At 42.2% G+C, this 72,089-nt stretch overlaps 2 protein-coding genes across 3 annotated transcripts; one reads left to right on the forward strand and one right to left on the reverse strand.

Moving 5' to 3' along the window:
* The first annotated feature begins 11,446 nt into the window (after positions 1 to 11,446).
* On the forward strand, positions 11,447 to 23,234 carry LOC109439546 (nuclear RNA export factor 2). Its single transcript, XM_074323306.1, is given in 19 exon segments — positions 11,447 to 11,474; positions 16,046 to 16,229; positions 16,454 to 16,604; positions 17,223 to 17,306; positions 17,417 to 17,521; positions 17,638 to 17,718; positions 17,838 to 17,907; positions 18,056 to 18,144; positions 18,263 to 18,370; positions 18,545 to 18,654; positions 20,465 to 20,501; positions 20,887 to 20,955; positions 21,041 to 21,096; positions 21,238 to 21,345; positions 21,465 to 21,523; positions 21,629 to 21,744; positions 21,840 to 21,882; positions 22,457 to 22,529; positions 23,048 to 23,234. Coding segments are annotated over 19 exon segments (1,758 nt in total).
* A 22,539-nt stretch (positions 23,235 to 45,773) lies between these two features.
* On the reverse strand, positions 45,774 to 47,363 carry LOC109439547 (protein BEX1). Of its 2 annotated transcripts, none has more exons than XM_019719862.2 (3): positions 47,208 to 47,363; positions 46,767 to 46,849; positions 45,774 to 46,405 (listed from the first exon to the last, which is right to left on the reverse strand). In XM_019719862.2, the coding sequence occupies exons 2-3, from the start codon at positions 46,828 to 46,830 to the stop codon at positions 46,014 to 46,016; spliced, it is 456 nt and encodes a 151-aa protein (XP_019575421.1). In that variant the 5' UTR covers positions 46,831 to 46,849; positions 47,208 to 47,363; the 3' UTR covers positions 45,774 to 46,013. The 2 variants fall into 2 exon arrangements, with proteins under 2 accessions (XP_019575421.1, XP_019575420.2); XM_019719861.2 differs by lacking the exon at positions 47,208 to 47,363 and adding an exon at positions 46,994 to 47,201.
* Positions 47,364 to 72,089: the final 24,726 nt, after the last annotated feature.

Below are 72,089 nucleotides of genomic sequence, written 5' to 3' on the forward strand. Positions count from 1 at the left end.
ATTACAAACCTGATATTAAGAAAGATCGAGTATCTTGAAAGAAAATAGAAGTCCTATTGATAATAAGGAAGTGTTATACCTAAGTTATGAGTTATTAACTAGTATGGTATACTGTTTGCCGCCCTTCAGGCTCAGGCTGAGTAGTGGCAATGCAAATTTTTCAGTCCAATACCTGGGATTTATCAGCTCTCACAGAATCTTGTGAACTGGAGAAGCTGTAGGATAATGGAAGCCTAACATGTCATTCTCTTGCCTGCTCTGTGTCATTGTTCCTGCTTCTGTTCTATAATCTCTTATGATAAATCATCTTAACACCAGGCTTTGTTATTGACTGAATTATGTTTTCCAAAATTCCTATGTTGAAGCCCTCACTCTCAGTGCCTCAGAATATGACTGTATTTGGAGATAGGGCCTTTAAAGAGGTGATTAAGTTAAAGTGAGGCTTAATTATGGTGTGCCTTAATTGAATCTGACTGATGTCCTTATACGAAGAATAGTTTAGGACACACAGTGAGACACCAGGGATGTACATACGCAGATTGATGACCATGCAAAGAAGCAGCAAGAGGGTGGCCATCTTCAAGCCAAGGAGAGAGGCCTCAGAAGAAATCAAATCTGCCCACACCTTGATCTTGGACTTCCAGCCTCCAGAACTGTGGGAAATAAATTTCTGTTGTTAATAAAGCTATTCTTTGTTATTATTCTCATGGTAGGCCATAGTCTAATACAGTATTATTAACATGTTTCAACACTTTGCAGGTCATAAAGCAGGTACAGTAGCATGTCACAGAGTGGATGAAAATTAAGTGATGGTAAAAAACACTAATGACCAGTAAAACTAAATGAAAGATGGTTTATTTGTGCTATAATCAGGCAATATAGACACCAAACATTATTTCAAATACACAAGGTCACTATCTAATGATAAAAGAAAATGTATTAAAAAGATAAAATTTCTGAACTTACATTTACCTGGTGATATATCTTCAAAAACGTTTAAAGCAACAAGCAACTGACTTGCAAGTAACAGAAAGTAAAATTTACTTTTGTTTATACAGTAAAGAAGTATATTTGAAATATATTTGGTTACATAACTGAGAATCCAGAGGTGGAAGAGGCTTCAAGTTTAGCTGATCTAGTGACTCAATGATATAAAGATTCTGGCCCAGTCTTGAACCAATGACTTTGGCAAGGGACATAGGATTATTGGGTTAGATTAGACTAACTCTGGGCCCACCTTTAGAGCTAGAGCTCAAATTTCTCCGAAACATGTGACTGTATGAGGGAGGAGGTGCACTAATGAAAATTTGAGCCCAATGAAATGATGCCATTTGCGACAACATGGATGGATCTTGAGATTATTATGCTAAGCGAAATAAGTCAGACAGAAAAAGTAGAGAACCATATAATTTCACTGATGCGTGGTATATAAACCAGAAAACAACAAAGGAACAAGACAAACAAATGAAGAAACAAAAACTCATAGACACAGACAATAGTTTAGTGGTTACCAGAGGGTAAGGGGGGAGGGGTGGTAGATGAGGTTAAAAGGGATCAAATATATGGTGGTGGAAGGAGAACTGACTGGGTGGTAAACACACAATGTGATGTATAGATGATGTATTACAGAATTATACACCTGAAACCGATGTAATTTTACTAGCAATTGTCACCCCAATAAACTTTAATTAAGAAAAAAAGAAAACTTGAGCCCAATTGCAAAGGTGAGGAATGTATATTATATAGATAAATAAAAACATTAACCTGCAGACACTAACTCAAAGCACTTTTTTTTTCAGCTCAGCTCAAGGTGCCATGTTCAATTTTAGTTGCAGGGGGCTCTGCCCACCAACCCTTGTGGGACTTGAGGAATTAAACTGGCAACCTTATAGTTGAGAGCCCACTGGCCCACGTAGGAATCGAATGGCAGCCTTCGGGGTTAGGAGCATGGAGCTCTAACCGCCTGAGTCACCGGGCCGGCCACGAACTCAAAGCACATTTATCAATATAAGCATAATACTCACAATACTCAAGCTCTATTTGTTTCCAAAAAATATGTCTCTGCATGTAGCAAAGACAGGTGCTTCTGTTCAGGTACTACCTACATTGAATTAGAGAATGGGTAGTTACAAAGCACTAGAGTTCTCACTCATGTAGTATAAATTTTAGAAGAACCTCAAAGTCATCCAGTGTGGCATGCTTAAATGTCATTTTCTTTCTCAAACTTTTTGTCAGAACATTCTCTTCACTATTGTACTTAGATATTATTGTGTCAGGATAACTTGAATACAAGAGAATGAATTCTTCATATTTAACGTTTTATCAATTTTTATTATTCCGTAAACGTACAACATAGATTTCATACAGATATGAAAGATGAGAACAAAGAAATTTGTCACCATTTATGGTCATCAACAATTTTTTAAAGAGCATCATTAAATTTCGATATGGATAGATAATTTTCGACAAAGAAGCCAAAAACATACAATGGAGAAAAGACAGCCTCTTCAATAAATGGTGCTTGGAGAATTGGAAAGCCACGTGCAAAAGAATGAAACTAGCTGCTATCTGTCACCGTGTACCAAAATTAACTCAAAATGGATCAAAGACCTAAACATAAGACCTGAAACAATAAACTGCATAGATCAATATAGAATAGCTTTAAAAGCTCTGGGCTTTTAGAAAAAAGTCAGTCTCATATAAATGTACTAAAATGAAATAACATCTTCCGTTTAATGTACATATATAAATATATTAAAAGGATCATTTGTCTTAAAAACACAAAATATGCATGTGAGAAAATAAGATCATAATCCAGTCTACAAATATGTGAATTTAAAAACCAAACATCAAGATAAAAATATGAACTTTTAATAAAGGTGTTTTATATCATATAGACAAACTATATGGTGTATTTTGTTTTTGTTCACATTTTGTCTTATGCTGCATCTACATAGTTTAATCATGTTTATTCTTTTTTTTATAATTCTTTCAGGAATAAGTTTAGGTTGTTCATTGGAGATCTTTCTGCATTTTTAATGTAGGCATTTTCACTATGAACTTCCCTCTTAGCGCTGCTTTTGTATCTTCCCATAAGTTTTAATATGTTGTGTTTTTGTTTTCAGTTGTCTCACGATATTTTTAAATTTCCCTTTTCATTTCTTCTTTGACTTATTGGTTGAGCAAAAGTGTCTTGTTTAATTTTTACCAATTTATGAATTTTCTAGTGTTCTTTCTGCTATTGATTTCTTTATTTTCATTTTAAATTAAAATATTATTATGTAAACTTTGACCATTTCTGCTATTGATTTCTAGGTTCATTCTATTGTGGTCATGAAAGATACTGAGTATGATTTCAATCTTCTTAAATTTTTTAAGATCTGCTTTGTGACCTAACATGTCACGTAGCCTAGAGAATGAATGGTCCTTGAGAGCTTGAGAAGAATGTAGTGTATTCTGTTGTTGAATTGAAAGTTCTGTATATGTCTGCTAGATCCATTTAGTCTATGCTGGTATTCAAATCCATGGTATTTTTCTGTTGATTCTCTGTTTGGTTGATCTATCCATTAGTTAAAGTGGGGTATTAAAATCTCCTAGTACTACTCTATTGCTATCGATTTCTCCCTTCAGCTCTGTCAATGTCCACTTTATATATATATATATATATATATATATATATATATATATATATATATATATATATATACAATTAAGTTTGCAAACTCATCCTAGAAAAATTACTACATACCTCCTTGCTGAGTATCACTATGGTCACCTTTAAAGTACTCCCCTTGGGAAGCTATGTACTGATGCCAGCACCTAGTCCACCCTTCAAAGCAATTTTGGAACTCTTTTCTGGAATGGCCATCAGAGCTGTCATCATGTTACCCTTGATGTACTGAATGTCATCAAAATGTCTTCCTTTCAATATTTCCTTTATCTTTGGGTAAAGAAAGAAGCCACTTGGGGCCAGATCAAGTGAGTAGGGAGGGTGTTCCAATACAGTTGTTTACTGGCTAAAACTCCCTCACAGACAGCACTGTGTGAGCTGGTGAATTGTTGTGATACAAGAACCATGAATTGTTGGAGAAAACTTCAGGTCGTCTAACTTTTACATGCAGCCTTTTCAGCACTTCCAAATAGTAAACTTGATTAACTGCTTGTCCAGTTGGTCCAAATTCATGACGAATTATCCCTCTGATATCAAAAAAGATTAGCAACATTGTTGCAACAAGTTCGCTAACCTAATTGTCAGACCTCATATATATATATATATATATATATATATATATATATATATATATATAATATAAAATATATTATATGTAATATATTATATATTATTTAACTAAATTTGGATTTATTTATAATATGTAATATAATATATATAATTATATATGCATTATATATAATATTATATATATTATAAATAAATCCAAATTTATTTTGGATATACTGACAAAGCTTCAGTTTTCCACACAAATCAGCAATAAAGGTGTTCGTAAAACTGCAATTTCTTTTTTATTGCTGTGTAATATTCCATTGCATATATACACTACATCTTCTTTATCCATTCATCCATTGAGGAGCAGAACCCTATTATCATTGTACCCTGTTGTCATGAAACTGACCCACCTTCTGAGCATTGTGGGTTCCTAAGGCTGTGATCACATGGATACTGCCATCACATGGACACTACAGTTATGTGGCAGGCCCAGAACTACTGGTCATGTCAGCACCATGAGCTCTTAAATCCTGGGCTCACATGATACCTCTGGACCTGTTGCAACTATGGTCACGTGGTAGACCCAGCTCTTCAAGTTACCAGAGCATTGTGGACTCCTAAACCCTGCCCACCATGTGGACTCTTCCTGTCACAGGGCCCTTGCTAGCTAGTGGCATGTGGAAGTCTCAGCCCTCAAAATCACATAAACAAACAGTTTTGTAGGGTCATATGGGTGCTATGGTCATGTAACTCCCAATGGTCACATGTCAGGCTCAGCCAGTTCTATCACATGAAGACTGTGGGCTACAACTCTGTAGTTACCTAAGTCAGCAGCTACGTGGCTCCAACCATGATATGGCAGGCAAAGCCCTTGCAGTCATGTGAGTACTGCTGCTACCCAATCACTGTTGGTTATGTATGTCCTATGGTCATGTACCATGCAATGATCATGCGAGACTTAGCTTTCTCAGTCATGCAAGGATTGAGGGCTGTTTGAACCCTGGGTCTTTCCATCTTGTGGCCCATGACGTGCAATACCCTGGAAGTCAGGTAGGGTGCCTTTGCACAGCCGTGGATTACTTGGATCCTGCAGTCTTGTGACTCCCTACAATCTGTATGAAGATCCGTCCTTTGTGTGGAAACTCTCCTGAAGATAGGCTTAGTTTTCTGAGAAGTCAGACCAGGAGGTTCAGAAAACTTTTAGAACTGTCATCCGTCCTCAAGATCAAGGGGAATTTCAGTGAGACTCTGGCTCACTTGGGTAGGAAGGGCCCCACCCAGCCTGGTAGGAGAGGAACAAATAGGCTGTACTAGTTTTCTCAGAATTGGCGGTGAGACATGGCATCTAGGGAGATGGCGTGGAGGGAGAGGGCTCGGCGTGAGATGGCATGGCCAGAGAAGACACCACTTGGAGATGGCATGGAGGGAGAAGGCCTTGCATGAGAGGGCTCAGCATGAGACAGAGCGGCCAGATACTGGTTTGTGGGAGAGGGCTCAGCGGGAGACGGCTTTGAGGGAAAGGGCTCTGCGGGAGACCCCGTGGCGTGGCGGGAGACGGCTTTCAGGGAGAGGACTAGGCGGGAGAGGGCGTGGCCCGAGATGGCTTTGAGGGAGAGGGCTCCACGTGAGATGGAGCGGCTGGAGACCGGTTTGTGGGAGGGGGCTCGACATGACACGGCGCTGCCTAGCCCGCTTTGAGGGAGAGGGCTCGGCGGGAGACGGCTTTGAGGGAGAGGGCTCGGTGTGAGTTGGCGCGGCCTAGAGGGCTTTGAGGGAGAGGGCTTTGCGGGAGATGGCGTGGCTCGAGATGGCTTTGACTGAGAGGGTTGGGCGGGAGATGGCGCGGCCTAGATGGCTTTGAGAGATACAGCGCAGCCCGAGCGAGCGGCTTTGAGGGAGAGGGCTCGGCGGGAGACGGAGCGGCTGGAGACCGGTTTGTGGGAGAGGGCTCCGCGGAAGATGGCGCGGCCTAGCCCGCTTTGAGGGAGAGGGCTTGGCGGGAGACGGCGGGGCCTAGATGGCTTTGAGGGAGAGGGCTCGGCCGGAGATGCGGCCTAGAGGGCTTTGACGGAGAGGGCTCTGTGGTAGGCGGCTTTGAGGGAGAGGGTTCGGGGGAGAGGGCGTGGCCCGAGATGGCTTTGATGGAGACCGTGCGGCACGAGGGGCTTTGAGGAAGACGGCTCGACGTGAGACAGAGCGGCCGAAGACCGGTTTGTGGGAGAGGGCGCGGCCTAGCCGGCTTTGAGGGAGAGGGCTCGGCGGAAGACTGCGCAGCCTAGAGGGCTTTGACGGAGAGGGCTCTGTGGTAGGCGGCTTTGAGGGAGAGGGCTCGGGGGAGAGGGCGTGGCCCGAGATGGCTTTGATGGAGACCGTGCGGCACGAGGGGCTTTGAGGAAGACGGCTCGACGTGAGACGGAGCGGCTGGAGACCAGTTTGTGGGAGAGGGCTCCACGGAAGACGGCGCGGCCTAGCCCGCTTTGAGGGAGAGGGCTCGGCGGGAGATGGCGAGGTCTAGATGGCTTTGAGGGAGAGTGCTTGGCGGGAGACAACTTTGAGGGAGAGGGCTCGGGGGAGAGGGCGTGGCCCGAGATGGCTTTGACGGAGACCGTGCGGCCGGAGCGGCTTTGAGGAAGACGGCTCGACGTGAGACGGAGCGGCCGAAGACCGGTTTGTGGGAGAGGGCTCCGCGGAAGACGGCGCGGCCTAGCCGGCTTTGAGGGAGAGGGCTCGGCGGGAGACGGAGCGGACGAAGACCGGTTTGTGGGAGAGGGCTCCGCGGAAGATGGCGCGGCCTAGCCCGCTTTGAGGGAGAGGGCTCGGCGGGAGACGCGGCCTAGAGGGCTTTGACGGAGAGGGCTCTGTGGTAGGCGGCTTTGAGGGAGAGGGTTCGGGGGAGAGGGCGTGGCCCGAGATGGCTTTGACGGAGACCGTGCGGCACGAGGGGCTTTGAGGAAGACGGCTCGACGTGAGACGGAGCGGCCGAAGACCGGTTTGTGGGAGAGGGCTCCGCGGAAGACGGCGCGGCCTAGATGGCTTTGAGGCAGAGGGCTCGGCGGAAGATGGCGCGGCCTAGCCGGCTTTGAGGGAGAGGGCTCGGCGGGAGACGGAGCGGCCGAAGACCGGTTTGTGGGAGAGGGCTCCGCGGAAGATGGCGCGGCCTAGATGGCTTTGAGGGAGAGGGCTTGGCGGGAGACGGAGCGGCCTAGATGGCTTTGAGGGAGAGGGCTCGGCGGGAGACGCGGCCTAGAGGGCTTTGACGGAGAGGGCTCTGTGGTAGGCGGCTTTGATGGAGAGGGTTCGGGGGAGAGGGCGTGGCCCGAGATGGCTTTGATGGAGACCGTGCGGCCGGAGCGGCTTTGAGGAAGACGGCTCGACGTGAGACGGAGCGGCTGGAGACCGGTTTGTGGGAGAGGGCTCGGCGGGAGAGGGCGCGGCCCGAGATGGCTTTGACGGAGAGGGCTCCGCGGAAGACGGCGCGGCCTAGCCCGCTTTGAGGGAGAGGGCTTGGAGGGAGACGGGTCCTAGAGGGCTTTGACGGAGAGGGCTCGGTGGTAGGCGGCTTTGAGGGAGAGGGTTCGGGGGGGATAGGGCGTGGCCCAAGATGGCTTTGACGGAGACCATGCGGCACGAGGGGCTTTGAGGAAGACGGCTCGATGTGAGACTGAGCGGCCGAGACCGGTTTGTGCGAGAGGGGTCAGCGGGAGAGGGCTTTGAGGGAGAGGGCTGGACGTGAGATGGAGCTGCTGGAGACAGGTTTGTGGGAGAGGGCTCTGCGTGAGACAGCGCGGCCAGAGTCGGGTTTGTGGGAGAGGGCTCAGTGGAAGACGGATAGGGCGTGGCCCAAGATGGCTTTGACGGAGACCATGCGGCACGAGGGGCTTTGAGGAAGACGGCTCGATGTGAGACTGAGCGGCCGAGACCGGTTTGTGCGAGAGGGGTCAGCGGGAGAGGGCTTTGAGGGAGAGGGCTGGACGTGAGATGGAGCTGCTGGAGACAGGTTTGTGGGAGAGGGCTCTGCGTGAGACAGCGCGGCCAGAGTCGGGTTTGTGGGAGAGGGCTCAGTGGAAGACGGCTCGGTGTGAAATGGCGCGGCTGGAGACGGGTTTATGGGGTGGGAAAGGGCTAGGCGGGAGAAGGCGCCGCTGAGAGATGGATTTGTGGGAGAGGGCTTGGAAGGAGAAAGCATGGTGGTAGATGGTGCGGCCGGAGATTGCCTTGTGGGAGAGGGCTCTGCGGGGATGGCGTGGTCAGAGATGGTTAGGCAGGGGATTTTGGACTTCTCTGGGTGTCCAGGCTCTGAAAACCCAGGGAGACCCGCGCTTTCCCTGTTATGGCTTTCTCTGCCCTCCTCTGATCATGTTGCTATGAGGACACCAGAGACCTCTTAGATGCCGATTTGTATAGATGATTCCAGAGTTGATGTTAATTTCTGACTCTTAATGCTTTAAAGGGAAGGAGAGAGACTTTAAAAAAAAATTAGTTTCAAGTGTACAAAATAATGTAGTAGTTAGACATTCATCATTTATATCCCTCACAGAGTGATAATCCCTTCACCCCATCTACTACCCCTCTGACATCGCATACAGCCATTACATTTCCACTGGAGAGATGCTTTTTTTAAAAAAATTTGATATTTTTTTCAATGAAAGTAGCAATCATGCAGAGATTCAGAATTTACTTCTTATATTTACTTTGCTGCTCAGTAGTTTGTTTTTTTGAAGTGCATATGGAGTGGGTTGCCGTAATCCTATTGTGCTTCAGATCTTTAAATAGCTTAAAGTAGTCCAACCAGATACTATTAGCTTCTGATTTTCTAACCATAGCTTCTTTTTCTTTTTTTAAATTTTATTTTATTAAATTTATTGGGGTGACAATTGTTAGTAAAATTACATAGATTTCAGGTGTACAATTCTGTATTACATCATCTATAAATCCCATTGTGTGTTCATCACCCAGAGTCAGTTCTCCTTCCATCACCATGTATTTGATCCCCCTTACCCTCATCTCCCACCCCCCACCCCCCACCCCCCTTACCCTCTGGCAACCACTAAACTATTATCTGTGTCTATGAGTTTCTGTTTCTCATTTGTCTTGTTTTTTTGTTGTTTTTGGTTTATATACCACATACCATTGCTTCTTACACTCCTTGAAAACTCTCTCCTTTTCTTCATGTAGAAAAAAATAGTGTATTTAAGAAAAACATACTAAGTAAAATTATAGGTGATACTTGCATTTCTTAAAAATCACGTAAATCGTACTGAATTAGTAAAAATCAGTAAATAAGGGATTGTGTTTACATTTATGAGCGATTTAATTATTGTTTGATAGGTGGTTAAGGAATGTTATCACTGCAATTTTTTTTATTATACTATATCCACTCAGTTTTCTTTCATTGCAGCACTTCCAGGTTTGTTTTACCAGACACTATGGCTGAGAGACAGCAACGACAAAAATGTGTCCTTCCATGGACATACAGAAATGAAGGTAGAAGGATTTCTATATTGTAGTATTTTTTAAGATAATGCATTAATACGCAACTTGAATCTCAAAGAGAGGGGTAGTGTCGTAGTTCATCCAGGTTGCTATAACAGAACACCATGGACTGGGTGGCCTATAAACAACAGAGATTTATGTTTCACTGTTGGGGAGGCTGAGAAACCCAAATCAAGGTACCGGCAGGTTCTGTGTCTGGTGAGAGCCCACTTCCTGGTTCATAAACAGTGGTCTTATTGATGTGTCCTCACATGGCAGAAAGGGCAGTGGAGCTCTCTGGGGTCTCTTTTATAATGGCACTAATTCCATTTATGAGGGCACCTCCCTCATGATCGAATTCCCCCCAAAGTCCACATCTCCAAATACCATCACAGTGGAGATTAGGTTGAAACAAAGTATATAGCAGGTAGCTTCCTCAGTTTATATGGGAATGGAACATTTCCCCACAGACCATTTGAGATACTAGTGTTTTTTAGAAAACATTTTGGGAGGCTCTGGTCAAATTAATTTTCTCCTAGTACGTTAACATCTTATTTATTAAAAACAATGTAATGTAGGTTTTGCTAATATTTATAATCTATGCTTCTCATTAAGAAACTGCTTATTGCTCTTTAACTCATTTTATCTTATTTCATTTTTAATCTCATTTTTATCTTATTTCATGAGTCAGTGTCTCTCTTGTTTAATCTTTCCACTTGTTCATTCTTTACATTCCCCCAATTTATAAGTATGTTTCTGATATCATGATGACAAGAAATAAGTCATAAGTGCAAGTCATTAGGAAATCTTACCTATAGCAACAAATACAGTACCACACTCTTGAGAGCAAGGTATAATTTAGTTGTAAGGATGAGCATGCAGTATTTCTCATTTGTACCAATTTTCCATGCTATTCCAAAACCAGCTTGTTGTTATTATTTAATAATTACAGCTGCCATTTTTAAGTTCCCATTATATGTCAAGCACTGTGATAACCTCATCATGTAAGTGATTTAATTCTCAGAAAAATCCTGAGAGGGTGTTAGTTTAATTTACAGATAAGTTATATGAGACAGGAAAAGCTATGATATGCCATGGCAATAGCCAATCCCAAATCTCAGTGGCTTGTTTCTCACTCCTACTCCATGTCCATGGCTGGTGCACGTCCATCACAGGAGAGTGGATGTTGCAGGGGTGGGGTCTGAGCAATTCTTATTGGAATAACTTGGAGACCCAAACTGACAGAGGAGCTGCCATCTAGAAAATTGTCGGTGACTGTGCCTGAGGGGAAGAGGGCCCTGGACGGACTCAAATCAATAACCATATATTCTGGCCAAGAAACAACCCTTCACTCACAAACCATTAGCCATAACAGTCACATTTTTACACAGCCCAACCCAAATAAAGGCAGTCAAGAAGTGCAGTTCTATCAGGTGCCTAGAACAGGGGAGAAATGGAAACACTTGGCAAACAGCACTACTGACTACCACATGATAGAATTGAAGCTCAGAGATATTGAGTACTGCCTAAAACTACATAGGCAGTAAGTGACAGACCACATTCCATATATATATGATTATATAGGATTTCAAAGTCCATGCCCTTTCTACTCTTATTTTCTTCAACATTGTTTACTATCCTCTTAAATAAAGTTCATATATACTTAACATAGAAATTCCTTTACTTCAATGCTGCAGTTCCATCTCTTTTAATCATTTTATATTCCAATAGTGGAATTGAATAGACGTGATGGGCTTGATTAAAATCCCCAGCATTGGTAAGCCACAGGTCTTTTCCAAGTAAATAACTTTATTGGATATTTGGATATCTGTGCTATTCAAGGATAAAAATTATGAAAGAAAACCTAATGGTAGATGAAAAGACTGTTCATTTGTTCTATACTTAATAAAAATAATCTCATGCCTTTCCATATTGCCAAGGAAAAACAATAAGAGCAAAAATTAATGAAATTGATAATAGATACTAAAGAGTCGATAAAAATGCTGGATGTTAGTGCTTTCAAAATATAAGAAAATAAAGAAACCCCTGGCAAGATGGATCAAGAAAATTAGAAGGCACAGGTAAGCCCCTTTGGGATGGAAAAGGCATCATGCTTACACTTACAGTAAAGATGTAAAAGGTAAGAGAATATTATGAAAAATATATGCTGATAATTTGAAAATTTATACTAAATGAATAAATTCTAGGAAAAAATAACCTTTTTATGTTGAAGAAATAAAAATGATAATATTAAGAGTATTCTTGATGCATAAGAAGAGAAATTATTGGTCAATCTTAATTAGTTATAGAAATGCAAAAATAATAGAAATAAGAAAACAAACTAAACCCAACAATAGCTAAAACAGATAATACAGGATAACAAAGTTGTGTTTATCACAAACTTGTAATGTTGGTTTAATATTAAAAAAGCCATAATGTAATTCAACAGATTAATAAGATAAAGGAGTAAGAAAAGGATGATATCATAAAGATTCCAGAAAAAAGGGGTGTACAAAAAAATTCATCAACCAATTAAGATTAAACAACAACAATAGCTCTCAACTAATCAGGAATAGAAAGATATTTCTTTACTGACGACGAGTATTAGAAAATACAATGAACACCATACATAATAGTCAAACATTAAAAGCATCCATTTCAAATCAGAATCGGCAAAGATGACTAATGTAATCACTTACGTTCAATATCTTACTGAGTCTCCTAGGCATTCCAGTAAGCCAAAATACATACATACATGCATAAGTTAATTGTATAAAAGTGAAAAGAAACAAAACGAAGTATAATTGTCTTCATATAAAATGCAAGAGAATCTACAAAAAATTATAATAGCAATTAAGATTATTGGATGTTAAGATTCACGTACACAAAATAATTGCAACAAATAGAAAAATCATGTATTCATTGAAATATACCATTAACAATAGCAAAAAAAAATTGATTCTGTGAAATATACCATGAATTGGCTCACTGGGCAAGTAGTCCAACACTTGTAAACACTCATAGGCTTTCCTGTACTATAGAGACTGAAATGCTAAACAAGAATGGAGACCCATGTGAGTGTGTATGCGTGTACTAGAGCCCCTTGAATCTAGAGTCCCAAACAGATCTCCATGTATCAAGCATATGCACCATAGGGAGACTTGGAGGTAGAATAATGTGGTAGCCACATGCAGGGTCAGCTACGTATGATGCAGGAGGTCTCTGGGTTTTATGGGACAACCATAGCAGAGATTTTAGCATTCAGTCTTTGCCATACATGTCAAGTAACGAACAGGCAGTGGTGGTGTTGCAGCTATAGCAGTCCCATAACATGAGTGGGCTGCCCCAGGCCGTGCAACATCCAAGCCCACTTTTCTGACCCTCACAGAGTTTTTGTATGATATGTAATGTATTATATCAAAGGAGTCTTATTTTTATGAAATAGCTAGAATGCATTCTGACATAGGCAAGTGGGAACCTTGATTAACAGAGTGTTTCATGCTAAAATTGGTTGCAAACAGAGGACCCTGAAGGAAATGGAAATCTGGGATAGGTTATTGGACCTAGGAGGATCTGAAGATGGTAAGGATCTAATTGACACTAGAGGATGAAATATTTGTATTCCATGGCACACAGTGGTAAAACAGTTGCAAAGTTACATCTGTGGTCACTTGAATTGAAATGCCTTTGAAGTCTATGTGAGTGGAACAAGCAGCTGCTGTTAGGGACTCAGAGGACACTCTTTTCCTCAGCATTGGGGGACGTATTGGTGAGGAGGACATGTTCATGTTTGAAGTGTTCTGAAGTAGCTGACTTGTGTAAGCCACAGATTAAATGGGAGATCCTGTCATTGACATGGTCACCCTCATTTCAGTGAGGATATTGGGATCCTAGAGTCAAAGGCCAAGTAGAAGCACTTAACCTCCTAGGTCAAGTTGAGTGCTGTTTACCTTAATAGGCAGCAAGAATGGAAAGGTAGTCACATTGGTTTGACCTACAGCAACCTATGAAAATGGCTAATTCATGAACAGATCTCTTGGATCTTGAAATATCTGAACATCCTTGAAAGTTGAAGTTGATCAGTGTAAAAATAAATGAAACAAATATTTATAATAAAATATAAAAACATAAAGCAAAACTCTAGATCTGGTGACTTGAGCTATCGTGATGGCGAATGATGATACCTTATTCAATTCCCACACCTGACCCAGAACACCAAGAACAAATAGACTACTGAGGAAAAGGCCTTACAATAGTCACAAGTAACTACAGTAAATCTTCTTGCGATTTACCAGTTACTGTGCACTTGCTCGAAGGACACTTGCTCTGAGCCAGAGCTCAACAACCCTCTTCTGAGAAAGACCAGATCATGAATATTTGAGACATTTGAGGCCATTTAGTCTTTATTGTAACTATTCAACTTTGCTATTGTAGAGTGACAGCCTTACATTCAGCCTATCATGGAGAATGTTCCATATGCACTTGAGAAGAATGTATATTTTGCTGTTTTTGGGTGGAGTGTTCTGTACATATCTGGTCCATTTGATCTATAGTATTCAAGTCCTCTATTTTCTTATTTGTCTGGTTGTTCTATTATTGAAAGTAGGATATTAAAGTCTCCTACTATTGTGTTGCTATTTCTTTCTTAATTTTTGTCAATGTTTGCTTCATATATTTAGGAGCTCTGGTATTTGGTGCATAAGTATAGTTTTTATATTTATTTGGTTAATTGATACCTATATTATCATATAATGTCTTTCTTTGTCTCTTGTAACAGTTTTTGACTTACATTCTATTTTATCTGGTATTAGTATAACTACTTCTGCCCTCTTCTGGTTATTGCTTCCATGGGATATATTTTGCTATCCTTTCACTTTCAGCCGAAACTTGTCCTTAGATCTAAAGTGAGTTTCTTATAGACAGCATATAGTTGGATCTTGCTTTTTTTTAATCCATCTTTTTATTGGGGAGTTTAATTCATTTGCATTTAAAGTAATAATTGATAGGGAAGGACTTACTATTCCCATTTTGTTAAATTTTTTCCATGTCTTATAGCTTTTTTGTCTCTTCTTTCCTCTCTTACTGCCTTCCTTTATGTTTCATTGATTTTTTTTTTTGTACTGATATGCTGTGATTTCATTCTAATTTGCTTTTGCATATATTCCATGGATATTTTCTTTGTGGTTACCATTGCAATTACATAAAACATCTTAAAGTCACAGCATCTGATTTTACATTGATAACAATTTAATTTCAATTGCATATAAAACCATTACTCATTAGTATTTCTTGTAGAACAATTCTAGTGGAATGAACTCCCTCAGCTTTATGTGGGAAAGGCTTAATTTCTCTTCCATTTTTTGAAGGATAGTTGTGCAAGACACAATATTCTTGGTTGATAAGTTTTTTCTTTAGCATATTGACTGTACCATCTCACTCCCTTCTAGCCTGCAAAGTTTCAGCTGAGAAATCCACTGATGATCTTATGGAAGCTCACTTGTATGTGACGAATCACTTTTCTCTTTTGCCTATGAGAGTCTCTCATTGTTGACTTTAGACAATTTGATTATAACATATCTTGATGTGGTTCTTTTTGATTTATTCTAGTTGTAGTTCTTTCAGCTTCTTGAAATGTCATGTACATGTCTTTCTTCAGATTTGGGAAGTTTTGGGCCATTATTTCTTTTTTCTTTCCCTTTCTTCTGCCTCCCTCCCCCACTTCGATTCAAACCGTGGTTTCTCAGTCTGCTTGTGTAGGACACAGCTCCCTGGCCCACGCTGGTATTACCAGCCCATGCTGGTATTATGACCCTTGCGCTCCCCCTGGTTGAGGCAGTCAGTTGCCAGTCATCAGTTGGCCACTCACAGCAGCTCTCACCAGCAGCCCACGGCAGCACTCAGCAGCCCGTGACAGCTCACAGCAATCTCCGGCTGCTCACGGCAGCCCAGCTCCAGGGAGAGCTGTTGTTCACAATCTTAGCTGTAGAGGGCACAGCTCACTGGCCCATGTAGGAATCAAACCAGCAACCTTGGCACCAGGAACATGGTGCTCCAACCACCTGAGCCGGACCCCTGCTCCATTTTTAAAAAGGTTCAACACAGTTACCTCCTCTTCCTCTTCCTCCTCTACTTCCTCCTCTGTGATCTCTCCCCTGACAGTACCATATGTTAGGTAGGGTTCTCCTATCTGGATAGGCAGAGGAATTTCCTTTCTGGAGACTATGGGAATGGTGCCTTAGAGCAGGTTAGCACATTGCTTGCCATACCATGGCATTGGTCTAAGATGTGGTACCTGGTAAGTGGGCCAAAGATGTGTCTTCAAACTTGTGTTTTTGTTCCCCTTTTTAGAATATAGTAATGGTGGTAGCTCACCTCAAAGAAGAAAGAAAAGTTGGAGTTCTTTCCGAGGTAATTTTGGCAAGAGGAACCGTCGTTATGAACATGGTGGATATAAGCCTCAGCCTTCCCACCTTCAGGAGGATGATAGAAAACAGGGGATTAGGGATGTCCAGCAGGTCCCCCAAGCGAGACAGTAAGTGACCAGGCAGCCTGGTTTGCATGTAACTTCCCACGGGACTGCAACTTTTTCACTCTCCATGGTCTTTTTTATCCTCTCACTGGAAAACTGAAAAATGCTAGAAGTGAAATAATGGTTGAGCAAGCCTAATTGTAGTCCTGGTGTCAGAGAGGTGAGGGTGTATAGAAGACTCCTTAGCATTTATGGCCACCCTCCTTCTCTACACCTCCCTGCTGCAGTACTCCCTATACCACTGACCACAAGAGAAGAGTGAAATTTCATAATGAAGGCTGTATCCAGATTACTGTGTGGAGAAATAAAAAACTTCTTGAGGGAAAATTTGGGGAGAATGCACAAGATGGAACCCTGGGGAGCTGGTTCAAGATCAAAGTAAGTGTCCTGAAAAAAAAAAAAAATGCGATGTGCAGGAAGGAAAGGTCAGCTAGAGTTATGTTGGTCTCATGTAGAGATACTAGGTACTTTGTTGGGGACAGTTTGTAATCTTTCCTTTTTATTACCAGGAGGTAACATTCTTGTTCCTCTAAGGGGAAATTCAGAGAAGCAGTATAAAGGAGGCAGGCAGACTGTAGGGAAAGTGGAAGAGACTGCCTAAAAGCAAAGGTGGAACTATTGCCAAGGAGATGGAACAACTCCACACTAGATGTCTCAGTTTGAGTCAAGATGAGTGTAGGCGATGGAGGGTCAAGTCTCTGGAGAACTTGTCAGAGGGGCAAGCAGTCTGCACTAGGTAGCGTTTCCTGGAAATTCATAAAAGAAGGATCATATCTAACACTTTATGTTGATTATATGGAAGAGAGTTTGAATAGAAAGAAAGGGGATTTAGGAACTCCATATTTGGCACAAACATAAGAAATTATGTCTGCAGTCCCTTTTTAGAAGTCCTTTTGATTTTGGTACAAGGTGGAAAAGAACCCTGTGTTGGGCCTGCTCTCTAGCCTTCTTTGCATGTTGTTCCTCCTCTCTCCCTTCCTTTCTTTTCACCCTTAGGTTCCTGATGGGATGAAGTATGACAAGACATGGCTAATGAATTCAATCCAGAGCCATTGCAGTGTCCCTTTCACTCCAGTGGATGTAAGACAGGATGGTGAAGCCAGATTAGGGCACACAGGGAAGGGGGAGAGACCTGGCTCAGCATAGGACAACAGCTTATGTCACTGTTGTTGTTCCTTTAATCCCTGTAGTTCCACTATGTGAAAAACTGGGCCCAGTTCTTTGTCCAGGATGCTAGCGCTGCCTCTGCATTGAAGGATGTCAGCTACAAGATTTGTGATGAGGAGAACCAAAAGGTGTGTGTGGAGGGCATTACCTGTACATAGTCCAGGGGCAGAAGGATACGTCAGGGGCTGGTCGTCTTCTTTAGAACTGGAGTTCCTAGTGCTTACCCCACCGCTCCTTCCTGCAGATACCTATCTTTGTCAGTACTTCTGCTGTACCCTACTCTGTGTGGGATAAGTTGGAGCCAAAGGAAATGGAGCAGCTAAATGTATTGCAGACTCAAGACATATTGTGTGCCCACACCCAGAGCCACCTCTTCTTCCTCGAGCCCGTGACTTCCCTGTCACCATCATAGCCTCAGGGATTTCTCTCCATGTTCCTCTGCAGCTGACCATGAACAAGCGATATGATCCCTCCAAGAAAGCTCTCGACCATCATAAGCTCCGCTTTGACCCAGGTATGGCTGACAGTAGTAATTTTAGGGCAGGTGACAGGACAGTAAGGTCAGCCTGGAAAGGAGACTTATGGATGGTAGCATGTTAAGGGGTTGGTGGTGGTCGTGGACCCTTTCAGCCTTCTGATTCCTTCTTCTCGTCTTCCTGAAGACTTGGTGGGCCTTGATATTGATATAATCCTGAATCGAAGAAACTGCATGGCTGCCACCCTGCAGATCATCAAAGAGAATTTCCCTGAGGTGAGGCCTTAGACCCAGTGCTGGTGTTCCAGTAGAGGGCAGAACTCATCGTCAGGGGGCAGATTTGTCCCTGAGGCCCAAGATAGTAACCGTCACTCTGACTTTTTCCCCCCAAAAGCTGTTGTCCTTGAACTTGCGCAACAACAAACTGTACCAGCTGGATGGCCTGTCTGACCTTTTACAGATGGCCCCCACAGTCAAGATTCTGAACCTCTCCAAAAATCAGGTGATAAAAGGGAGCCAGATCAAAGTTGGGTTAAAGGGGAGGGGGTGCTCATCAGAATGACGACAGGAGCTAGTGGAAAGCACCTGTGGGGGAGGGAAGGGGTTATGGGTGCAGAGGTCTGGATTTCTTTCTTTCCCTGGGACTCCTTTTCCAGTTTTTCCCCCTATTTCTCAGCTGAAGTCAGTATGTGAGTTGGACAAGGGGAAAGGCCTGAAGCTCAAAGAGCTGTGGCTGGAAGAAAACCCCTTGTGCAGCACTTTCCCAGACCAGTCCACCTACACAAGGTTGGTGATAACCATTGTCACCCTTCCTGGGGATGCTTGCCCCTGAGAGATCAGAGTATCCCTAACAGTGTCCATCTAAAGAAGGTGGCAGCCCTGGTCCTCTGGGAGGACCTTTTCTTTTCTGTATCTCTCACCTCACCTGAGGTCTTTCTTCCTCTAATCTGCTCAGCAGTTTTCTTGGTCTGGTATCAGGTTCCTCACGCTGCACCCAGTTTTCTCTAGCATGCCCTCCCAAGAGTGTGCTGCAGGAAGCAGGATATCCCTTCCTCACCAGGACCAGGAGAGCCAGCCTTGAGCCAGACGCTAGTGCCCTGCACTGAGAAGGGTCCTCCAGCCTAGGCCTCATGCTGAGACAGGCCTTTCTGCTTCTGAGTTGATACAGAGTTTCCCTATCTTCTTTAGTTTGGAACCCTCTTTCCCATGTTCCAAAAGGGTCTCTTCTCCAATCACAGACTGACATGGGTAATCCCTGCTCCATGCTGAGGGCTGAGGCTCCAGGTGGCTGGCAACATGACATCTGTTCCTTTGGACCAATGCCAGGAGCTGGACCCTCTTTGGCAGAAATCAGGTTTCCTTGAGTCAAGGGTCCAGAACCACCTCCCAAGGCAAGAAGGCAGAGGGCAGAGGGTGTTGAGGAGACAGAAGGACAGACCTGTCAGGGGCACTGCCTCTCTCTCCCTCTACACATCACATTTTCCTGCCTGGTCTTTCAGAGAAGCCCAGGGTAGCCTGACACAGGTATGATTCCTCAGATGAGGAACCAACTAAGATGTGCACAGGTGCACAGGGGCCATGAGGAGAGAAGGCAGTGATCATAGTCGGAGGCCACAGACACTACTCCATGCTGAGCTGGGGCCTGACACTTTTCTGTTTGGGGAAGGTCTCCTGCCTCCATGGCTGCTCTATTTCCCAGGTCAGACTGAGCTCCCACAGGTGGCAAAGTTTCAGCCAGCATCTAATGGGCCCCCAGCCCAATAAGTGCATGTTTTCCCTTCCTACCTGAGGTCCCAGGGTCAGCCAAGGGCAGGTGAAGGAAAGTGCTACAGCAGGGGAGCCATGTCCCCTTCTGTTTTCTTCCCTGACCCGCACCTCCATGGCAGAGCTTCTTTCCCTTCCCTTTGCTTTGCTTTCTCTTTCTCCCTTGTCTCTACTCCCCTACGTCTCCCCCATCATTCCCCTCCTCTCTTCACTCCCTTTTTGTCTTCATCCCCCTCTCTTTCCTTCCCTTCTTCCTGCACATTGCCTCAGTCACCTCCCTGCCCCGGCATCCCAGCCCATCCCTTGCGTGTGTCCTGGCCCTGGCAGAATGCTGGACCCCCAGTGAAGTAGCAGAGCCCTGGGCTCCCACCCCATTCCCTCTTCTGTCTGGAGCCTTCAGTGGGGACCTGGAGGAAGGAAGGGAGGCAGAAGGGGGAAGAAGCCCTGAATCCTGGGATCCAAATGGTGTTTTGTGTGGCACTGGAGAAGGGAGTCAGGGCAGTTTAGGTGGGAGCTACCCAGGGGACAGGAGGGGGAGGGAGGGAAGAAGAGAAGGAGGGAGGGAGGGAGAGAGAGAGAGAGAGAATGGATATGAATGTGAAGCTGTGGAGAGAGATGAGACTGCATGCTTCAGACATCCCATATGACAGGTGCTCAGTGCTCAGCAGGGGAGTGGACCCAGGACCCTAGAAATCAGAGGCTTAGGGGGGCAAAGGGGCTGCTGGGTGGGCAGAACACACTGGTATCTGTTTATGTCATCAGTGTTTTAGCTAAACGGAAGCATTACCACACAAACTATCAACCACTCCTTTCTATTTTTGGTTTTGGACAGTGCCATCAAGAACTGTTTCCCCAAGTTGTTACGCCTGGTAAGTGCCTACATTCATCATTGTCTCTTACTAGGATTGACGACCTCCACACCTGCCCTCAAGCAATTTGGATCTTGCTTAGATTATGTGTTTGCATCAGACCCTTATCCATTTTAAGGGACATGAACCCCTAAAAAAGACATGAATATGCTCTCTGGAAAATGTACACATATATACAGACAGACACAAGTTGCATATAGTAGTAGAGATTTTCCAGACCTCATGATGCAGATGCCCACTGTAATCAGGCCCATGGAATATTCAGGGTCCTTTCGCACCTGACCTCTGACCCTCACCCTTTCCTGGGCCCATCCTTTCATAATCATCCAGGACCACTGGATGATCTCCCTGGTCTCTGCTGCTGACTTCCTCTTCTCTTCTCCAGGATGGCCAGGCGTTACAACCCCCAACTACTATTGACATTGACAAACCCTACTTAACAAAACCTTGTGAGGTAAGAAAAAAGGATCAAAGAATATTTGGGGTATTGCAAGGGAGGCTTTATCAGTAACATAGTCTTAAACGTCTTTTGATTTCAGGAAAGCTATAAAGGATGTGAGGCACTGAAGAGTCTAGTCCTGCAATTCCTGAAAGAGTAAGTACCGCTGGGACCACCAGGAATGGGGAGGGCTGGGATAGACTGGGTTACCCATGCACAGGTCTGCTCATGGGCATTTTCAAGTTCTATTTGAGGTCCAGACCATAGAGATAGACTGCCTTCATTGTTCCCCCACAGATACTACTTTATTTATGACTCTGGAAACCGACAGGGTCTCCTCGCTGCTTATCACGACGAGGCCTGTTTCTCCCTGACCGTTCCATTCAACCCCATAGAACCAGCTCTGTGAGTATCATAGCTCAGGCCCTGCTCTTGGGCCATCTGGCTCCCCAGTATACACCAGTCAGCTTCTGGAAACACCCACACTGGCCAGACCACCACCTCCTGTTCCTCTTTTCTCCTAGAAGCAGCTTGTTTGAGTACTTCAAGGATAACAGGAATATGAAGAACCTCAAGGACCCCTGTGCGTGTGTGATGGGTTAGATTGGGCAGGGAAAGGGGGCATGAAGGGGTCAGTCATAGAGCCGAGGGTGTGGCAACCATGACTTTCACTGTCCTCTACCTACAGTCCTACGGGTTCAGCTGCTGAAGCGTACAAAACATGACATTGTGTGCTCCCTCTGTGTGTTGCCCAAAACTCAGCATGACCTCCTCTCCTTCATGGTGGACATGTGGTTCCAGACGGTGAGCACCTGTTTCCTCTCTGGGGCAGGCCCAGAAAGCTGTAGGTGGGTAGGAGGCGTAGGTGGTGACTGAGCACCTGGGCCCTTCCCTTTCAGGAAAGGATGCTCTGCTTCTCTGTCAATGGGGTGTTCAAGGAAGGTGAGTGTGTGTAGACTCCCCTCCCCAGATGTCCCACTGCTGCCTCCGCCCGGCTGGGCTCCCTCTCTGAACTCTCCCAAATCCCTAATCCCTGCCCTTTCCTTCCTGTTCCCTCTGTGTTCTCCTGAATCCCTTCTGCCCCCAAACCATCCTGGTATGACCTGCATCCATGCCCACACAGCTTGGGCGTTATGGGCACACACTGTGGCCTTTGATGGCTGTCGTCCTAGATGCTTACTCTGAGAACTTGGGCCCATTACCTAACCTCTCATGTTCCTCATTTGCAAAATGGGTCTAATAATACCCACTTCTTGGGTAGCTGCAAAAAATGAAACCTATGAACTTGTGAAGGGGTTGTCCCAGGGCCCAGCACGTGGTAACATCCCTGTCAGTGAGAGCAGATGGCCCCTGTTGTTGCCCTCCCCACCATAGAGATTGACTGCCTTCATTGTGATTCCCAGTGAACAGTTGTTCCCTTTGGCATGAGAATCAAGCCAGACCCTGACAGGGGAAGGCAGTGTGAGCATGTGAAGCATGTGAGACTTTAAAGGGCTGTTGTTTGTTGTTGTGGAAGTGGATGGAAATTCTCAAGGTTCTGTGCGTGCCTTCAGCCGGACCTTCATCGCTACCCCTGCCAGCAGTTCCGGGTGAGTCCTGCACTGTGGGTGAGCACCTCCAGTCTAGCCTGGGTCCAGGGGTGTGGGAATATGCATTTCCTTGGGGTTTTCTCAACATTGTGGGAAGCCAACAGGTAGATCCAAGCAGCAGTCCAGCATAGGGGTTAAGAGCGTGGGCTCTGGGGTTAGAGCACTGTGTCCTCTTTCTGACCTAACACTCACTAGGTTGTGACCTTGGTCAAGTCACGTGACCTTTCTGTGACACAATGTCTTCCTCTAAAAATGGGATTAGACTGTCCTGTCATGTAGGCTGTTTTACAGAGTAATTGCTTTGGGTTTAAACCTGTAAATTTAGTGAAGCTGGTAGAGAATCTCTCCAAGAGTGGGCTCTGTGAGAGAGGCAGAGCTAGCAGCCAAGGAACCTGGGGGGCAGGCACAGTCGGGGTATGGAAGGAATCTGGTTGCTGAGTGGCAGTGGGAGCAGGATCCTTGGTGGGGATGTGGGGTTGTATTTCCATCAGCTCTCTGAGGGCCCATTTTCCCTCCAGTATATTCATCGTGAATGATGAACTATTTGTGAGAGACATCACCCCCAGCAAGACTCAAAGTGCATTCTCCATCCAAGTGCCGGCACCCATCTCAAGCTCTGGGCCCAGCCTCTCCCAGCAGCAGCAGGAAATGGTGCAGGCTTTCTCCACCCAATCTGGGATGAGCTTCCAATGAACTCAGAAGTGAGTGCTGGCTGTGCATGTGGATAGGAGGGAGCTGGGAGGAGCAAAGGAGTGAATAGTGGGAACTCGGACGTAATTATCTTAAATCTCGTTTCCTACAAAAGTTTGCATGTGAACAATCCCCTAATTTTATACTAATACATTTAAATATAGTATATTATAAAATCCAGTTTTCCTAGTGCACATCCTGTTTTGAAACTTGTTTTGTTTATTAATTGTTAGCACCAGCATAGTTTCCTCTCAGTATATATTAAGCTACCTTGTTCCTGCTAAGATCTGTGTATTAAACAATTGAATGCCAGTAGGCCACAAGTTATTGTTGATAGACATTTGCCTTGTCACTACTTTTTCAGTATTACATGCAGTGCCACCTGCTCATTATGGTACATACATCTTGGAGAATTTGGAGGTTTCTTTCTGTATCATAGATTAACAATAACATTGTGTGGTCAGAGTGTTTCCATTTTGTCCTAAGTGAGGTCATCTGTCCTCCCTCACCACAGGTGCTTTCAGTACAATGAGTAGGCTATACTGGAACTACATAATTCTTTTTTATTATTATTATTAGTTTCGGGTGTACAAAACAACATAATGATTAGGCGTTTACACACCTCACAAAGTGTTAACCCAACAAGTCTACTACCCACCTGACACCATACATAGGAATTACAATACCATTGACTATATGAACTATAAAATTCTTCACTCGTCAAAAAGTAAAGTTTGAGAATTCAGAGATAAAAGGAAATGGATCTCTAGGCTTTCAGGAAGGATAAGGGGACAGAAATCAGGTGGCCTGGGGATGAACCTCAGGGCTCCTGGCTGTGTTATATTCCCCATTCTCTCTCTTGACTTTCTCTAGTTGAAGGAGGCAAGATTCCAGAGGAGGCCCTCGTGCAGTGACCTGGAATCTTGGAAACAAAGCCCAGTAAAGGAGCCCTCAGGTGTCCTCATCTTCATCCTCATCATACTTGTTATATCTCTTCTCCAACCTGAGGCCACATCCATGTCTAAGGTTGGAGCCCGGCTGACCAAGAAGCCAAAGTTTACCTTGAAGCCTGCTAGTTGTTCTGTATGTTTCCCCCTCATGATCCTTGTTCATTTTCATATTAAAGAGTGGCATTGCACATTGCATTCTGTGTCTTAGATTGTTCTTTCCCTGCCCCAACCATGAGCCAAAGGGGCCAGGACCAGCAGGTCCCGTCTCCCCCTTCATCCATGGCCATCTCTAGATCAGGCGTCCACAGTGCTTGAAAATGATGGGGTAGGGACTCCATTCCTGGACTACCTTACAATCCGAGCTTTGGTCCCTGTATCCTGATAACCTTCTTTCTACCACTTCACAATAACTCACAAGCTGTGACACTCACTTTTGTAAACAAACTTAACATCTTTAGCAAGTGGAGCGCCATATGTATTGTAGTATTCATGGATTTCTTAATAATTTGACTGGTCTAAAACCATGCTAACATTTTTAGTAGGTTCTTACCTTATTTTTAATGTATCACTGACAAAGATTTTGAGTGTTGTGTACCTAACCCTATTTTCCCCACAAGTCCTGTGTTGTTTTTTTCACTTTTTAATTTTGAAATAATTATTGATTTACCAAAAGTTACAAAAATTGTGCAGAGAGGTCATGTGTATTCTCCACTCATATTCTCCCAATGATAAAGTCTTGAATTACAACAACGCAATATCAGACCAGGAAATGGACTTTTGTATATTCCACAGAGCTTGCTGAGATTTCACCAGTTCCACATGCACTAATTTGTGTGTTAGAGTGATGCACTTTTATCAGCTATGTAGATTCTGTAACCATCACCACAAACAAAATACAAACTTCCATCACCGCAAGTTTCCTTCATGCTACCCTTTATAACACACATACCTCTCCGTTGCCACACATCCCTAACCTCTTTCAAACACTCTTATAATTTCAAAAATGTCATATAAATGGAATCCTATAGTGTACAACCATTTGGAATGGATTTCTTTCCCTTAGCATAACTCCCCTGAGAGCCATCCAAGTCGTTAAGTGTATCGATAGCCTGTTCCTTCTTATTGCTGAGTAGTATTCCATGGTGTGGATGTACCAGTTTGTTTAAACACTCATCTGTTAAAGGAACATTTGGGCTGTTTTCACTTTTAAACTATTATGAATAAAACTTATGAACATTCATATACAGGATTTTGCATGAACACAAATTTTCATTTCTCTGTGCAATTGCTGCATCATATGGTGACTGCATGTTTATTTTTTAAAGAAAATACCAAATTGTTTTTCAGAGTGCCTATCCCCTTTTCCATTCTCATTAATAATGTAAGAGTGGCTCACATTATGCCTGCATTTGGTATTGTCCATATTTTTTAGCCATTGTGATACTGTGTTTCCCTGAAAAGACCTAGCCAGACGATCAGCTCTAATGCGTCTTTTGGAGTAAAAATTAATATAAGACCCGGTATTATATTAAGACCCGGTCTTAAATATTATAGTAAAATAAGACTGTGTGTTTTATTAATTTTTGCTCCAAAAGATGCATTAAGGTTGATTGTCTGGCTAGGTCTTATTTTCGGGGAAACACGGTAGGTATCTTCAATATTTCATTCTGCCTTTAATTTGCATTTCTGTGATGACTAAATATGTTGAATATCTTTTCATGTGCTATTTGCCATCATTAAATTAATCTTTTCATGTCTTTTGCCCATTTTCTAATTGTATTAAATGGCCAGATGTAGCTCTAGAGAGTTGCCCTGGTTCAGGCTAACAGAAAGAACGTAAGGCTTCTTGAGACTCATTTTTCTTAGCTGGGAAGGCAGAAGTGGGCTTGAAGCTACTTAAGGTGCCTCAAATTAGGATTAAACTTGAATCTGGAACAAGACTAAGAAGTGGGGGAATCTCTGGGTCCATCTGTGGGGAACTGGTTAGGGCAGAAAAATTAAGATGTGGGATGGGGGGAAAACAGTGGAAGGAGGAAGATGGGAGAGAAAATACCTTCTAAGTGATGCTAGATTCATCACTCCCAGCTAGCTCAATACGATTCAGAAAACTATTCTCTTAGACGCATGGTTTTCAATTCTGGATATGCATTAGAATTCCTTCCAATGGTCAGACTCAACCAATTGAATCAGAATCTCTAGGTGTAGGTCCAGTCATCAATATCTTATTCCTTAGTTGGTTCCAATAAGCTGCCAAAATTGAAAGACTTCTCTAATGGTGTTTTAGTCTCCTGGAACTGCCATAACAAGATAGCACACATTCAGTGGCTTAAATAACATTTATTTCTCACAGTTCCGTAGGCTGGATGTCCCAGATCTAGGTGTCTGCAGATTTAATTTCTTCTGAGGCCTCTCTCCTTGGCTTGAAGATGGCCGCCCTCTTGCTGCTTTGTCACATGATTGTCTCTGTGCATATGCACCCTTGGTATCTCTCTGTGTGTCCTAAACTACTCTTATAAGGATACCAATCAGATGGGATTAGGGCCCACCCTAAAGGGCTCATTTTAATTTAATCAGCTCTATAAAGGCCCTATCTTCAAACAGTCACATTTAAGGTGTTGGGGGTTAGAGCTTCAACATGTGAATTTGGGCGGGACACAATTCAGTTCACAAGAGATGGTGTGAGAAATAACCTCGGTCTGAGAAATTCAGCTCCCTTTTAGCTGCCTTCCTGGAACTACCAGTCACCAAATTGGGCAGAAGTTGGTCATGTGGCCACACTTAGTTTCAAAGGAAGCTACAAATGTGGTCTTTTATTGGGAACTTTACTGTCCCAAATAAATTTGGGATTCTCTTAATGAAAAAGGAGAACTGGTGTGGAATATGTGTTGCACTTTTACACCAAAGGCAGCTAGAAACACTTCCTCAATTGTCATGTCCTTTCTACCCAATTTTCCACTCATAATTTACATGGTTTCAAACAGAACTGCTGCTTCAGAGACACCTGAGCTCACTCTGCCATCCTCTCAAATCCCTTGCCCTAGACTCTGCCTGGCTCATCACAACTTAGAATGCAGATGTTTAATCCATGTCATTCATTCATTCATTCAACAAATACTTAATAGTTATCAATGATATGAGAGATGCTGTGATAAGGACTGGAGATAAAGCAAAGAAACTGACAGACATGTTCCTGGTTCTCACAGATCTGACATTCTAGAGGAGTTGATACACTCAAGAATTAAGTATTATTAAGAAAATAATATGGGGAAATGTGATAGAGAATGAATAGAGCGGGGAGGGAAGGGACAGGTTTCTGAAGTAGTCAGCAGTGGGAAGATATAGAAGCTGAGCCCTCTTGGCAGCAAGAATAAAGTCCCTAAGGTGTGAGCAAGCTTGACATGTTTCGGAAACAGCTTGGATGCCAATGTGCATTGGGAGCACAGTGTTAGGAAATGAGGTTAGAGTGGTAGGAGGGACCATGTCACAAAAGGCGTGGGCCATGGTAAGGACTCTGGGTTATGTTCTTATGATGGAGCCATTAGAGTTCTTTAAGAAAGAAAGGGATATTATTGTCATCTACTTGATTAACACTCACTGTAAATGAGTTCTTTGGTGAACAGACTAAAATAGAGCAACAGTAGGAGCAAGGAAACGAGTTAGGAGAGTTAGGAGTCTACCACAGACATGCATGTGGAAAGGTACAATGGCATGGGCCAGGCTCTTAGCAGTGGAAGTGATGAGAATCAGTCTGAAATGAGATGTGCACTGGAAGTACTGAACTTGTTGATGAAGTTCATGTTTGTGGTGAGAAATAAAAAGGAATCAAGAGTGTCTCTTGGAAAGTGGATATTTGCTGCTGGGTTAGGTTAGTTTTATTAGATTGGGAAGTGAGTGGAGAACTAGGTTGGATCAATGTCAGGAAATTGACAGTTTTTTGGTCATGTTGTTTGTGGAGCCTATGAAAAATCTGGGTGGGACCATGTTGCTGTACACATAAGTCTGGAGGTCCTAAGCATATTCTTGGCTATGGCAAAAACAAAACAAAAGTAAAAAAAAAACAATTGTACAGCTTAACAGAATATTTCAATCAAAAATACATGTCAATTCTACATATGACCAGAACACACCTCCAGATTCTGGAAAGGATACAAAGTCTTTTAAAAATCAGTTTTACTCAGCTATAATTTATGTTCAATATAATGCATGTATTTTACATGTGTAATTCAATAAATTTGGATAAATGCATTACACATATAACCACTACAATCAACATGTGGAAAATTGATATGAAAGATCCCTGTCAATCTCTTCATAAGCTCATTATGTTGTTAGAGAGAAAGAAAGGCATATACATGAATTAGAGAAAGATATAAGGAAGTAAAAGATAAGTTTCATTGATTGGAACAGTTCTTGGAGGTTTCAGCTTTGGTGAGGATTCCTGGAAAATGCCTACTTCTAATGCAAATACATTTGGGATGAGATGCTTGCCATCAACATAGAAGGTCAAGGCTGAAGTCAGACCAGGGCACCACAAAACTTTGTGGTCCCAGAATATCTCACCAATCTGAAATGCCTGTAAGTATTCACCAGTTTGACTTAAAATATTTGCAATTATCTTTGGAATATGAGTAAGAAGATGCACATGTATTTCCCAGGGGAAACGTCTTTGGGATATGTAGAAAGGCAGCACTCCACTAACATAGGCACATGGGGTCATTTCTAAGATTTGCTGGGTACCACCTCATTAGAGGACAGGGAAATCCAAGCTAAATGAGGAAGTAGCAAAGCAAGTACTCAATATCCTCTTGATTCCTCTAATTACTATTTTTAACCTGACATAAGAGATATTTATTTCCTTTGGGATGTCTTAAATCACTTCATGGTGGCAAGCCCTATCAGGAAGCATATGACATTTGTTTTAATCCAGGGAAAAGGAGAATTTTATTGGAAGCCCTGAGTTCATCTCACATTGGGGGAAACCTTAGAACTGGTGGGAGGAGGGGTCTACACAAAGTCCTTGGGTTGATAAATTTTTATATCTATGTTTATCCATATTGATGGGAACATGTACAAAGTGGCCATGGTGGGAGCAATATGAGCCTTGGCATATCTAGGTGGATGTAACTTTGCTACTGTTGAATTGCCAACTTTTCAGCAACAGAAACCAATTTTGAGCACCAAATATGGGGACTAGTTGAATAGATTGGGCCTTTTCACCCTGAAAAGTTCAATAGATCTTTTGAGAGGAATATATACATACTCCATCTAATTGTTTGCCTGCAGGGCCTAAGCCATCACCTCTGTTTGAGAGCAAACAGTGTTTGATCCACTGTCAGGGAATTCCCAGAAAACATCAGATGAGGAACCTGCTTTACAGCAACAATGTATGGAAATGAACCCATGAACATGGAATCCAGCTATCACATGACATTCTGTACCACCCAGAGGATTGGAATGGACTGCTGAAGGCCCAGGTGAAGTTCTGCTTGGAGGCAATATTTTAGTAGCATTGTGAGTCATCCTCTAGGACTCAGCATACACCATGAGTAAAAGACTTTTGTATGATTCTGGTCCTCAAAAGAAGTAATACATAGATCTGAGAAAATGAGGGGTGTAAACCAGAGTGACCTCACTTGCCATCATTCCAGTTGACTGGATTGGATAAATTTGGGTGCCTGATTCCTAGAACTCTGGACTACTGAATTATAAGCTACAAATGCCACTTGTGTACTTTGTCCTCCTTGTACCCATCAACCATCCTGCAGAAAGAGGAGACACCATTCTGGCAGAGGTAATGGACACTGATTATCAGGAGAGGGGGTACATTATTACACATTGAGGACAGGAAGAAATGTTTCCTTCCTAAGTGATCCACTGAGTACTTTTTGATATACCCCTGCCAGTTTCGACAGTGAACGGGCAAGGAAGAAGCCCGGTCCAGGGAAGGGTAAGGTAACCGGGGATAAGGAACTAGATAATGCCACTCGTAACTATCAGACTTAAGAGCTGAAGATGAAGGGAATCTTGAGTTGATAGTGGAACATGAAGATGAGTATTAGTTGTGGCTGAAAGACCAGCTGCAGAACTATGGGATGGTAATTATCATGTTCTAAATTTCCTGCAGTAATGTAGACCAACTGGGTCCTAGAGAACTTGACCCTTGGACATATGTGGAGAAGTGGACCCAAGAAGAACAAAGGATAGACTGTGATAAACACAGAGTCATGATGCCTAGATGTCTCCTTCAAGGAAAGAGTAGTTGTCCACCCCACTGGCATTGATATCAGCAGATAGCCTTCAGCTGTCAGTGGTTTCAGGGATAAACTCTGCTGCAGAGATGTCTTGCCCATAGTCATGCCCTTCCTGTGGTTTTCCTCATTGATGGAGGTAGGGTATAAAGGTCCAGCCATTTAGGCCGCATGCTTGGCAAATCTAGTGGGACATTTTAGCTCCATATTTCCACATGGGATAGATGAAAGCTGTCACTAGGCCTGCATTAAAGATTGACTTTTCCCTTGGCCCAATCCCACTTGTCCCTCCTCCATTCTATAGGTGCTCATCCCTATGGAACTCTATAATAAACATCCAGCATACTGTATTTGATCTCAGAGATTGCTTCCTGGAGATCATCTTGGGACCTCCACCAGCTCTTCCAAATGAGGACTTGCATATTTGTGTGCTTTGATCAATGCTATATCCCTAGCATCGAGAAGAGTGCCTAGAACATAGTAGAACCTCAGTAATTAGTGGTTGGGTGGGAAGGTCAAATTATACAATCACTTTGAAAAACACTTTGGGAGTTTTTAAAAATGTCAGCTATAATTTAATATATGTATAGTCACAGGATGTGGAGTACAGCATAGGGAATAGAGTCAATGGAATTGCAACAGCTATATACGATGTCAGAGGGGTACTAGATTGGGGGAGGGGGTTATCACTTTGTGAGGGGGGTAAATGTCTAACTATTACATTGTTTTGTACACCTGAAACTATTAAAAATACTTAATCTTATATCTACCATATAATCTATCCATTCCACACCTATATAATTAACTAACAAAAATGAAAGCATATGTCCACCCAAAGACTTGTATGTGATTTTGTGGAATAATTTATTCATAATGGCTCCAAACTGGAAATGAGTGAAACATCTACCATTTGGTGAATGGAAAAACAAATTGTGGAGTACTACTGAGGAATGAAAAGAACAAAGTATTGAATACACTTAACGACATGAATGAATGTCAAAATAATTATGCAGAATCAAAGAATCTGGAAGAAAAAATTATGAACCATCTTCTTTCATTTATAAAACCCTAGAACATGCAAACTGATTTATAGCAAAAAAATAAAAAAAGCAAATCAGTAGTTGTCTGCCATTGGTGAAGGGGGTGTGGGAGGAATTTGGAGAGCAATTAAAAAGGGGAATGAGGAATATGGAGACTGTTAGCGAATAAAGGTTCATTATCTTTATAGTGGTTATAATATCATGGGTGCAAACCAGTTGTACAATTTAAATATATACAGTTAATTGCATGTCAATTATACATTTAAAAAATCTCTTAAACTAATTACTGGTTGGATAAAAGGATGGACCTAGAAGAGTATGTCAAAGAAATGGTGGCATGATGTGAGCCTCTTGAAACCTCCCCTGGAATTTACAACAAATTGAACAGCTATAATTCCACAAAAGACTCTGGGGACAGAGTCCCAGAGAGCAGTTTCCAGGCTCTCAGCCTCACATGGAAAGGTGCTGGCTCAGTTATTAGAAGGCCATCAGCTATAATCAGCTGGCCAGCCATGTGGCAGGGTGGCCATCAGCTGTTACCGGTTAGCCATTAGCCACTAATATAACTGCCATGGCTACCCTGGCAAGGGGGTTGGTTGGTTGGTTGGTTGGTTGGTTGGTTGGTTGGCAGAGAAGCAGACAGCAGATTGTGGAGCCTGCTTCCTGTATCTCCAACCCAGCCACCATTGAGAATGTAGTGGTATGAACTTCTCTATCTTTGGCTCTGTTGGTGTTCCTTTTTGGCTTCACCATATCCTGCATTCTTGTGCGGGGAGTAGCACCAGAGACCCTGCATGACACATGGCACAGCGAGCAGGGTATAGGGCTGGCCAGAATTTCCAAAGGGGTAATGGAGCAGTTTATATGTATGAAAGCTTAGTTTTCCAAGCAGTGTTTGGTGCCAGCCAGAACTCTCTGAAGGATGGTGCAGCAGTTTGTGCGTATGAACACTCAGTCTCAGGAAGCCTGTGAGCAGTGGCACCGGGAGCAGGAAATGCAATCTGCTTGGGAGAAACGTGACACCCGGTGAATTGGTGGTCCTTTTGAGCCTCCGGATGGCACTCAGCCCCATGGGCCATAGCAGGTGTTGCCTTCCTTTTGGTAATCTGCTACTGCAGTAGGCTCCAAGAGTTGTGGACATCTTACACCAAGGCCTCCACCCAATTGGATGCCTGGCTCAGTGAGCAGGATACTGGCTACATAGGAATGGTGTCAGACTCTGGGCAGGAGGACAGGTGGCCCCCGCACAGTTCATGGTACCTGGTAGCCACTGTTCTCAGAAGTTGGACCCCCGAGGAGGGGTGGGAGGATATGGATGGCTCTCTGGCCTGCATGGAGAGGACCCTGCAGGTTCTGGCTGAGCGGCTGCCAGAGGAGGCGAAGGGTGCAGCTGGCCGTGTGGGCTGGATGCTCCTTGCTGCATTGCATCATAACACGGACGATCTGCTTCATGAAATAGCCCAGGTGAGGGACCAGCAGCCCAGATAGGAGGCGCTGGAAGCTCGGGTCTGCCTGTCAGAGAAGGAGCCTCACGGTGGAGACTCTGAGGCAGAAGCAGAGGAAGGGAGTGGAGACAATGTAGCTCCCAACCCCCACACCTGGCCCATTGTGAAGCAAAAGGTAAAGCATGAGCAACCTTTGGTCCCTGGGGCATTGCTGCCGGCAACCCAGCTGTGCCTGAGTTCACAACCTACACCCCTTACACTCCCACTGAGTTGTAGGAACTGGGGAGGTGGTACAGACAGCGCCCTGGAGAGCTGATCTTAGCTTGGCTGCTACATTTATGGGATGAAGGGGCAGACAGCATTCTCTGCTCCCCAGGCAAAATGGAAAAGCTAACCTCCGTGGTAGTGTATCCGTCCTTGTGACAAAGGTTACAGAACTGCTATAGGTTGGCCCAAGACCAGGGCAATCACACTCTAATGGAGTGGCTCACTGCTGCGGTACGCACAGTGTGGGGACAGGCTGGCGAGCTACCAGACACTGTGAGTAAATGGCAGTCATATACTGAACTTACTCAAATCATTTGTGAAATGGATATGAGACATGCTGTGTTCAACCCTACTATGCGGGGGCTGGATGACGAGCTTTTTATGACCAGCATGAGAGATCTGTTTTTGGATATTGCCCCTTCAAGTGCTTTTGGATCCTTGGTTGCCATTCTTACACCCTATGTGGGGCAGTGGATCCATGAAGTTACCACCGCCATGGCCACCCTGGGGGATGTTGAAAGCTGGAGGCAAGGGAAGTTAAGACAGGAGGTCCAAGAAGTCAAGGCCTGGAAGACCAAGTCAAAAGTAAGGGGGCGAGGTCATAGGCCTCAGAACGGAACACACACACACAGATGTGACATGATCTTGTGGCAGCAGGGGTTGATCAGGAAAAAATAGACTGACAATCCAATGCACTCTTGTTGGAACTTTGGAAACAGTTGCATCCGGAACAGCAATTCCAGCGAAGCCGAAAGGGGAAGTCTGGGAAAGTGCTACCCGTGTCCCTCCGGAACTTCATGCAGCCACTTGAGGCCAACTCCTTCCAGTTTGATTGGGGGGGGCAAGGTACCCAGTCAGAGGGGATGAGCAGGGACTGGAGGCCCCACGTGGAACTGTCCATACATTTGTCCCCTTCTAATGTGCAGAGGGTTTTGGCCCTATTTGACACTGGTGCAGACTGCAGTCTTATTTGTGGAAACCCAGAACTATTCCCTGGACCAGCAATCTGCATTAATGGCTATGGGGGAAAGACTATGATGGTAAAAGCTATTTCCTTACTACTGGGTATAGGAAGGCTCCCCCCCACCCCATACCTACACGGTGTATGTTTCCCCCATTCCTGAATATATTCTAGGGGTGGACGTGCTACATGGCCTCAGTTTACAGATGTCGTTTGGAGAGTTCCATCTCCAGATCTGAGTGGTGAAAGTGATGACATGTGAGTATGCTCACCACCCTCCTCAAGTGTTGCTGCAGGCCTGGCATGTGGTTACAGTGTGACAGTAAGTACCAACTGCCAGGAGGACAGGAGGAGATTAGTCATACAATTTTGGAATTGGAGAAGGCACATATTGTGAGGCCAATGCACAGTCCCTTTAACTCCCCATTATGGCCTGTCAAGAAACCAGATGGGACCTGGCGAATGACTGTGGACTATAGGGAGTTAAATAAGGTGACACCACCTTTGCATGCTGCAATGCCTTCAATTCATGATTTGATGGATTGTCTGACTGTCCGCCTGGGAACGTACCACCATGTAATAGAACTGGCACATATTTGCTTCCTGTGTCTTGTCTGGTCGCCATCGATAATATGTAAGCATGTTGTCTGTGAGCCACTATTGTTCCAGCGCGGTGCCCTGAGAACCCTGGCTGTGCCCAGAAAGTAGGTAGACATCGAGGGACACCCCCTGGGACATTACTTGAACTGAAACTTTTTCTCATGAGCTGTGTTCCTGATGTAGGGCCCTTCGCAGAAGATGCTTGTCGCATAGATTGTGTGGCGAGACCCTGGAAGGGTGGAGTGTGGGGACAGAGTCCCAGAGAGCAGTTTCCAGACTCAGCCTCATGTGGAAAGGTGCTGGCTCGGTTACTAGATGGCCATCAGCTGTAATCAGATGGCCATCTGCTGTGGCTGGGTGGCCATCAGCTGTTACAGTTAGCCATTAGCCACTAATATAACTCTGTGGCTATGCTGGCAAGGGGGTTGGTTGGTTGGTTGGTTGGTTGGCAGAGAAGCAGATGGCAGATTGCAGAGGCGGATTGCGGCTAGCAAGTGCAGTTACCAAGCAGATTGTGGATTGCGGATCGTGTTGATCCTACTTCCTGTGTTTTGCCCAGCTACCAGTGAGACTGGGGTGCAGGAAGACCCCTCGTTGGGGTACTGGTGGATATTTGCTTTTGTGTCTCGACCAGCCACCATCGAGAATATAGTGGTATGAACTCCCCTATCTATGGCTCCATTGGTGTTCCTTTTTGGCTTCACCATATCCTGAGTTCTTGTGCGGGGAGCAGAACCAGAGACCCTGCATTACAGACTCCCTGCACAGCAGACAGGCAAGACTAAAATGCACACAATTGAAATCATCTGAAGGTGGGCAAATTGGGTGAGTGGGGGAGGAAGGAAAGGGGAAGTGTGGAGATGAGGGCTGCACGAGGGCCAGAGACCACAGCTTGGAGCTCCCTGCATTCCAGAGCTACAACAGTTGCAGGAGAGGGAACAATTCAGACTGCTAGTGCTTCCCTTATGGCCCACAGTCCCACCTGAGGGATCAGCATATAACACAGCAGAACCCAACGCTTACGGCAGAGACCTCAAAGCAGATTGAGGGAAGAAGGATGAAAATGGTGGTTTAAGTCCTCATTGCCAGGCAGAGGATGAACAGCATAGACACGGAGCCTAGCCAACCCTTTCCCACCCTCCCAGAGCTCACCCCAAACCCACCTTCCCAGTGCTAAAAGCAGAACGGTAACAATGTCAGATAAAAAAATAGAATACAGTAGTACTTCGGTTTTTGAAAGTCTCCATTGGTGAATATTTCGGTTTACGAATGCTGTAAATTTTATGGATCTATGGTACCGTTAGATAGTAAAATTCATGCTGAATTTGCAGTTTTAGGGGTTGATTTTAAAGGTCTGGAACAGATTAATCCATTTTGCATTACCTTCTATGGAGAAACCGTGCCTCGGTTTTCGAATGTTTCAGAAAATGAACAGACTTTCAGAACAGATTACTTTCGAAAACTGAGGTACCACTGTATTTACAGGTTTGAGAACTGTGGTTTGCAGCCAAGGACTCATGGCCCAGCTAGTTCCAGTGAAGGGAAAGGAGCCTTGGGGTGCAGGATTGGCTGTGCTGGTGGTCGCCACCATTGCTCAGAGCCACCTATCACAATCCACCCCACCCATGCCCCCACCTATATGGTCAGATCCCTGCAGGGATAAACAGAGTTGCTGAAACACACAGGCCTTGAAACTGGTGCAGGAAGAGCTTTGGAACTTCAGAAGGTCTCCATATCTCCCAAAGGAGGCAGTGCATTAAGACACAGGTGACCTGCTCACAGGTCCCAACTTCCAGGGAACACCCCCCATTGTGTGAGAAGCCAGAACAGTGCAGAGAAAATATAACACTGCAGCAAGAGAGAAAATAAAAGGCTGCAGTTGGACAGAAAATAAAACATTCTACCAACACCTACTGGAAAGCAAAAGAAAGACCATTTCTTATCAACCTGTTGCAGAACTCACTCCTGTAGATGCCTAGGAAGAGAAAAAATAATTAATTGTCATGAATAACAAGGTAACAAGGCAGCTCAGAAAGAAAATGAAGTCTCCAGAAAATGAACTTAGAGACATGGAAATATGTGACTTCAATGACAGAGAATTCAAGATTGCAGTTCTGAAAAAACTCAACAAGATGCAAGAAAACACAGACAAGCAGTTTAAAGAACTCAGAAACATAATCAAAGAACAAAATGAACATTTTACCAAAGATATTGAAATTTTAAAAAAAGAACCAAATAGAATTTCTGGAGTTTAAAAACTCAATAGAAGAAATGAAGAATGAAATAGCCAGAATAGGTAATAGAGCTGACCAGATGGAGGAAAGAATCAGTGACATCGAATACAGAAATCTGGAAATGACACAGATGGAAGAAGAGAGATACTTGAGACTTAAAAGAAATGAAAGAACTCTACAAGAACATTCTGACTCCATCAGAAACAGCAATATAAGAATAAAGAGCATAACAGAAGGAGAAGAAAGAGAGAAGGGAACGGAGAGTATATTCAAACAAATAGTTGACGAGAACTTCCCAAACTTGTGGCAAGAACTGGATCCTGAATGCAAGCAAATAGAACAGCTAATTACCTAACTCCCAACAGGCCTTCTCCAAGGCACATTGTATTGAAGCTGTCAAAAATAGGGCTGCTATATCTTCTGGTCTTAGTAGAGTGGTTTTATGTAGTAAGGGTGCTGTGGGGCTCAGTGGTGCAGTCTTCCTTTTCACTTGAGCTGGGTGCTCCAGGTGTGTCCTTTGTGTAGGTTGTGTGTGTCCTCCTATTGTAATTGAGCATAGATTGATATTTGTACATCAGTGGGAGGGATTGACCCTAGGGCTCACTGGTTGTGAGGACTGGCCTTGATTAGAGTGGAATAGTTGTTGTTCAGGGGCTGACTCTACAGAGCACGATCTGCCTCAGCAGGACTCTGGTGCCTATCTAATCCTCCCCTTGGGTGTGTCATTTTTGGTGGTGGCTGGGTGATGCTCCAGTGCATTTCAAAGCTGGCCACTGGGGGTGCCAGCCCCAGGACCACCTTGGAAGGGATCCGCTGTAGGTCAAGTTCAGATACAGCCTATGCCCGACCTAGGGCCAACTGACAGGAGCCACAAAGAAATCCGCAGATGGCTGCCACCCATGCTGTGCTTGGAGGTGCCTTGAGAGGTCAAGCCACAAACCAAGGCCGGTTGCCACTAGTGCCAGATTTAGGGCTGCTCAGCCAGAGGTACAGAACATGCTCAAGCCAGATGCTACTTGTCTGGGTTTGCAAGACTTTGAGAGACACTAAGAAAGTCTGGAGCTTGAGCCAAGGCAGGTGGTTAGTATGAAAAAGCCACTGGAAGTGGCTTGGGTGTGTCTGAAAGTTTCTCAGGGTAGGGTGTCAAACTGCCAGTGTGTGGCAAATGAATGCTGGAGACTCAGATATGTCGGCCAACTCCATCTGCACACCAGATATAGGGAGGGCTCAACAAAGAAAAATGGCCTCTGCCAGCTCCTCTGTCCAGGAGAAAGCTGCCTCTCCAGCCCCCGCCCCAAGACAACAGCTCAGCTTCCCACCATATGTCCCTACCGCCTTTCCAGCTGTTGCCCCAGTGCTGGAGCTCAGAGCAAGTGAGTCCATTGGTGGGTAAGTCCACGTGCAGTCCCTTTAAGAGAACCTGGGAGTGCAGCTGGTCTCCATCTCACTCAGTCACAATCTCTGCTTGTTTTCACAGCCAGAAATTATGAGGACTTCTCTCACTGGCACTGTAACCCTGGACTGGGGTGGGGCTGAGACCTCTCACTCCTCTGGGGGGTGAGAGGACCTCCACAGCCAAAATATCCCTCCTGGTCTTTAATGGTCACATGCAGGTGTGGGACCAGCCCATTCCATGACTCTGCCAATCCTACCAGTCTTGAGGTGGCGTCTTCTGCATCTTAGTTGTAGGGCTTCAGTTCTGCAAGATTTTAGGTGATTCTCAATGATGGTTGTTTTGTACTTTAGCTGTAATTTGGACGTGGTCGTGACAGAAGGTAAGCACAGCTTTCAACTACTGTGACATCCTGACGGGATCCCCTCAAGTTTCATTCTTTTGCACATGGCTTTCCAATTTCCCCAGAACCATTTACTTTTATTTTATTTATTTTTATTAGTTTCAGGTGTACAAAAGAATGTAATAGTTAGACATTTATCATTTATATCCCTCCCACAGTGATAACTCTGCTCCCCCCATCTACTACCCCTCTGACATCGCATACAACCATTACATTTCCACTGGCTCTATTCCTAATGCTGTACTCCGCTTCTTGTAACTATATAAATATAAAATTATAATTGACATTCATTATTGTCCAGCTTCAGCTGCAGGTGTACAGTGCAGTGATGAGGCATCTACATCATCCCTGAGGTGGTCTCACTAATGAGACAAGTGTCCATAGGATACCCTACAAAATCTTTATAACATTGTTGGTTACATTCCCCAAATTGACTTTCGTATGCCTGTGGCAATCTTGTGGTTACTGACTGTGCTTTCTAATCCCCTCACCTTCCCACTCATCCCCACCCGCCTCCCATCTAGCAACCCTGTTTTCCCTCTATGTCTCTGAGACTGTTTCTGATTAGTTCATTCATTTATTATTTTCTTTAGATTCCACATATAAGTGAGATCATATGGTATTTACCTTTCTCTGTCTGACTTATTTCACTTAGCATAATGTTCTCTAGGTCCATCCATGTTGTTGTAAATGGTAAGATTTCATTCTTCTTTCTGGCTGAATAGTACTCCATTGTATAAGTGTACCAGAGTTTCTTAATCAAGTCATTGACCGATGGGCATTTCGGTTGTTTCCATGTCTTGGCTATTGTGTATAGAGCTGCAATAAACATAGGGGTGCATAGATTTTTTTAGAATTAGAGTTTTAGATTTCTCTAGATAGATACCTAAGCATGGAATTGCTGGGTCATAAGGTAGTTCTATTTTCAGTTTCTTTGAGATAACTCCGTACTGTTTTCCATAGTGGATGCACCAGTCCTCAATCCCACCAACAGTGCACGAGGGTTCCCTTTTCTCCACATCCTCGTCAGCACTTGTTGTTTGTTGATTTATTGATGATAGCCATCCCCATGCTGGGCACCCCAGTCCAGGGGTCCTGTTACAGGAAGACTGTTTCCCATGGCATCTGGCAGTGATTTCAGTGAGGACTCTGTCTGCCCTTTCAAGTGGGACAAAGGGAGGCTGGAAACTCAAATGCCCTTTTGTAGAGTTGGCACATGGACTCGTTCATGTGTGGGCACTTGCCTGGTTTCTGATGGAGGGGTAGCAGCTCAAGAGGCCCAGAGACATTCTGGGGAGGACCAAGTTGTGTAGCTTTGGAGTGGAACTTGAAGGGACAGGAACCATTGTTGTCCTCGTGTGGAGCATGACACATGTGTGTCCTACATGAGGGCACCATCTTTTCAGTGCTCTCCCCTTAAGGGCCAAATCTGGAAATGCATTGGTCTGGTAAAATCCACACATGTGCACAAACTTGATGATGCCCTGGGGTCCCCCCACCCCATGCACAGTTGGTGCTACATCGCAGGGGACATGCAGGAATACTGGCCCTGCCCCACAGGCTGTGGATGCCTTTTTGCAGCAGATGGATGGCCTGCAGTGATCTGGGAAACCTTTGCTGGTGGGCGGTAACCCAAGACCTGTGCAGCAGTGTCTCTTGGGCAGCTCTGGGGAACCTGTGGGTCTGAGATGGGCGGTGGCTGGCTGTGTTGTTTTGGGGGCATTTTAGGAGGGTGGTCCGGCCCAGCACAGGTGCAGGAGCCAAGATTGTATTGACTTTGTAGAAACCACCGACCACACCCCTTAGCTCCCTGAACCCCATGCTGCCCACCTAGAGCTGCATTGCTAGGGGCACTCTGGGCACCTGGGTGGTTGGTCCAACCCCACAAGCCAAGGAGGCCTTTTGCAGCAGCAGACAGCCCATGATGACCTGGAGAGATTTTTGTGGTATATAGTAACCCAAAACATGTACTGCAGTCACTCCTGGGCAGCTCTAGGAAATTTGTGAACTTGAGGCAAGCAGTGGCTGGCTGTGGTGTTCTACGGACATTTTGAGAAGTGGTCACAGGCCAGGCACTGCCTGGAGGCAAGAGGTGGCTGGCTGCGGTGTTCTCGGGGCACTGTGCAAAGTGGTCACAGAATGGACACTGGCATAAGAATTGAATCTGTATAAACTTTCTAAAAACCACTTGCTACATTTCGTGACTTTCTGGGACTCCACCCCACTCAGCTAGTGCTGCATCACCGAGGACACTCTTAACACTGGGTCAAACAGCCCGGCTCACACATCTAAGCAGGCTCTTTCAACAGCTGGACCTTACAGGCAGCTGGTGGGTGGCAATAAGTATAGGGGGCCCTCAGCCTTTTGCTAAGCTTCCTCAGGGCCACTACTGGTGGCAGCTAGCATTGGTTCACAGCGAGGCTACCCTCACATGCCTCCAGGTCCAGCACAGGCAGCATCCAACCACATATAGCTTTGTGGCTCCTACCAGGTAGCCATGGGCTGGTAACAGGCAAGGCTGAAATTGGCCTGCACAAGAGCCCCTCCCAAGAGACACCAGAAAACACACACCCAGAAGTCAACTTCAGATCACACCAGAGCACTACCTGGTTAGAACCACAAGCATCACACCCAAAGCAGGGGGTCTCAACAGGCACAAGAGTCCATGGGGGTGAATCCTCCTCTGAGGGGTCAGCCCCCACATAGTAGCACAGCAAATTCTCACAGTCAGTTAGCCTTGGAGTCAATCCCACCCACTGATGCACTAAAAAGATTATACACCATGGTCAAGTGGGATTTATTCCTGGGATACAAATTTGGTTCAATATCCTCAAATCAATTATTATGATACACCACATAAAAAAATGAAAGGTAAAATTCATATGATCATATCAATAGATGCACAAGAAGCCTTTGACAAAATCCAGCATCTATTTATGATAAAAACTTTTAGCAAAGTAGGAATAGAGGGAGAATACCTCAACTTAATAAAGGCCATATACAACAAACCCACAGCTAACCTCATACTGAACAGGGTAAAGTGAAAAGCATTCTCTTTAAGATCAGGAACAGGAAAAGGATGCTGACTTTCACCACTTTTATTCAACATAATATTGGAAGTCCAACCCACAGCAATCAGACAAGAAAAAGAAATATCCAAATTGGAAATGAAGAAGTAAAACTCATTATTTGCAGATGACATGATACTATATAGAGAGAACCTGAAAGATTCCACTGAAAAACTATTAGAACTGATAAATGAATTCAGTAAAGTAGCAGGGTACAAAATTAATATTCAGAAATCAGTTCCTTTTTTATACATCAATAATGATTTATCAGAAAAAGAAATTAAGAAAACAATCCTATTTACAATTGCATGAAAAAAATACCTAGAAATATATTTAACCAAAGAGGTAAAAGACCTGTACTCAGAAAACCATAAGACACTGAATGAAGAAATTTAAAAAGATACAAACACATGAAAGCATATATTGTGCTCACAGATAGGAAGAGTTAATATAGTTAAAATGTCTGTATTACGCAAAGCAATATATAGATTCAATGTGATTGCTATCAAAATACCAATGGCATTTTTCACAGAACTAGAACAAATAATCTTAAAATTTATATGTTTCCATATAAATCTGGAACCACAAAAGACCCCGAATAGCCACAGCAATCTTGAGAAAGAACAAAATTGGAGGTATCCCGTTGCCTGATATTAAACTACACTACAAGTTTATAGTAATCAAAACAGCATGATCCTGGCATAAAAACACACATAGATTAATGGAACAGAACAGAGAGCCCAGAAATAAATCCATTTATTTGGTCATTTAATCTATGACAAAAAGGGCAAGAACATACAGTGGGATAAAGACAGTCTATTCAATAAACAGTGTTTAGAAAACTAGACAGATACATGCAAAAAAAAAAAAGTGAAACTGGACCACCTTCTTACACCATGTACAAGAATAAACTCAAAATGGATTTAAGACTTAAATGTAAGACCTGAAACCATAAAACTCTTAGAAGAAAACACAGGCAGTAAACTCACTGTCTTTATTCTTATAAGAGTGACATTTTTCTGATGTATCTCCTCTGGCAAGGGAAAATAAAGAAAAAAATAAATAAGTGGGACTATATCAAACTAAAAAGTTTTTTTCTCAACAAAGCAAACCATCAACAAAACAAAAAGACAGCCTACTGAATGGGAGAAGATATTTGCCAATGATACATCAAATAAGGGGTTAATATCCACAATTTATAAAGAACTCGTATAACTCAACACCAAAAAAATAACAAACAATCCAATTAAACAATGGGCAGAGGTATTGAATAGACATTTTTTTCAATTAGGACATACAGATGGCCAATAGACATATGAAAAATGCTCAACATCGCTTATCACCAAATAAATTAATACCACAAGGAGATACCACCTCACATCTATCAGGATGGCTATCATCAATAAGTCAACAAACAAGTGCTGGCGAGGATGTGGAGAAAAGGGAACCCTTGTACACTGTTGGAAGGATTGCAAATTGGTGCAACCACTATGGAAAACAATCTCGGGGTTCCTCAAAAAATTAAAAATAGAAATTTTGACCCAGCAATTCCACTTCTGGGTATTTATCCAAAAAATAATCCAAAACACTAATTCAGAAAGTTATATGCATCCCTATGTTCATTGCAGCATTATTTATAATAGCCAAGGTATGGAACTGCCCCAAGTACCCATCAATAGACGACTGGATAAAGAAATTGTAGTGCACATACACAATGGAATGTTACTTGGCTATAAAAAAAGAATGAAGTCTTGCCATTTCCGACAACATGGATGGACATAGAGGGTGCTATGCTAAGTGAAACAAGTCAGACAAAGACAAATACCGTATGATCTCACTTATATATGGAATCTAAAGAAGAAAATAAATAAACAAAACATAGATAGATACAGAGAAGAAACTGATGGTTGCCAAAGGGGAAGGGGTTGGGGAGCTGGGTGAAAAAGTTGAAGGGATTAAAAAACACAAATTAGTAGTTATAAAATAGTCATAGGGATATAAAGTACAACATAAAGAATACAGTCAATAATGTTGCAACCATTTTGTATAGGGCCAGGGGTGTACTGGACTAATCAGGGGGAATCACTGAATAAAGTATATAAATGTCTAACCACTAAGCTGTACATCTGAAACTAATATAATATCGAATGTCAACTGTAACTGAAAAAATAATTTAAAAGAAGCTAAGGAAAAAAGCATCAATACCCTTAAGAGATACATATTAGTTATCTATTGCTTTGTAATAATAACCCCTAAATTTAGCATCTTAAAAACCATACACATTAATTATCCCAAAGATTTTGCAAGTCAGAAGTCTGGGTGTGACTACTCTTGTCTTCTGTCTCATGGTCTTTACAAAGCAACAGTCAATATGTAGGCCAGAGCTAGGGTCTTAGCTGAAGACGTGAGTGCGGGAGGATCTGCTTCCAAACTCACTTAAGTTGTCGGCAGGATTCACTTCCTAATGGGCTATTGGACTGAGCATCTCAGTTTCTTACTGGCTATTGGTTGATAGATACTCTCAGTTCTTTGCCCTATGGGCCTTTCCAACATGGCATCTTGTCTAATCAAAGCCAACAGGGGGAATGAGGAGGGAGTCTCTTAGCAAGATAGAAATCGAAATGCTCTGTAACACAATAACAAAAGTGACATCACATCACTTTTGCTATATTCTATTGATTAGAAGTAAGACCTAGTGATTTTGCCCACTCAAATAGGAGGGACAATTACACCAGAGTATGAGTACTGTATCCAAATGTAACATGAAATCTTCATATCTAAGTTCTGACATGAGAATTTTTAAGTGCCTTCCGTGCATTTATATGTTCACTGAAGAGTTCTTTGGATCTGGATCTATTATTGGCTTTTATTTCTTTTTAGCACAAGCAATCCATATTCTTTAAGAAAAATGTAGTTGAGTACAAAAAAAAATCACCCAATAACTCACAAGAGATAACCACTGTTAAATTTATAGTGTAAATACTTTCAATTTTAATTATGCAATAAATCTAAAGGTCTTTTTAAATTTTCTCATCCTTTGCATTTTAATGCTTCTCTCTACTGAATTCACCTTTATGTTCTTCTAATTACTATGTTTTCAATTTAAGGATTAAGATCATAGCAAATATATACACACCAGTAACATTTTAGACATTAATGTGCGTCAAAATCACCAGGAAGCTTGCTAAAATTGAAAGTTCTGGAGCCCCATTCAGATTTAGGGTAGAACTAGGAGTCCATTTTCAAGAAAGTGCTCAGGTAATTCTCACACAGGTGGCAGATTAGCATACTTTTATAAACACTAGGGTGTTATTAAATGAATCTAATGTTCCTTTAGGAATTGCAAGTAATCCCTTCTAGAGAATTCAGGTCAGATATCCTAGGTTATTTTATTCAGGGACTGAACTGAGACAAGAAATCAAGACTCAGTCATTAATAATTGTACTTTAAGTGCCTACATTTTGTCAGGCAGAACTCACAGATTGACCAGCAGACACTGTAGTCCCAAGGGGAGGAGGGATGCTGAACTTATGAGACCTATCTTTCGGGACTCTGCTAAATATCTGAGGATAAGGGGACCTTGCTTAATAGGTGGGGGTGGGCCAAAAATAGGTAAACACAGCTCACACACTCCTGAACTCGTTTCACAGTCATGTGAAGCAAATAAAGTCCCCAATTCATAAGGAAGTCCTGGGTTTATTAATCTGGCTAAAATATCCAAATTTTGTGACCAAGTACTTAATAAAGTGACCCGCCTGCTTTTATAAGATCACTAAAAATAGTTTTCATTTCTTCTCAAAATACAGGTAATATGAAATAAAACACATCAACCCATCTCACAAAAATAAGTCCCTGTATTAATAATTTGGTATATTTAAGTTTAGCATTTTCTCTTCATGTATTAAATAAACATAAATTTTGAAATAAAAAGGATAAATACAGAGATTGCTTTTTAAAACTGCTTTATTAACTTCACAATATATAATAAGCATCTTTCCATGCAATAGGTAAAATTTTCCTAACAAAATCTTGCAGACTGAATAAAAATCAACATTCAACTAGAAGCCGGTAAAGAGACCCACCAGAAACAAGTAACATCAAAAGGTTTACAACAAAGGTACATTACGATCACCTATGTTTAGAAAGCAGGTGTCTCCCTATTAACTGCAGGGAAAACATCAGCATTCAAGGCATAAGGCAAAACTCATCATGACGGTCATGGTGAGGGGGGTCAGTGCTAACTGCCCGCAGACTATGACTCAGTTGCTTTTCCCTCAGCTTTTGCCTGAGTTGTCTCATCTCCTCCCCAACCCTTTCCATATTCTCTTTTCCCATCCTTGCTTGTGGCTCTCCAAGCCTTTGAATTACATCCCATCTATACTGCAGGATGGGCTGCCTAACACGGAACCGCCTACGATTTCCTCTAGGTACACAATATTCACCAGCTTCCAAAGGGAGGGCCAAGGGCTCTCCTTTATTAGCAGCTTGCTCCTTTTCATCCTTGTTTTCATTTTCCTGGTTAGTATTTTCCACCTTGATATTTTCTACCACTTGTTCCTCTTTGGACGCCATTACTCCTAGGAGGTAAAAAGGGAGAGAAGGGATTGAATTTTTGGTGGAGAGATCAGCACCGAGGACAGAGGCCTTACTATTCGTCTTGCAGGGCTCTGGATATCAACGGTTAGTTTTTAAATTTCATGTTTCCCACCTGAGAGGCTCCCTACACCCTCTAGGGGTCCCCCAGTCCAAGCTCTTCCCCTTCCCTCTCACTATTCTCCTTTCCCACTCCCCAAACCCACCATTTTCCTTACAGATCCATCCCCAGGCCTCTGCAGGCACCAAAAAGGAGGACGGGTGATTGGGTGGGGGTAGGATACTTGGGGGGGTGTCCTAGATTGGGCTCTGCACCCGCCCCCCACCACTGTCTCCCGCACCCACCTGGGTCTATCCTTACTGTCTCCTCCTCTTCTCGATTCTTGCCGCGAGTGCGCCGCCCGGACATTTGACACAGACCCACAGACCTGCAGAGGGTCAGGTTGTGGGGGAGCAAGGACTGTTGCAAACGCTGTGCAGCAACCTGCTGCCACTAGGCCCCTTCTCTGCCCTGGCAACCTTGGCCACCCCAGCCCCGAGACTCCCGCCCTTTCTACCCCCACCCGGTTCACCATGTTCCTGCAGGAGCTCGGTGGATAATCACTGCTTCCCTCCCTGGAGCCCTGCCGCTCCAGCACCGCCACATCAGAGGAGTCATTATTTATGTTCCCAAGAATTCCAGGGGTGGAGAAAGCCGGCGGGGACCGCTGCGCTGATCCCCAATGCCGGCATCCGGGGTTGGGGGGCGGCTGCCGCCCTGGCCTCCGCCCGGCCTCCTGCCCTTACCTGCTCGGCTTTCCCCCGGCCCGATGCCAGCCCGCCGTGCGCAGGGCAGCGGGCAGCTGGTACCCAGACAGGAGTGACGACTGCACCGAAGGCTGCGTCGCTCTGCAGCTCCCGGTCACGTGAGGGCCCCGCGTCACCAACGAGCGCTCCCTACCCCTCCCAGGGCCCGCGAGGAGTTCGACCGACCCTCCCCCCAACTCCGCCTGCAGAACTCCCCCTCCCCGCGTCCCTGCGCGGGACCCCAGCGTGCACCTCCATGTCACTCAACCCAGTCCTCTCCAATTGGAGGGCCCACAAGTGGCTTCACAACCCTGCGGTTGGGGTTTGCTCCTCTCTGGTTATCAAGGAAGTTCTGCATCTTCCCCTCTTCACCGCCCTACCAAGGCCTTGGCATTGGCCTTTTCTTCTTTCTTTCCTCTTCTCCCTGGCTGTATATCTGTGTCCTAATGGTTTCTCTTTACTTCCTTTTTCAAAATCAGTATGCCTCAAAAACCTGAAAATTATGAAATTTCATTTTTAAAACAAATGTTTCAACCTGGGGAAGTAAAGCATCTCATTGTTTATGTTCTCCAGCACCACACAGAAAACGTTTACCAGGGCTCCACACAGCTTTATTTTTAGAACATTCTAGCTTGGTCCAAAATTTTATGGGAAAAAGGGAAACATTCCTTAACACAGTTGGTGTTTTGAAAATGATCTGTGAAGTAGCTCTTCAGGGAGAAGTCCAGTTGTCCAATCTTGGCCATTTTATATAAATAACTTACATTTTTTTTCCTTCTGGGATAAATTTCAAGTTTTGTTAATAAACATTTATATTTTATTCTATTATAATAAACATTCATTAAATATGAAAAAGCATTTGCTGATAACTGAAGTCATCTGCTGAAATTTAATGGCTAATACTAATGGTGGTTTTGAGGCAGGTTGAGGGATACAGATAGAGCTACCCGTCCTTGACAAGAGGCTGGGAAGGGGCTGCCACATTCCAGAGCCTCTCATTTTCTACATTCAGCCTCCTGACTGTTGCTTACTCCAAAAATATAGATGGACAGGTGACCAAAGTACTGACCTGAGTAAATTCTTTTGGTTACTTTCCTCCATTTCTTCCCCAAATTCCTACCTGGTAACTCACCTCCCAGATACATGAGGAGAGAGGTCTGTTCTCATGTTGGAAACCAGATGGGGCTTTTCTACACCTTTGTGGCGGGGTATTCCAAGAACTGTAGAGAAGTGATTGCTGGGGAAAGATCCTCCCTAGTCAGCCTGCTCTCTCCTCTATTTCACCTTGTCCTGGTAGAAGCCTCTCTGAGACCTTTCTGCTATCTCTCACCTGGCTTAGGAAGTACAGACTGTCGGGATCCTCACCTTAACCTCCTCACCTCCAGGGCATTCAGGAAGAACCCAGTCTTGCTGCAGGGTCACTATCTGGTAGTGCACACCCACCCTGGTACTCTCTCATTTATACCAGGACCCGAGGAACACTCTCTGCAGAGGATCCTGAGTAACCTTAATTTAAGCATTCTCAATACAGAAGTCTGTGGAACCCATTAAATGTTATTTAAAATTATCTGTCTGTGTGAGGGGGGGTGGTAAGATATTCACATTTTTTTGTGTGGGAAGAAAGACCATACTTCTTACCAGCTTCTTCAAAGAGGCTGTGATTCCTCACCCCTCAAAAAGTTTAGAAGTCTTTCTATATGCTATCTCACTCTAGTAATTAATTCTCACCTTAGCCCTGCTTCTTTTTCCTTTGTTTTCTGCCTTGCTATCCACTCATTGGCCAACCCAGAACCTGGTTATTAACCTTGAATCCCTCTTCATTATCCCTCACATTCAGTTAATAACCAAATCTGGCTGAGACTCTCTTTATATCATTTTAAAACAGCATTATGGAGCTATAATTCACATATCATAAGATTTGCCCATTTAAAGTGTACATTTCAATAGTTTTTACTATATTCACAGATATGTACAACCATCACCACAGTTAATTTTAGGACCTTTCCATCACCTCAAAAAGAAACTCAAGAAGTACTATTTAGCTATTACCCATCCCCCATCTTCTCCAGGCCAAAGCAACCACTACCATACTTTCTGTTTCTATAAATTTCCCTATGCTAATAAATGTAATCATATAATATACACATATTCTTTTGGAATTGGCATCTTCATTTAGCGTAATGTTTTCAAAGTTCATGGCAACAATTTGATTAATCATTTGAGGAACTGCCACACTGTTTTCTAAAGTGAGTGACCATTTTACATTCCTACCAGAGGTGCATGAGGGCTCCAATTTCTCCACATCCTCACCAACATTTGTTGTTATCTGAAATTTCGATTCTAGCCATATGAGTGGGGATGAAGTGATATCTTGTGGTGGATATGATTTGCATTTCCCCATTTCTCAGATGACTAATTATATTGGGCATCTTTTCATGTTATAATTCTGCTCCCATTCCAATATGTGGGGGTTTTCCCCACATCATCAAGCAATTCTGACACCAGCTGTGTGTCCTACAATTCACCTGAATTCTTACACTATGTACCTAGAGATAGTAACAGACACCACAGGTTAAGTAAGGGCTCAGTCTCGCAAGACTGCCCGCCACTTCAGTTGTCAATAGAAAATCCTCACTGATACCTATGCTTCTGACCTACTGGTTATAAATCAGCGGTTTCCACCAACCCCTCCTTAGGTTCAATTAATTTGCTGGAGCAGCTCATAGAATTCATGAAACCAGTTTACTCACCAGATTACTGGTTTATTACAAAGGATATTAATGGATACAAATCAACAACCAGATGAAGAGATGCATAGGGCCAGATCTCAAACAAAGGAGCTTCTGTCCCCATGGAGTTTTTGACCCAACATTGCAGCACATGGAAGTGGTCCAGTTCACCAACCTGGAAGTTTTCCGAACCCTCTTTTTGAGGTTATACAGAAGCTTCACTACAGAGGCCTGTGGATTAAATCATTGGCCATTGATGATTGATTCAAATTCCAGTCCCTCTCCCTTTCCTGTAAATGTGGGGATGGATCTGAATGTTCAAACCCTCTAATACTGGTTGATTCCTCTGGCAACCAGACCCCCATCTTCAGGGGATATCCAAAAGTTATCTTACTAAAATAAACTCAGTTGTGGTGGAAAGGGCCTTGTTATGAATAACAACACACCCATTTCACTTTTATAGCTCCTCTGAATAAATTTCAGCAACTCAGGACAGAAGACCAAATATTATAACAAAAGATTCTGAGAGACGTCATCAAAATGGTGGCATGAGGTGAGCCTCTGTAAATCTCCCCTGGAATTCACAACTAATACAACAACTATAACTCAGGCAAGACGAAGAGGCCCACTACTGAATTCACCTAATAATGGGCAAATTGTACAAGCTGGGGAGGAGGGAAGGGAGAAGTGTGGAGACAGGGCCACACAGGCGTAGGACACAAACCAGATCAGGGCTCCAAGGACGCTCCATCCCGGAACTACTGCAGCTGTGAGAGAGGGAAGAACTTGGACTGCTAGGGCTCCGCTTATGGCCCACAGGGCTGAGGGAACGCCATATAACACAGCTGAACCCAATGCCCATGGCAGAGACTTCGGAGCAAAGACTGAGGGAAGAGGATGAAAACAGTGGATTAAGACCTCACTGCCCAGCAGAGAACGGAAGCCTTAGGCACTGAGACTAGTCGCCCCCTCCGTACCCTTGCAGAGCTCGCCCCGCCCCCACCTGCCCATTGCTGGAAGTGGAACAGTACCAGTGTCAGATCAAAATAACACAATATTTCCAGTTCTGAGAACTGTGGTACGCAGACACAGATTCGCAGCCCAACTTGTTCCAGAAAAGGGGCGGGGTCTGTGGAAACAGGACTGGCTGTGATGGTGGTTGCCACCATTGCTCTGGGCCACCTCTTACAGCGCACCCCGGACCTGTCCCCACCTATCTGGGTGGATCCCTGCAGAAGTACACTGAACTTCTGAAAAACACAGGCTCTGAATCTGGTGCAGGAAGAGCTTTGGAACTTCAAAAGCTCTCCACATACCCACACGGGCACAGCACCCTACAACCCAGGTGAACTGTTAACAGAGGAGAAGTCTGCCTTCCAGGGAATCCCCCCATTGAGTGAAAAGCTGGAATAGTACAGAGAAACCATAACACTACACTGTGAGAGAGAAAAAGGCTGCAGTTGGAGAGAAAATAAAACATTCTACCAACAAGTACTGGAAAACAAAACAAAGATCTCTTCCTTTCAACCTTCCTTGCAGAACCCACTCCTGTAGATGTCTAGGAAAAGAAAGAATAAATCAGTAATTGCCATGAATAACCAAGGCAACAAGACAGCTCAGATAGAAAATGAAAAGTATCCAGAAAAGGAACTCAAAGATATGGACATATGTGACTTAAATGACAGAGAATTCAAGATTGCAGTTCTTAAAAAACTCAAAGAGATGCAAAAAAACCAGACAGGCAGTATAATGAACTCAGAAACAGAATCAAAGAACAACATGAACATTTTACCAAAGAGATTGAAATTTTAAAAACCAACCAAATAGAATGTCTGGAGATTAAGAACTCAATAGAAGAAATTAAGAATGAAATAGCCAGCTTAGGTCGCAGAGTTGACCAGATGGAGGAAAGAATCAGAGACATCAAAGATAGAAACCTGGAGATGACACGGATGGAAGAAGAAAGAGACTTGAGACTTAAAAGAAAAGAAAGAACTCTACAAGAACTTTCTGACTCCATCAGAAAGAACAATATAAGAATAATGGGCATACCAGAACGACAAGAAAGAGAGAAGGGAACAGTGAGTATATTCAAACAAATAGTCGATGAGAACCTCCCAAACTTGTGGAAAGAAGATGATCCTCAAATACAAGAAGCAGATAGACCACCTAATTACCTCAGACCCAACAGGCACATTGTATTGAAGCTGTCAAAAATCAAAGACAAAGAAAGAATTCTCAAGGCAGCCAGAGAAAAGAAGATGGTAACGAACAAAGGAAAGCCCATTAGATTATCATCAGATCTTTCAGGAGAAAATATACAAGGCAGGAGGGAGTGGAACCAAATATTCAAACTATTGAAAGAGAGAATTTATGGGCCAAGAATAATATATCCAGCAAAGATATCCTTTAGATATAAAAGAGGAATAAAGACCTTTCCAGACATACAGAAGCTGAGGGAATTTTCTAATACATGACCTGCACTACAAGAAATACTAAAGGAGGCTATTCAACCACCATCAATAGGAACAATTTGTGGCAACCAAAACATAAAAAGGGGGGGAGTAAAGGCCTGAACCGGAATATGGGAACGGAGAAAGTAAGCGTGCTGAAGAAAATGGAATACTCTAAATATCAAACTTTCTTTTATATAAACTTAAGGGTAACCACTCAAAAAATAAATCCAGGGACCGGTCCGGTGGCTCAGGGGGTTAGAGCTTCATGTTCCTAACTCCGAAGGCTGCCAGTTCGATTCCCACATGGGCCAGTGGGCTCTCAACCACAAGGTTTCCAGTTCAATTCCTTGAGTCCTGCAAGGGATGGTGGCCCCAACCCCTGCAACTAAGATTGAACATGGCAACTTGGGCTGATCTGCAGCTGAGCTCCCAAATGGCTCAGTTGGTTGGAGTGCGTCCTATAAACCACAAGGTTGCTGGTTCAACTCCCGCAAGGGATGGTGGGCTGTGTCCCCTGCAACTAGAAAATGGCAACTGGACCTGGAGCTGAACTGCGCCATCCACAACTAACTGAAAGGACAACAACTTGAAGCCGAATGGCACTCTCCACAACTAAGATTGAAAGGACAACAACTTGACATGGAAAAAAAAAACCTCTTGGAAGTACACAGTTTTCCCCAATAAAGTCCTGTTCCCCTGCCACAATAAAACCTTTTTTAAAAAATCCAGACTGAAATATATACTGTAATAAAAGAAGAAACAGAGGGAAACATCATAGAATACCACCACACAGAAATAATCGACAACAACAAAAAGGCAAAGAAACAATGGAGAAACAATCTTACCAGAAAACTGAAGATAGAATGAGGAAATCCTCACATATCAATAATCACCCTAAATGGACTGAACTCACCAATAAAAAGGCACAGATAGCAGATTGGATCAAAAAACTAAACCCAACCATATGCTGTCTCCAAGAGACACATCTCAGCTACAAGGACAAGCATAGACTCAAAGTGAAAGGGTGGAAATTGACACTCCAAGCAAATGGTATTCAGAGAAAATCAGGTGTAGCCATACTGATATCAGATGAAACAGACTTCAGGGTGAAAAAGGTAACAAGAGACAAAGATGGACATTTCATAATGGTAAAGGGGACTATACAACAAGAAGACATAACAGTCATCAATATTTATGCCCCCAATCAGGGAGCACCGATATATACCAAGCAACTACTAACAGAACTAAAGGGAGAAATTGACCAAAACACAATTATACTAGGGGATTTAAATACATCATTGACAGCTATGGATAGATCATCCAAACAGAAAATAAATAACGAAATAGCAGCCCTAAATGACACATTAGATGAAATGGACATAATTGACATATATAGAGCACTTCATCCTAAAACATCAGACTATACATTCTTTTCTAGTGTACATGGAACATTCTCAAAGATAGACCATATATTGGGACATAAAATCAGCCTCAGCAAATTTAAGAAGATTGAAATCACATCGAGCATACTCTCTGATCAAAGGCTTTGAAATTGGATATCAACTGCAAAAAGAGAGCAGGAAAAAGCACAAATACATGGAGATTAAATCTTTTAAAGAACGACCGGGTCAAAGAAGAAATTAGAGGAGAGATCAAAAGATACATAGAAACAAATGACAATGAAAACACATCCTACCAAAATTTTTGGGATGCAGGAAAGCAGTTTTAAGAGAGAAATTTATATCATTACAGGCCTATCTCAAGAAACAAGAAAAATCCCAAAAAAATAATCTCATGTTACATCTTAAAAAACTAGAAAAAGAAGAACAAATGAAACCCAAGGCCAGCAGAAGAAAGGAAATAACAAAAATCAGAGCAGAACTACATGAAATAGACAACAAAGACAATAGAAAAAATTAATGTGACAAAGAGCTGGTTCTTTGAAAAGATTAACAAAATTGACAAACCCTTGGCTAGGCTCACTAAGATAAAAGAGAGAAGACACTAATTAACAAAATCAGAAATGAAAAAGGGGAAGTTACCACGGACACCACAGAAATACAAAGGATCATCCAAGAATACTATGAAGGACTATATGCCACCAAATTCAATAACCTAGAAGAAATGGACAAGTTCTTAGAAACATATAGCCTTCCAAGGCTGAACCATGAAGAACTGGAAAATCTAAACAGACCGATCACCAGTAACGAAATTGAATCAGTCATCCAAAACCTTCCCAAAAGCAAAAGTCCGGGACCAGATGGCTTCACTAGTGAATTCTACCAAACCTTCAAAGAGGATCTAATACCAATCCTGCTCAAACTCTTCCAAAAAACTGAAGAAGAGACAGTACTCCCTAACTCATTTCATGAGGCCAACATTACCCTGATACCAAAACCTGGTAAGGACAGCACAAAAAAGGAAAACTACAGAACAATATCTCTGATGAATACAGATGCAAAAACCTTAAACAAAATTCTAGCAAATCGAATACAACAATGCATTAAAAAGATTATTCATCACGATCAAGTGGGGTTCATCCCCGGGGCACAAGAATGGTTGAACATCCGCAAATCCATCAATGTGATACATCACATAAACAAAATAAAGGACAAAAATCATATGATTATATCAATTGATGCAGAAAAAGCATTTGACAAGATACAACATCAATTTATGATTAAAACACTTAATAAAACAGGTATAGAAGGAAAATACCTTAACATCATAAAGGCCATATATGACAAACCTTCAGCTAATCTCGTAATTAATGGTGAAAAACTGAAGCCCTTTGCTCTATGTTCAGGAACACAACAAGGCTGTTCACTATCACCTCTGCTGTCAACATAGTGTTGAAAGTCCTTGCCAGAGCAATCAGGCAAGAGAAAGAAATAAAAGGCATCCAAACTGGGAATGAAGAAGTTAAATTATCACTCTTTTCAGATGACATGATGCTATATAGAGAAAACCCTAAGGAATTCACCAAAAAGCAACAAAGAAACAATCAACGAATACAGTAAAGTTGCCAGCTACAAAATCAACGTATAAAAGTCCATTGAATTCCTATATACTAAAAATGAAATCTCATTAAAAAAACAATACAAAAACAATCCTTTTGCAATTGCAGCAAAAAGAGTAAAATACCTAGGAATAAACTTAACCAAGGATGCGAAAAACCTATATGCTGAAAACTATAACACATTTTTAAAAGAAATTGAAGAAGACACAAAGAAAGGGAAAGACATTACGTGCTCATGGATTGGAAGAATCAACATAGTTAACATGACCATATTAACACATTTTTAAAAGAAATTGAAGAAGACACAAAGAAAGGGAAAGACATTACGTGCTCATGGATTGGAAGAATCAACATAGTTAACATGACCATATTACCCAAAGCAATATACAGATTTAATGCAATCCCCATCAAAACCCCAATGGCATTTTTTAAACAAATAGAACAAAAAAATCATCAGATTTGTTTGGAACGACTAAAGACCCCGAATAGCCAAAGCAATCTGAAGAAAAAAGAACAATACTGGAGGTATCACACTCCCTGACTTTAGCTTGTACTACAGGGCTACAATAATCAAAACAGCATGGTATTGGCAGAAAAACAGACACATAGACCAATGGAATAGAATTGAGAACCCAGAAATAAAACCACGTAAATATGGACAGACAATTTTTCACAAAAAATCTAAAAACATACAATGGAGTAAAGACAGCCTCTTCAATAAATGGTGCTGGCAGAATTGGATAGCCACGTGCAAAAGAATGAAACTGGACTGCTATCTGTCACCATGTACCAAAATTAATTCAAAATGGATCAAAGACTTAAGCATAAGACCTGACACAATAAACTGCATAGAAGAAAACATAGGTACTAAACTTATGGACCTTGCGTTCAAAGAGCGTTTTATGAATTTGACTCCAAAGACAAGGGAAAAGCTAAAATAAACGAATGGGACAATATGAAACTTAAAACTTCTGCACAGCAAAAGAGACCATCAACAAAATAAAGAGGCCACCAACTGAATGGGAGAAGATTTTTGCAAACGGTGTCTCTGATAAGGGGCCACTATTCAAAATATACAAGGAACTCATACAACTCAACAACAAAAAACAAACAACCCAATTGAAAAATGGGCAGAGGACGTGCAGAGACATTTCTCCAAAGAGGACATACAAATGGCAAATAGAGATATGAAAAAATGCTCAACATCACTAATCATCAGAGAAATGCAAATCAAAACCACAATGAGATATCACCTCACCCCAGTCAGAATGGCTATCATCAACAAGACAAATAGTAACAAGTGTTGGAGAGGCTGTGGAGAAAAAGGAACCCTCATACACTGTTGGTGGGAATGCAGACTGGTGCAGCCTTTATGGAAGGCAGTGTGGAGGTTCCTCAAAAAATTACAAATAGGATTACCATATGACCCAGCAATCCCTCTCCGGGGTATCTACACAAAAAATCTGAAAACATATATCGATAAAGACACGTGTGTTCCAATGTTCATTGCAGCTTTTTTTACAGTGGCCAAGACATGGAAACAACCAAAATGTCCTTCGATAGATGAATGGATAAAGAAGTTGTGGTATATATACACAATGGAATACTATTCGGCGGTAAGAAAAGATGAGATAGGAACATTTGTGACAACATGGATGGATCTTGAGAGTATAATGCTAAGCGAAATAAGTCAGACAGAAAAAGCAGAGAACCATATGATTTCACTGATATGTGGTATATAAATCAAAAAACAGTAAAAGATCAAGACAAACAAATGAGAAACAAAAACTCATAGACACAGACAATAGTTTAGTGGTTACCAGAGGGTAAGGGGGGGTGGGGGATGAGGGTAAGGGGGATCAAATATATGGTGATGGAAGGAGAACTGACTCTGGGTGGTGAACACACAATGGGATTTATAGATGACGTAATACAGAATTGTACACCTGAAATCTATGTAATTTTGCTAACAATTGTCACCCCAATAAATTAAAAAAAAAGAAAAACTATTTTAAAATATGCTAGGGGAGTGTAAATTTAGTTCAAAAAAGAAAGACAGAAAAATGAAATTTATGCTTCAGTATTTTCATGGGGAAAAAATAAAATAAAAATAAATTATATCCCAATAAAGTTGTTTACAATATGATGTTGGCCTGGTCTTGTTATACCACAGTGAATACCAGCCTTTTAAACAAAAATGTTCTTGATTCACATGTGCTATACAAACATGAATTCATAAATCCTGGCTGTATCCTTGGCCTGCTGTCACCATGTCCCGTGTTCCTCTGAGCAATGACGTCAGGCCGTGCTTGTGCACAAAAGTTCGATTTACTTCAGATCACTTCCAGATCTTCTGACTATGATGATGGCTTGAGGGTGGATCCACAACAAAGTCCAAGGCTTGGCCCATGTGATATGATGTCATTACTACTTTCTTCACTCTTGTGGCCTTTCTCACATGATTTCACTTTGGGGAGACCATACTGAAACTACACTTCCAGGGGTCAGTATGGCAGAACTTCTCAAAGGTCCACATAGATACACATGCTTTGTGCAAATAATTTCCCTGTTAGAAGTTTATTTTCAATACATAGTTAAAGATGGTGATAAAGGTTTGGTTACATGAATGGTAATCCTGATAATTCCCTAGTTTCACTTATGGGTCTCAATTTAGGAAGGGAGACCAGATTGGAAGCAACACGATGAAAGGGCAGAAAAAAACAGGGATATGTTGCGATTGGCAGCACGCACACACAGAGTCGTACACTGGCCAGATTCTACTGTTATAATACTAGCATTCTCCCAAGACAGTCTGCTACACTAAAAAAGGACACATTCAGTCCTCCAGTGCAAATAGCCACATGAACTGTGTCCTTTAGCAGCATACAGACTCTGAAAATATTTCATCCACACAGTATTGATAATAAAGAATATAAGAAATTGAATTCCAAATAACACAATATTGTGAGAATTATATCACATCCACAGGATGCAATACCAGTCAGACATTTAAAAAAGGGTTATAATGAGAAATAAGAACAAAGTGGGAGGTATCATGACACCTGACATCAAATTATACTACAAGACTATAGTTTGATTACTATTTACTTACTATTTGCACCCCAATAAATTTAATTTAAAAAAAAAAAACAGCATGGTACTGGCATAAAAATAGACACATAGATCAATAGAACACAATAGAGAGCCGAGAAATAAATCCATGCCCATATGGTCATTTAATCTTTGACAATGGAAGCAAGAATTTACTTTGGTGTAAAGACAGTCTATTCAATAAATGGTGCTGGGAAACCTGAACAGACACATGCAAAAAAATGAAGCTCGGCCACCTCCTTACACCATATACAAGAATAAATTGAAAATGGATTAAAGACTTAAATGTAAGATATGAAACCATAAAACTCCTAGAAGAAAATATAGGAAGAAAGTTTACAGACTTTACCTGGAGTAAGATTTTTACTGATATATCCACTCGGGCAAGGGAAGTAAGAGAAAAAATAAACATGTGGGATTACATCAAACAAAAAATTTTGTTGTTTTTTTTCACAGCAAAGGGAACCATCAATAAAACAAAAAGGGATCCTACTGAATGGGAGAAGATATTTGCCAATGATGTATCCGATAAGGGGTTAATATCCAAAATTTATAAAAAACTCGCTCAACTTAACTCCAAAAAAAACAAACAGGCCAATTAAAAAATGGGCAGAGGACATGAAGAGACATTTCTCCAAAGAGGACATACAGATGGCAAACAGACATATGAAAAAATGGTCAACCTCACTAATCGTTAGAGAAATGCAAATAAAAAGCACAATGAGATAGCACCTCACCCCAGTCAAAATGGCTATCAACAATAAATCAACAAACAACAATTTCTGGTGAGGATGTGTAGAAAAGGGAACCCTCATTCACTGTTGGTGGGATAGCAGATTGGTGCAGCCACTATGGAAAACAGAATGGAGGTATCCCAAAATTCTGAAAATGGAACTACCTTATGACCCAGTAATTCCACCCCTAGGTATCTATCTGGAGAAATCCAAAACTCTAATTCGAAAGAATTTATGCACCTCTGTATTGGTTGCAGCACTAGTCACAATAGGCAAGACATGGAAACAACTGAAATGCCCATCGGTAGATGACTGGATTAAGAAACATGGATGGATCTTGAGAGAGTAATGCTGAGCGAAACAAGTCAGACAGAAAAAGCAGAGAACCATGTGATTTCACTGATATGTGGTATATAAACCAAAAACAACAAAAGAACAAGACAAACAATGAGAAACAGAAACTCATAGACACAGACAATAGTTTAGTGGTTGCCAGAGGGTAAGGGGGGCGGGGGGTGGGGGTGGGAGATGAGGGTAAGGGGATCGAATATATGGTGATGGAAGGAGAACTGACTCTGGGTGATGAACACACAATGGGATTTATAGATGATGTAATACAGAATTGTACACCTGAAATCTATGTAATTTTACTAACAATTGTCACCCCAATAAATTTAATAAAAAGAAAAAAAGAAAAAAAGAAACTGTGGTACATTTATGCAATGGAGTATTATGCAGCCATAAAGAAGAATGAAATCTTACCATTAGCAACGATAGGGATGGACCTAGAGAACATTATGCTAAGTTAAATAAGTCAGACAGAAAAAGACAAATACCATATGGTCTCACTTATATGTGGAATCTAAAGAATAGAATAAATGAATGAACTAATCAGAAACAGTCTCAGAGACATAGAGGAAAAACTGAGGGTTGCTCGATGGGAGGGGGTGGGGATAAGGGGGAAGGTGAGGGGATTGGAAAGCACAATTGGTAACCACAAGATTGCCACAGGGACACGAAAGTCAATTTGGGGAATGTAATCAATAATGTCGTAAAGATTTTGTAGGATATCTGATGGACACTTGTCTCATTAGGAGACCACCTCAGGGATGATGTAGATGCCTGATCACTGCACTGTACACCTGAAGCTGAAACGGAACAATAATGAATGTCAACTATAATTTTATATTTTTATATATATATATATATATATATATATATATATATATCATATGGAATAGAGACAGAGGAAATGTAACTGCTGTATGTGATGTCAGAGGGGTAACAGATTGGGGGAAGGGGGTTATCACTTTGTGAGGGGTATAAATGTCTAACTATTACATTGTTTTGTACACATGAAACTCATTTAAAAAAGGAAAAATAGATAATTGGTAAAGAAGGTGTGGTCCATATCTACAAATGGGCTGTCATGTGGCCATAAAAAAGAATGAAATCTTACCGTCTACAATAACATGAATGGACCTAAAGGGTATTATGGTAAGTGAAAGAAATTAGACAGAGGAATAGAAATACCATATGATCTCACTTATATGTGGAATAAGGAACAAAGTACATGAACAAACAAAACAGAAACAGACTTATATATACAGAGAACAAACTGATGGTTGCCAGATTGGAAGGGGCTTTGGGGGCTGGGTGGAAAAGGAGAAAGAATTAGGAAGTACAAATTGGTAGTTACAAAATAGTAATGGGGATGTAAAGTACAGCATAGGAAATATATCAATAATATTGGATTAACTATGTATGGTGCCAGGTGGATAATCAACTTATCGGGTTGTTCACTTCATAAATTATATAAATGTCTAAACACTGTGCTTCTGTACAACTGAAACTAATATAAAATAATATTGAACATCAAGTATAATTGAAAAATAAAAAACTGAAAGGAAGATATTAAATCTTCAAAAAATAAATAACTAAATAAATAAGAGTTATAATGAAAACAATGATGAAAGATGATTTATTGTCTGTCACATTAACAATGATTCACTTTATTTCTAACATGTGGGAAACAGACACTTTCATACCATATTGTTAAGAACATACATCAGTAATACTAATATGAATGTATTGTATTAATATAAAAATGTCTGGATTTCATGGTTTTGAAACAATATTTCAGGAACTTATAAAGAGATGCTTAAAAGATATTTGCACATACATGAGCAAAGGTGGTTAAGTATAGTATTGTTTGTAATAGAAAAAAGAAGGTAAAGGAACTAAATTTTCATCACAAATACAGTGAAATAAGTTTTGAGGCTTCTATATAATGAAACACCCAGGTGACTTTTTAAAAATGAAAAACTAAAATTTTCTTATAATTTAAAATGCTATCATAGATTTAATTATGCACATGGAAAGGTGATAATAATAAGAGCAAAGGCAGGTTTACAAAGATAAGTGGAACAGATCCGTTTTTGTTTACATACACTTCTAGCTATCAACCTAGAGGACTCAAAACGTAAATTTTTTTTAAAGATAAAAATAAAAATGATCCTTCTTTTCTTCCCACATACAGCTTTCTCTTCAGCATAGAAAGAAGTCGTCAGTACCCCCACAATCTTAAATATGCTGCTTTCCCACCCAGAGTTCCAGAAAGCTCTGCCTGGTAGGTTTGGGCCACTGCCCCTCTCTCCCACTTTCTTGTTCCTCGATTTTCAATCTGTAGTTCAGGATTCTGTCACAAGGTGGCATTAACGTACCTCCACCGTCAAACATCTCTCCTAAGAAGAGTCTACAAGGAGTAAAAAAGAAAAAAACACAATAACCTCTCTTAAAATCCAGCGTATGAACCTGTGTACAGAATGATTCTAATTCTGTCTGGAAAAAAGCAAAACCAAACCAAAAAAAAACCTTGACAAGTGTAAAAGACTGTAAAAACATGTACTCTGGGACCTGCAGAGGATAAAACACCAGGTGGCAGTAGTGCACCTTGGCCTGATGATAGGTAGGTTGGGGCAGCTCAGGGCAAGCGGGAGGTGACTGAGAGAGGATGGGGCATTGGACCCTGGTCTGGGCAGCCATGTCCTGTCCTGGACAGGGATGATAGACAGGGGGTGGGAGCAGATTTGGGCAGCCTGTATAGGGGTGGAATAATGGAAGGTGAATGCCTGGCTGGCTCTCTGGGAAGGTCTCCTCTACAGTGTGGACAAACCAATCTATACTGAGGAGGGAAGAGATATGAAAGTGATGTAGATTTAGGATCAACAGCAGATGGAAATACTTTGAAATACATGTGAATTTTCCAAACAAAACTGTTATCACAATAAAGGAAACATTCCAAGACATTTGTTATTCTTTGTAAAATGCACTCCTTTTCCATAAAAACAGAAAGAAAAATGGACATGGATGGCACCAGGAAGCCAGGAAGCCAGATTCAGGGTGTAAGCTCTGAGAGTTTCAGACATGAGAGCTCAGCAAATGGGAGGAAGGAGTGGAGATTAGTATTATCTTGGCTCTATGGTATCAGCCACAGTTTTATAGAATTTTTTAACCCACTGGCATGAATCCCTCCTGGTCCATCATTTTATGGGATATCTAGACTGAACAGAAGATAGAGTTGCACCTGTGTGTATTTGGGTGCTAAAGCTAGAGGAGACATAGAAACACAACACCACAAACACAGAGACACACTGCCAATGCAATTTTATATTTACTTCATTCCTGGTGGAACTGATACAATGAATGTTTTTCCAAGTAATGAATATTTGGGCACATTTCTTTTTTCAACCTATTCAAATGTAGTTTTTTCAATTTCTTCAAAACACTGTTTTTCTGAATACAAAATTTCAAACAATATACAAAAATATATAAATCGAAATTGCCCTGCATCTGTCACAAGTCCGAATCCCATCCTCTGACACAAAGGGGTCTGTTGTCATAGAATTGCATCTCCTCTCCAGATGTGTCCCTGTAGGTAAGGGGCACATGAACACCTGCACACACTCATGGTCTCTTCCAAAAGAGGAATCACACTACTCTTCTTTTGCATCTTGTCTTTTCTGCTTATGCATTATAGGATTTGTCTTTGCATCTTATTAGTTCTTGTTCCTTGGCATATTTTAGCATGTTGATTGTACTGTATTTTTTTTGTACTATATATTTTAATGTGACTTCTCTGTTGAACTTACTTGCCAATCTCTTTGTTGCTAGTAAGATTGCTTCATAAACCATGGACAATAACCCAATACCTGAGATGAAGTTTCAAAATATTTGCTCCTGGTTTTCACAAAGTGTTTCATGTTTGTTTGTTTTTTCATTTAGAATGTTTTTTTAAATTTGAATAATATTGTAACTCGAAAACTATACAGGTCATGTTTTTTAAAAATAATGAACGATACTTCAGGGAATATGTACTGTCAGCCTCCAGAGAGATTAGAAATTCTGCTCCCCCCCCCCAAAAAAAAAAAGAAAACAAAAAAACAGAAATTCAGATCCCAGGGGGCATGAAGACGCAATGGAAAAATGTTAGAGTATTTCCAGAGTGAACTGATGATCAGGAGTCAACAAAAAGTGTACCTTGAGTTACACGTAGTCTTGCAATGTCAGTACCCTGGTATGAGTAATGGTCATAACGACGGGTAACTTGAATAGCTGTTAGGGTCAAAGGAGGTGAAATATAAAGTACATCTTGCTTAAAGCAGGTCCATACACATCACTTCCCTTCTCTCTTGGGGTCAGTCACCTGTCCCAAGCACAACACCTGAGCTTCAGCCCGAGCCCCACTCACCTCTTCATGGATCAGCCAAAGGACATGGCCTCACACTCAGGTCTCTTGGCACAAGAGGTAGGATTTCATCTCCTCTGTCATCTTAATCACTCGGAGGGGTTGTTGAAGGAGTCCCTGCAGTGCCACAATAGCAGAGAGTGTGACTGACCATTTCTCCAGCCCTGGAAGCCCGTCTCTAAGAGGGAGACTGCTCTGTGACCTCTACGGGGGGCAAGGGACGGTACCTCATTCCCACCCTGCCACTCATCTGGAGAGGTGACTTGGGCTCTGTCAGCCTGAGCTCCCTCATCTGTGAGGTGAGGTGGGACTCATGATACCTGCCTCACAGCTGTCCTGAAGGGTAAATGAGAAAATCTGCCCGAGTACATGGCATGTGGTGGGACTTCAATGGCCTTTAAATACTAGGACACATGCATAGGGGCTGGCTGAGCGTGGGGCCAAGCTGGCATTGTGAAAAGTCATTTCTCGTTGTTTCTCCTAATGCAGTAAATATCTTCATGAAGGAAGCAAATATCTCTCTGATCTGCCTTCAGTTCAAAGATTTCAAGACAGAAGGCTCTTCACTTTCTTGGGTGACTCAGAAGCCCCTAAGAGCTGCTCCACACCATGCCTCTGAGCAGACCCTAATCCAGTTCCCACGTTGGGAAGACAGACTTGTGTCTGACTGACCTGGTGAGCTCAGTGAGAGATCGCACCAGGACAGCAAGGGGTGCTGTTCGCCCAGCTGCTGCTCCGGGGCTGCTCTGGGCCATATATTTATAGGAAAATTCAGGACTCATTCCACATCCCCAGTGCAGGAATCTTCAGATCAGACATTATCCAGCCACGACACATCAGGATTTCAGCTGTCTGCTGCCTCCCCAAGAGACAAAAATCCAAAACTTACTAGCATTTCTTTGATATTCAATTGTCCATTCTATCATTTGCTAATAACTAAATATATATTGGGCTTAAAACTCACACTATTGCATTGGAGTTGCCTCAACTCTATGGAGAAATAAGATGGTAAGAAGGGGTAGGGATATATGGGCAAATTTAAGGGTTAAATCTGAGGTGAAATACCGTGTTTCCCTGAAAATAAGACCTAGCCAGACCATCAACTCTAATGTGTCTTTTCAGGATGGCTTCTCTCACTTAGAAATTTGCATTTATGATGCCTCCATGTCTTTTCATGGCTTGATAGCTCATTTCTTTTTACTGCTAAATAATATTCAATTTATAGATGTACCACAACTTGTTTAGCCATTCATCTATTGAAAGACTTCTTGGTTACTTCCAACTTTGGCAATTATGAATAAAGGTGTTATAAACATAAGTGTGCAGGTTTTTGTGTAGAGATAAGTTTTCACCTTATTTGGACAAATACCAAGTAATACAACTGCTGGATCATATGAAGACTATGTTTAACTTTGATAAAGAAACTGCCAAATTGTCTTCCAAAGTGGCTGTACCATTTTGCATTCCCACCAGCAATGAATGAGAGTTCCTGTTGCTCCACATCCGCACTAGCATTTGGTGTCATCAGTACTTTAGATTTTGACCATTCCACTAGGTGTGTAGTGTAGTATCTCGTAGTTTTAATTTGCAATTCTCTAATAATATATGATGTCCAGTATCCTTTGTATATGTTTATTTGTCATTTGTATTTTTTTGTGAAGTGTCTTAAGTTATTTTGGCCATTTTTTAAAAATGTTTTTTTTTTTCTTATTGTTGAGGTTTAAGAGGTCCCTGTATATTTTGAATACTAGCCCTTTATCACATATGTCATTTGTAAATATTTTCTCCCAGTCTATGGCATGTCATTTCATTCTCTGAACAATGTATTTCACAGAGCAGAAGTTTTTAATTTCAATGAAGTCCAAATTATCTATAATCTAGAAGTGGAGGTAACTTTCCCAACTGAGTCAAAATCCAAGCACATAAAGGAAAAAAAGATTGATAAATTTGACTAGGTAAAAATAACAATAATTTTACATGCCAAAACACATTATAGCCAATCAAAAAGACACTAGGAAAGAATATTCACAGCTAATATCTCCAACAAAATGTTGATAATCCTTTTATAAATAAATTTAGCAATATAGGGGCATCAAAAATAGCAACCTGGGACATACTGGGTTGAGACTTCCGGAAAAATGGCGGCGTGAGGTGAGCCTCTGTAAAGCTCCCCTGGAATTTACAAAAATCGAACAATAAAAACTCCACAAAGGACTCCCTGCACAGCAGACAGGCAAGACGAAGAGGCCCACTACCAACTGAAATCACCTACAGGTGGGAGATTCGCGCGAGTGGAGGGAGGAGGGAAGGGAGAAGTGCGCGGAGATGGAGCCGCGTGGGCGCAGGACGCAGACCTCGCTCAGTGCACCGAGCTCGCTTCTTCCCGGAACTACCAAAGCTGTGGGAGAGGGAAGAACTCGGACTGCTAGGGCTCCACCAGGGCTCCACAGGGCTGAGGGGACAGCATTTAACACGGCTGAACCCAACGCTCACGGCAGAGACCTCGGAGAAAAGACTGAGGGAAAAAGGCTGAAAACAGTGGTTTAAGCCCGCACTGCCGAGCAGAGAACGGAGCCTTAGGCACTGAGACTAGCTGCCCCCTCCCTCCCCTCCCAGAGCTCACCCCGCCCCCACCTGCCCGGTGCTAGAAGCGAAACAGTAGCAGTGTCAGATCAAAACAACAGAAAATTTGCTGTTTTGACAACTGTGGATCGCAAACACAAATTCACAGCCCAACTAGTTCCGGCAAAGGGGAGGGAGCTGTGGAAGCAGGACCGGCTGTGGTGGTGGTCGCTGCCATTGCTCTGGGCCACCTCTCACAACTCACCCCGCCCCTGACCCCACCTATCTGGGCGGATCCCTGCAGGAGTAAACAGAACTGCTGAAATATACGGTCTCTGAATCAGGAGCTGGAAGAGCTTTGGAGCATCAAAAGCTCTCCGATACCCACCGGGACACTGCGCCTGTGACCTAGACGAACTATTAACAGAGGAGAAGCCCGTCTCCCAGGGAATCCCCCCATTGTGTGAGAAGTTGGAATAGTGCAGAGAAAACAGCACTACCATGTGGGAGAAGGAGAATAAGTTGCAGTTGGAGAAATAATAAAACATTCTACCAACAAGTACTGGCAAACAAAAGAAAGACCGCTTTCAATCAACCTGTTGCAGAAGTCACTCCTGTAGATGTCTAGGAAGAGAAATAGTAAACCAGTAATCGCCATGAATAACCAAGGCAACAAGATAGCTCAGAAAGAAAGTGAAAAATCTCCAGAGAAGGCACTTAAAGATACAGAAATATGTGACTTAAATGACAGAGAATTCAAGATTGCAGTTCTGAAAAACTCAACGAGATACAAGAAAACACAGATAGGCAGTTAAAGGAACTCAGAAACTCAATCAAAGAACAGCATGAGCATTTTACGAAAGAGATTGAAATCTTAAAAAGAACCAAATAGAATTTCTGGAGATTAAGAACTCAATAGAAGAAATTAAGAATGAAATAACCAGCTTAGGTAGTAGAGTTGACCAGATGGAGGAAAGAATCAGTGACATCGAAGATAGAAACCTGGAAATGACATGATGGAAGAAGAAAGAGACTTGAGACTTAAAAGAAATGAAAGAACTTACAAGAACTTTCTGACTCCATCAGAAAGAGCAATATAAGAATAATGGGCATACCAGAAGGAGAAGAAAGAGAGAAGGAACAGAGAATATATTCAAACAAATTGTCGATGAGAACTTCCCAAATTTGTGGACAGAACTGGACCCTCGAATCCAAGAAGCAAATAGAACACCTAATTCCCTCAATCCCAACAGGCCTTCTCCAAGGCACATTGTATTGAAGCTGTCTAAAATCAACGACAAAGAAAGAATCCTCAAGGCAGCCAGGAAAAGAAGACGGTAACTTACAAAGGAAAGCCCATTAGATTATCATCCGATCTTTCAGCAGAAACTCTACAAGCCAGGAGGGAGTAGAACCAAATATTCAAACTATTGAAAGAGAGAAACCATGAGCCAAGAATAATATATCCAGCAAAGATATCCTTTAGATATGAAGGAGGAATAAAGACCTTTCCAGACATACAGAAGCTGAGGGAATTTTCTAATACACGACCTGCACTACAAGAAATACTAAAGGAGGCTATTCGACCACCATCAACAGGGACAATTTGTGGCAATCAAAACTCAAAAAGGGGGAGAGTAAAGGCCTGAGCCGGAATATGGGAATAAAGAAAGTAAGCATGCTGAAGAAAATGGAATACTCTAAATATCAAACTTTCTTTTACATAAACTTAAGGTAACCACTCAAAATAAATCCACAATTGAAATATATACTGAAATAAAAGAAGAAACAGAGGGAAACATCACAGAATACCACCACACAGAAATAATAGACAACAACAAAAAGGCAAAGAAACAATGGAGACACAGCCTTACCAGAAAACTAAAGATAGAATGACAGGAAATCCTCACATATCAATAATCACCCTAAATGTAAATGGACTGAACTCACCAATAAAAAGGCACAGAGTAGCAGATTGGATCAAAAACTAAACCCAACCATATGCTGTCTCCAAGAGACACATCTCAGCTACAAGGACAAGCATAGACTCAAAGTGAAAGGGTGGAAATTGACACTCCAAGCAAATGGTACCCAGAGAAAATCAGGTGTAGCCATAATGATATCAGATGAAACAGACTTCAAGGTGAAAAAGATAACAAGAGACAAAGATGGACATTTCATAATGGTGAAGGGACTGTACAACAAGAAGACATAACAGTCATCAATATTTATGCCCCCAATCAGGGAGCACCAAATACACCAAGCAACTACTAACAGAACTAAAGGGAGAAATTGACCAAAACACAATTATACTAGGGGACTTAAATACATCATTGACAGCTATGGATAGATCATCCAAACAGAAAATAAATAACGAAATAGTAGCCCTAAATGACACATTAGATGAAATGGACATAATTGACATTTATAGAGCACTTCATCCTAAAACATCAGACTATACATTCTTTTCTAGTGTACATGGAACATTCTCAAGGATAGACCATATATTGGGACATAAAATCAGTCTCAACAAATTTAAGAAGATTGAAATCATACCATGCATATTCTCTGATCACAAGGCTTTGAAATTGATATCAACTGTAAAAAGAAAGCGGAAAAACACAAATACATGGAGATTAAACAACATACTTTTAAAGAAGGACTGGGTCAAAGAAGAAATTAGAGGAGAGATCAAAAGATACATAGAAACAAATGACAATGAAAATACATCCTACCAAAATTTTTGGGATGCAGCGAAAGCAGTTTTAAGAGGGAAATTTATCTCATTACAGGCCTATCTCAAGAAACAAGAAAACTCCCAAATAAATAACCTCATGTTACACCTTAAAGAACTAGAAAAGAAGAACAAGTAAAACCCAAGGTCAGCAGAAGAAAGGAAATAACAAAAATTAGAGCAGAACTAAATGAAATAGAGAACAAAAAGACAATAGAAAAATTAATGTGACAAAGAGCTGGTTCTTTGAAAAGATTAACAAAATTGACAAACCCTTGGCTAGACTTACTAAGATAAAAGAGAGAAGACACTGATTAACAAAATCAGAAACGTAAAAGGGAAGTTATCACGGACACCACAGAAATACAAAGGATCATCCAAGAATACTATGAAGGACTATATGCCACCAAATTCAACAACCTAGAAGAAATGGACAAGTTCTTAGAAACATATAGCCTTCCAAGGCTGAACCATGAAGAACTGGAAAATCTAAACAGACCGATCACCAGTAACGAAATTGAATCAGTCATCCAAAACCTTCCCAAAAGCAAAAGTCCGGGACCAGATGGCTTCACTAGTGAATTCTACCAAACCTTCAAAGAGGATCTAATACCAATCTGCACAAACTCTTCCAAAAGATTGAAGAAGAGACAGTACTCCCTAACTCATTTTATGAGGCCAACATTACCCTGATACCAAAACCTGGTAAGGACAGCGCAAAAAAAGAAAACTACAGACCAATATCTCTAATGAATACCGATGCAAAAATCCTAAATAAAATTCTAGCAAATCGAATACAACAATGCATTAAAAAGATTATTCATCACGACCAAGTGGGGTTCATCCTCGGGGCACAAGGATGGTTCAACATACGCAAATCCATCAATGTGATACATCACATAAACAAAATAAAGGACAAAAATCATATGATTATATCAATTGATGCAGAAAAAGCATTTGACAAGATACAACATCCATTTATGATTAAAACACTTAATAAAATGGGTATAGAAGGAAAATACCTTAACATAATAAAGGTCATATATGACAAGCCCTCTGCAAATCTCATAAGTAATGGAGAAAAACTGAAGCCCTTTGCTCTACTTTCAGGAACACGACAGGGATGTTCCCTATCACCTCTGCTTTTCAACATCGTGTTGGAAGTCCTTGCCAGAACAATCAGGCAAGAGAAAGAAATAAAAGGCATCCAAATTGGGAATGAAGAAGTTAAATTATCACTCTTTGCAGATGACATGATGCTATATATAGAAAACCCTAAAGACTCCACCAAAAAGCTATTAGAAACAATCAACGAATACAGTAAAGTTGCCGGCTACAAAATCAACGCACAAAAGTCCATTGCCTTCCTATATACTAACAATGAAATCTCAGAAAAAGAAATACAAAAAACAATTCCTTTTGCAATTGCAGCAAAAAGAATAAAATACTTAGGAATAAACTTAACCAAGGATGTGAAAGACCTATATGCTGAAAACTATAAGACATTTTTGAAAGAAATTGAAGAAGACACAAAGAAATGGAAAGACATTCCGTGCTCATGGATTGGAAGAATCAACATAGTTAAAATGGCCATATTACCCAAAGCAATATACAGATTCAATGCAATCCCCATCAAAATCCCAATGGCATATTTTAAAGAAATAGAACAAAAATCATCAGATTTGTTTGGAACCACAAAAGACCCCGAATAGCCAAAGCAATCTTAAGAAAAAGAACAATAATGGAGGTATCACACTTCCTGACTTTGGCTTGTACTACAGGGCTACAATAATCAAAACAGCATGGTATTGGCAGAAAAACAGACACATAGACCAATGGAATAGAATTGAGAACCCAGAAATAAAACCACATAAATATGGACAGATAATTTTTGACAAAGAAGCTAAAACATACAATGGAGGAAAGACAGCCTCTTCAATAAATGGTGCTGGGAGAATTGGATAGCCACATGCAAAAGAATGAAACTGGACTGCTATTTGTCACCATGTACCAAAGTTAATTCAAAATGGATCAAAGACTTAAGCATAAGACCTGACACAATAAACTGCATAGAAGAAAACATAGGTACTAAACTTATGGACCTTGGGTTCAAAGAGCATTTTATGAACTTGACTCCAAAGGCAATGGAAGTAAAAGCTAAAATAAACGAATGGGACTATATGAAACTTAAAAGCTTCTGCACAGCAAAAGAAACCATTGACAAAATAAAGAGGCCACCAACTGAATGGGAGAAGATTTTTGCAAACAGTGCCTCTGATAAGGGGCTAGTATCCAGAATATACAAGGAACTCATGCAACTCAACAACAAAAAAACAAACAACCCAATTGAAAAATGGGCAGAGGACTTGAAGAGACATTTCTCCAAAGAGGACATACAAATGGCAAATAGACATATGAAATAATGCTCAACATCACTAATCATCAGAGAAATGCGAATCAAAACCACAATGAGATATCACCTCACCCCAGTCAGAATGGCTATCATCAACAAGACAAATAGTAACAAATGTTGGAGAGGCTGTGGAGAAAAAGGAACCCTCATACACTGTTGGTGGGAATGCAGACTGGTGCAGCCGCTATGGAAGGCAGTGTGGAGGTTCCTCAAAAATTACGAATAGAATTGCCATATGACCCAGCAATCCCTCTCCTGGGTATCTACCCAAAAAATCTGAAAACATTTAGAGATAAAGACACGTGCTCCAATGTTCATTGCAGCTTTGTTTACGGTGGCCAAGACATGGAAACAGCCAAAATGTCCTTCGCTACATG

This window comes from Rhinolophus sinicus, chromosome X (assembly GCF_036562045.2).
Source record: "Rhinolophus sinicus isolate RSC01 chromosome X, ASM3656204v1, whole genome shotgun sequence".
In the NCBI taxonomy this organism is placed as follows: Eukaryota; Metazoa; Chordata; class Mammalia; order Chiroptera; family Rhinolophidae; genus Rhinolophus; species Rhinolophus sinicus.

Bases quoted from the DNA above. Each gene is read 5' to 3' on its own strand.
- LOC109439547 (XM_019719861.2), bottom strand. From the start codon at position 47,079: ATGACTCCTCTGATGTGGCGGTGCTGGAGCGGCAGGGCTCCAGGGAGG. The intron at 46,850-46,993 runs GTGAACCGGGTG...GACCCTCTGCAG, and splicing joins CGAGCTCCTGCAGGAACATG to GTCTGTGGGTCTGTGTCAAA. The intron at 46,406-46,766 runs GTGGGTGCGGGA...TTTACCTCCTAG, and splicing joins GACAGTAAGGATAGACCCAG to GAGTAATGGCGTCCAAAGAG.